This window comes from Myotis lucifugus, unplaced genomic scaffold (genome assembly GCF_000147115.1).
Source record: "Myotis lucifugus unplaced genomic scaffold, Myoluc2.0 scaffold_1, whole genome shotgun sequence".
NCBI classification, from domain to species: domain Eukaryota; kingdom Metazoa; phylum Chordata; class Mammalia; order Chiroptera; family Vespertilionidae; genus Myotis; species Myotis lucifugus.
Genome location: NW_005871049.1, coordinates 39,358,344 through 39,418,408, shown reverse-complemented (window position 1 = coordinate 39,418,408; position 60,065 = coordinate 39,358,344). Strand labels below are relative to the sequence as shown.

Genomic DNA, 60,065 nt, shown 5'->3' with positions numbered 1-60,065 from the left:
GTAGGCTCCATCCCTGCTGTAGGCACCATCCCTGCTGTGGACACCATCCCTGATGTAGGCTCCATCCCTGCTGTAGGCACCATCCCTGCTGTAGGCACCATCCCTGCTGTAGACACCATCCCTGCTGTAGGCACCATCCCTGCTGTGGACACCATCCCTGATGTAGGCTCCATCCCTGCTGTAGGCACCATCCCTGCTGTAGGCACCATCCCTGCTGTAGGCACCATCCCTGCTTGTAGACACCATCTCTGCTGAGGACACCATCCCTGCTGTAGGCACCATCCCTGCTGTAGACACCATCCCTGCTGAGGACACCATCCCTGTTGTAGGCACCATCCCTGCTGTGGGCACCATCCCTGCTGTAGGCACCATCCCTGCTGTAGGCACCATCTCTGGTCCTCCAGGCACATGGCTGCCTCACAACCATTAAAAACTCCTTGCTTACCTGGCAGCAATGCTGAAATCCTTTGTAGTTTAGCCACACAGAGAAATCCATTTGTTCTCTCTTTGATTCAATTCAAAATTTTCAGGAAAATAAAATCAACCAGCCCTACTCCTTATCCCATGACAGTGGGGTCACACAGCACAGACGTGTCTGCCAACACAAACATCTTCGCCATCCCCCATGGAGGCCCTGACCCAGGCCATGTCCCTTTCCCCTCCAAGTCAGTCTCCAGGTGGTCTAGTCTATGGAGGAAGCACAGACGTGTCTGCCAACACAAACACCTGACAAAGAACATGAGGAGAGCCCTGACCCCAGGCCATGTCCCTTCCTCCTCCAAGTCAGTCTCCAGGTGGTCTATTCTATGGAGGATGATGCACGGTGACTCCTGCCGGCCTCTGGGGGAGCCCTTGGTTAGCCAGTGCAGCCACTCCAGGATCTGCTCCTGGGGACATGGTCCTTGTGTGGGGTCCTCCTGGGCCACCCCTGGGAGGAGATTGGAGATGAACTGGCTGTGGAGTTAGCAGCCTCTGAGCTTGGGCCTGCGCTCGCCTGAGGGACTGAGAAGCTCCTAATGTGGATCTGTGTCACTTTAAAAACGCTGTTCTCGAGGCTTGAAGTTTTCCTGGCAGCATAAAGCCTGTAAAACCTTCATTAGCAGTCCTTCGACTTAATTTAGGGAGATTCGATTTGCTGGAAGCCGTTTCTAGACAGTTTGGTAAGCTGGCCAGCCAGAGGCAGGCTGTGTCTAAGGGACTTCCGTTTCTTAGGACGCCTGCTATATATGTTGCTTAATGGGTTTCACTTTAGGATGTAGAGGCCTCATTAGCCCAGTGGGGCATCCTCAGCCTGGTCCTCAAGTGTGCTGTGCAGGGGAGGCACCGCCACCTCTGTCCAGCAAGAGGACGCAGCAGACGGACTTGGCAAAAGTGTTGAAGGATCAGGGTTCCCCAAAGCCCCTAGTGCAGCGGTTCTCAACCTGTGGGTCGCGACCCCTCTGGGGGTCGAACGACCCTTTCACAGGGGTCGCCTAAGACCATCGGAAAACACATATGTAATTACATATTGTTTTTGTGATTAATCACTATGCTTTAGTTATGTTCAATTTGTAACAATGAAATTGGGGGTCACCACAACGTGAGGAACTGTATTAAAGGGTCGCGGCATTAGGAAGGTTGAGAACCACTGCCCTAGGGTGTCTCAACGGACCTGGTTTCAATGGCCAGGGCCTGGCTGCTTCGTTATTGGTGGCCACATTAGTGCTGTGTCGGTGGCTGCACAGTGGTAGGTGCGGCAGCTCAGGAAGCCCCACGGTGAATTTTGAGAATGAACTCGCAGTGTTCTCAGCTCCTATACTATCAGCATAATGAACGCCAGGGGCAGGGTTGCATAACTGACCTGTTTTCCGTTACCGACTTTAAGTCAGGCAGCGTCGGACTGCTTCATGTCTCCCGTGCACCTTACTGAAGTCCCAGGGAGGGGCTGGCACAGCCGGACATCCTCGAGGTGGCCTTTCAAGCCCCCTAAAGCCTCAGATTCAGGACAAAATTGTCCAAGTTCCCAAAACAACAGACACTAATTTCACCAGTGGCTTCAGTCCGTGTTCCACAAACATTCCTCCCCCTGCGGGAGAGGTGGGATCCGTGTTCCCAAGCCGTGAAATGAGCCAGTTATGTGATTAGGTGCAGCTTCATTTCCTGGTCCCAGGTTGCATCTTATTCAGAGTCTTTTTCCTGTAAACGAACAGGAAACGATTCCAAATTACCTTAAGCAAAACCAGGAAGTTCATTCAAGTTTACAGGGAGATCACATAGAAACCAACACAAAAGGACAGCTGGGTTGAACCTGGAACTGGAAACCAACAGACTCTGGGAGCCTCCCCCTCCCCACCCCACCCCCACTCACTCCTCACCCTGCCAGTCTTCCTCTCTTCCTCTCTCCTTCTCCCTGTACATGGATGTGTCTCCCGCTGCTGACACCATGTGGTCACTCATGTCCACATCCGCATCTGTCCACAAGGCCATATCTGCCCATCTCCCTGACAGAGACTCTACTCTCTGAGCACTGGCCATCCCACCCTTCTTAGGGTGAAAAAGAGACAAACCAACTCTCCTTCAATCCCAATTTCAAATGTCCAAGCAAGAGAACCCACCTGGCCCAATTTCAGTCAGGCGTGCGTGTCTGATGGTGAGGATTTTGGCAGGGGGGTGGGGGTGGGGGTTGCACAGTGCAAATCCGCATGGAGTAGGGGATACTGTTCTCAGAGTGGGCATTGGGAAGCGCTGAGCAGACATCCCACACGGTACGCCATCGGGTTAGTGACTAATAATAAAACAGCAACATTGTGCTCCTTGCCTTTGAACAAAAGGCAATTGGCAACAGCAGAACAATTGAATCAGGTTAGGAAAAAAGAGAAAAGCTGGGAGCAGGAAGAGGATTTGCCTTATGCATGTTCTGGCCTCTAGCACTACAGCTGTCCCTTCCCCAGTGCAAAATTCCCAGGGGCTGAAACCCCTAGAAGGGGAACTCACAAAGGATGCTGTAAACACGGGATGTCGGAAGGGCTGGTTGCCCCCTCAGCTAAGGTCACGGCTGGCCAGCCACTGAGTTCTGTGTGCTGCGTGCTGCTTTGTGTGTGGACGGTGCTGGAGCCAGGGAGCTGGGATCACCTCTGGGTCATCCTGCACGTTCCCTCCTTGACCCGCTCAGGAGCACAGAGAGAACAGTGGAAAAAGCTGATTTGCTCTCACCTGCAGAATTTAGGTTTAAAGGGACAGTAGAGACGGGAGGACTGTGAAGGTAGCCTTAAAAGAAGGGCAGAATAGGAAGAAACACATACAATCCTGCCACAATGACGAAAGCCACGGTGACTTTCACTCACCACGTAGGTTAGGATCTGCCTCGTTCTGCTCCATGGCTTCGCAACCATTTTAGATCAATGAATGGGCCAAATTCAAGCCAAGGAATCTTGAAGATGAATTAGCCCGTGAAAAATCAATTTGTATCCCAAGGTTAAAGGAAACTAGAAATACCCATAAGCATAACATCAATAACACTTTCAAATTCTAGCAAAATAAACAAGACATCAGAGGAAAATGGAAACATAAACTGAAGGAGGGGTGAGGAGGGAGGAGGCAGAGATTTTGAACTAACTGAAATAAAAAGTCAAGAAAATTATTTACAGTATGTTCATTTTCCAGAGAGAATGAATAGTGGTTTTAGTGGTTTGCTTGTTAGAAGGAAACAACTCACACTTTAAATGGTTTTTCTTAAAAAAATTTTTTTTAAATTTATTGATGAGAGAGAGAGAGAGAGAGAGAGAGAGAGAAAGAGAGAGAGAGAGAGAGAGTTGTTCCACTTATTTATGCAGTCACTGGTTGATTTTTGTATGTGCGCTGACCAGAGATCTAACCTGAAACCGTAGCATTTCAGAAGGACGCGCTAACCAATGATAGAGTGGCCAAGGTTAAATGGATTTTCTTATTTTCTAGGAAAATAAAAAACTGGTTTCTTCTTATCTAGAGAGATTTTTCCTGAGTAAGCCTGGGTTGTCCTGCATGATTCCATTTATACGAAGCTCTGGGGAAGACAGATCACATCCGCAGTGATGGGAAGCATGTCAGGGGCTGCCTGGGCTGGGTGTGGTGAGGGCCACAGGGACCTCTGGGGTGACAGAAATGTTCCCTACCTTGGTTGTGGCAGTGGTGGCATGGGCCTATATATTTGTCAAAACTCATTGAACTTAACATGAGTTTATTGTTGGTAAATTATATCTCAATAAAGTTAATCAAAAAAAACAACTACTGCGTGAGAATGGCAGAAAAAAATTATAAAAGAACAGCATCTTCCCCCAAAGCTGGGGCATTGCCCTCCTGGAATAAAAAAAAGCACCTCTCTCCATAAGGAAAGAGGGTAGAGAGAAGTTCAAGATACTCTGGAAAGACAAGGTTTAGCTTGATTCAGATGAGGGAACAGGGTTTCCCTAGGAGGGCAGGGGTGGGAAGAGCCTGTCACGCCGAGATCAGCTGTGTAAGGCTCTGAGCTTACTGAGTGGCGTATTCAGTGAACTATATAATAGTAAAATCATCAGGAAGTTAAACAAGCAAGACCTGAGAGAGACAACAAATTGTTCCTGGATGAAAATCCTGGCAAAGCCCATGATTGCCTGCTTACACTCTTAATTCCCAAAGCAGCCTCATCAGGAATTAGTACATCCCATCAACATGTCCAACTTTGTTAGAACTGACTGTTTTCTCCCTGCCTCCCACCAGGGGTGTTTGGGGCCGGGGCCAGCTCCTTCCCCACCCTTCTGCCTTGCGTTCTTCCCCTGCTGCCAGAATGGGGATGAGGGGGTGGGGAGGAGAGTGGGGAAAGTAGGGTCTTCTGAGGCTGCCTCGGTCCTCAGGAACTCAGGTGTTCAGGGCTGACTTTGCCTCGCAGCACTTTGGAGGGTTCCTTAGAGAGCCAGGCATGCCCCATTTCTGGCTCCTCTTACTTGCAGCTCCCTGGCAGTGGGTGGGGGGGGTGCCTTCTTAACGGATTGCTCTGGCTCTAGCCATCTCTGGGCAGGAGTGGAGGGCACATGCCAGCTTATTTTTGTTGGGGCCCCTCTCCCTTCCAGATGGCTCCTTGGGACAGAAGTTGAGACAGGTCATCACAAGGCCATCCGGTCCTCAGGAGATTCACACACCCCCTTTGTCCCAACAAAGTTTGTGGCTCAGGCTGTCCCCGAGGCAGCAGCCTCTCTCTATTCTGTCATCAGAGCAGGTAACCCGGCCAGTATGATTCTTCAAGCACAGAGCAGGTAACCCGGCCAGTATGATTCTTCCAGAGGTCACGTAGGAGGTATTCCAGGTTGTCCCGGTGAAATTCCTTTCCTTAGTGCTGGGGTAAGTGAAAGGCATGCTCTTGATTCCCCTGTGGTCGTAGAAGTGCATGTGGGGAGCTGGGGAATTGGGGGGGAAGGTGGGACCCACAGTACCCTAATAATGCTCCTCAGAGAAATACTCCCATTAATCCCAGCCCTGCTCATGGTGTTCAACTTCTCTTATAGGCTGGGAGAGAGGGAGGTCAGCTTGTAACAGTGGGGGGTTGTAACCCACCCCATCATTCATTTGACATTGTTTCTGTAAATGCTGACTCTGGCTAATATGTAGCTTGTAGATAAACAGCATCCTATATAATAAAAGGCTAATATGCAAATTGTTCCCTTGGGAGTTCGACCAACCAGGCGTTCCACCGCTCGCTATGATATGCGCTGACCACCAGGGGGTGGTGTGGAAGGAAGGAAGGCCCTGGCCAGCAACCGACAGCCGACAGTCGGGGAAGGAAGGCCCCGATCGGCCCTGATCACTGGCCAGGCCTAAGGACCCTACCCATGCACAAATTTCATGCACTGGGCCTCTAGTGTTTGTATAAGATTCCTAGGAATTAACTTCAGAAGATGCAGGCTCTGACCTGCAGTCATCACAGTTCCAGGAGATTTGCTGATCTTCAACTGCATAACCAGGAAAACATAAAATCAGATGATAAAAACCAGGATGATGCACACCAGACTATCACTTGACCAGTTTTGAGATCCTTATCAGAATGGACTGTGCTGGTCTGCATGTAGAGAACTTTTCAACCCCTCCCTTGATCTCTCTGCTCTGCTTTCCCTCTCCCTCCTTATAAAATCCTCTGTCTGCTCTGAGATGTTCAGATGGGCTTTGTAACAAGAGTCCCCCATCTTTTTAGGTGGCCGACACTTGAATAAACCTCTTTTCTTTTTCACCAGTACCTATCGCAGGAGTTTGGCTTTTGTGGTGACAGGCAGCTGAACCTCAGATTCAGTTACAAGCTGAGGTTTGCAAAACAGGCTGTCAGTCCCTTTACATACCTGCATTGGGTCCCACCCCTCACTTTAGGGTGTGGAAATGGTGGGCCCTATTTTCTTGGAGTCACAGCCTGAACCAATACAGTACCAACATCAGCTGTTACATACTGATTCCTACAAGGACCAGGTACTCTGCTGGGCTCTTGACATAGATGATCTCGCTTAATGTTCACAATAAACCTGTATGTTGGGAATGACTATTGCCATTTTGCACATGAAGAAACGGAGTCTCAGGGAGGTTAACTGACTTGGCCAAGGTCACATTGCTACCTACAGGAGCTCAATGACGAATCCAGCTTTTCTGGTTCTATGCTGTGCTGGACCCAGAACGAAATACTCTATGTATGTTGCTATTATGGAAACAAAACTCGTGAATTCAGAAGCCTTTGAGGAGTTCACAATCCTGACAGTGCAGGTGTGGCCCCACTCACCTTCCAGCCCCAGCCTTCTCCTGTTCGTCCTTCCTTCCTCCTATGGGACACCCCCTACCTTCCCATCCCACTCCTCCTCTCTGGCCTCAGACAGATTGTTGACACTCAATGCTCCCAATGTATTTTAATGACCTCTCTCTCCCTTGGACTTTGAGTTTCTTGAGAGCATGGACTTAGCTTGTTATCTTTTGCAAGAATCTTAGCACCAGGCTGAGCCTCAAAAATTGTGGAATTAAGGTAGGCATGAAAAAGCCATGAACAAATAAATGACAGGGAATGAATTGGCCTTGCAAATCCCAATCTGCACAAGAATTTGGACACAAAACTTCATGCTGGGCGGTCCTATGTGTTCTCTGGGATGAAGAAAGGAAGTGAGGATGTAGGCTCCCAGCCTGTAAGGTGAGAGTTGAGCTGGGTCATATCTAAGGCCCCTTTCTGGGGCATCGCTGTGACTCTTAAAAGAGTCCAAGGGAAGAAAAGGAAGAGAGTGCACTGCCTCTGTCTGTTCCTTTCTTTCCTTGGGCTGGGTGTGCATTTCAAAGGAAATATAGGGTGTCCCAAAATTCTCGCAAGATTTGAATTTTGCGTGAGCATTAACAACAACAACAACAAAAAATAAAAGCCTAATTTTACTTGGTTTATTGAATCAGATTCTAATATCTGTTGCCCTTTGATTTCAATCCCTTCAATTTGATAAGCATTACCAAGTACCAATTATGGCCCAGGAGCAGGGACAATGAAGACCAATGAAGACCACGACTTTGCATATATGCCAGCAAAGCCGTGGAGGCCATTTACCCAATGTGCTATTCCATACATAACCCTATACTGTATACTTTATGAATCAATAAAAAATTTACAATTTTTAATTATAAACCTGTGTTTTCTATCAAAATTACTTCTTGCGTGAATTCTGGGACACCCTATATATGTGCTGGTGTTGGGGATTAGCTCAGCAGACTGTGAGCCCAGAGTGTACCAGAAACACCCCAAGAGGAAGGAAACAAAGAAGAGAACTTTTGGGGATAGAGGCTAGCAAATGGACTCATTCCAAGGAAATAGAAGCACTGTTATTACTTCACTGGTTGGGTTTCAAGTTTTGAACACCTATCCCCCAGATGAGCTGTTAGAACTCAACCTATTATAATTTAAGGTCTGCCTTCATGGACTCTGAGGAAGGCTATACAGGAATAGAGGGTGCATTCCAATGGGCCAAAAGGAAATAGGACCCATCTCAGAGGTCTGGTGTTGCTTCACCATTTCCCTAACAGAGCTGATCTAGAAATGGAAAAAATGGAAGCCACGGTCAGCCTCATGCTTGAGGTTCAGAAAGCAACACAAGCCATCTCTGGCCTTTATCTCCACCTGCAGCTCAGCTCACCGGCCTTGTGAGAATGATCGCTGCCTGGGGAGAGGCTTACAGGTAACAGGCACAGTGAAAACTGTTCCTGGGGGAAGGGGACTCAGATCACACTGAGCATGACATCATCCTGGTCCCTGAGGTTCTGAGGACTCTAATGATGCCTTCAGCTCCCCAGGGATGAGCAGGGACTGAGCAGGCCCTGCAAGGACCACAAGTGGCTGCAGTTCTTTAAGTAATGAGCATCATAGCTGTGAAACTGAGGACAAATATTGGCACCTTTTCCTCATACAAAGAATTGTAGGGAGCGGCTATAGGGTCAAGCCTCGGACTGACCTGTGGCAGAGCCACATACAAGTCCCAGCTTGGAGGGCAGAGCCCTCCTAGCGCAATTAAGCTTGACCTTATAGTCCTCCCTTGTTCCTAGGTAGCTAATGGGCTGTGGGAGGTGCAGCAAGTGCTGCCAAAACAAGGCTTGAGTAACGAAATAGACTTGAAACTCGCAAGAACATTGTAAACATCTTGCCCTTGTTTTGCTTCCTGTGCTCTGACTACAAAATAAAGCATTGGCTTAAGCTGCGGTTCTCAACCTGTGAGTCGAGACCCCTTTGGCGGTCGAACGACCCTTTCACAGGGGTCGCCTGAGACCATCCTGCATATCAGATATTTACATTACGATTCATAACAGTAGCAACATTACAGTTATGAAGTAGCAACGAAAATAATTTTATGGTTGGGGGTCACCACAACATGAGGAACTGTATTTAAAGGGCCAGAAGGTTGAGAACCACTGGCTTACAGGCTGTCACTGTTTCCTCATCCAGGCACAGTGATCCTACCTGGCCTCAACTGTATTCTCTTGTCTGTCTTCTTTAATCCTTCACCGCCCCTCCTCAGGTTCACCCCTGTAATTATACCTTGATCCTCCTTTAAAACCTGCAATGGCTCCCTAGCACCTACAGGACAATGTCCAAATCCCTCTGTATGTCCTAGAGGCCTCCACCCCTGTGCCCCACCCCTGCCACACACACACACAGACCCACCCTACACACTGAACTCCTTTTTGAACTGCAACAAACTATAGTTGGCTCCTCAAAGAAGCCGCATCATTTCCAACCATCCACCTTTGAATAGACTGTCCTTCCTCATGGCTGGGCTGACATCTCATCACCTCTGTCTGGCCAGCTCCTACTCATTTTTTAAGTCCCAGCATACATGTCACCTCCTGGGGGGCTTTCCCTGACTCAGGAAACAGTTGTTATCCTGTGTTTCCCAAAGCACATGATAAAGATAATGATTAAGAATAGCTTAATAAGAGAGCTGAACATGAATCCAGCATTTTTAAAGGGAAAATGGAATTCTTAAATTATAGGAAGGATAGGGTGAAAGTTTAGACGCTGAAGTACAAAGTGGAAAAGATTTTCAAAAAGGGAGGGGTTTGCTGTAGTTCTCATTCTACATCATTGCTCAGCCGCTCCGTTGTTTTGCAGATTTTTGTTATAAGGCTTAGAGTTTTGTTTTCTAATTTTTAAAGCAATCCATATTCATTAAAAATGTGGATTTATGTCCTAGCTGGTTTGACTCACTGCATAGAGCATCAGTGTGTGGACTGAAAGGTCCCAGGTTCAATTCCGGTCAAGGGCACATGCCTGGGTTTTGAAAGGTTCGGAGTGGGCTGGGGTCATGCACCTATGACATGAGGCCATAATGTATCAAAAAAGATTTTATTAAAAAAAAAGATTTTATTCCGACCACCTAAGTGCAGGTGGGCTGAGACCAAGAAAGGCATCAGCGAAGAGAGCAGGGAGAGATAGGTTTTTATTAATCCTTGCTGGCTGCAAGCCGCTCTGCTGACATAACGGCCTGGTCTGTCCTTGGTCCCTCCCATGCCATGAGTCTTCTGGTTATCTGAGCTATGCTCTGCTCAAGGCTGCAAGCTTTCTGCAAGATATCTGCTAAGCACAATCAGTCTTTCTCTGCCCCCTTTTATTCTCTTTAACCCTTTCAGGTTTTGGCTCGATCCCCAGTGTGGGGACTGCAGAAAGCAGCTGATCAATGATTCTCTCTCATCATTGGTGTTTCTATCTCTGAAATCAATAAAAAATATTTTTAAGAAGTGGATTTACAAAATTAGAAGATGAAGTTGTTCATAATTCCAGCTTCCAGGTACCTTCATACAAGCAGAGAGCCGTGCACACGCTGGAGAGAGGTGAGCAGCCACACAAGCCCAGCTTGTTCCTGAGGACCAGATGGCCAATGCTTGACTGTCCCATCCTCGTGTTCCTGTGTGAATTGGAGACGTTTTATCTTGGTAACTGCCGACAGCAAAGGTGTTCGAACAGGCCTTCGGCTTCCATATCCCATATGATGCAGTGTACAGCTAATTTGCCTACAAACATCAGGTGGTCATAATAATCTGGCCACTCAGTGTATGTGTATATATATATATAATTTCCTCCAACTTTTTTGTACATATCCATTTATCAGATTCAGAAAGTTTTCTTCTATTCCTAGCTTCCAAAGAATTTTTTAATGAATGGCTGTTGAATTTGATCAGATGATTATTCTGCATCTACTGAGATAATCATATACTTTCTTCTCTTTTAATGTGATGAAATAGTTGATTGATTTTGAACGTTAAAAACAAAACCTGAAATAAATTCTTGAAATAAAATGATTATATGCCATTTTAGAATACTTTAAGATTTGGTTCACTATTTGTTTAGGACTTATTTTTTTCAAGATCTTTGGTTTTGAATAAAATTGGTCTATAGTTATCATTCTTATAATGTTTCTCTCAGGTTTTGATTTGTAATGCTAATTTCATGAAATAGGAAGTGTTAGTTATGTTTTCTCATAAAACTAAAGATAATAACTATTAAAACACAAATAATGGAAGTACTTACCAAATTTCTAGAGGAAAAAATGTAAGAAAATACACTTTACAGAGCAAAATGTGTGTGTGTGTGGGGGGGGAGGAATGAAACAAAGAAGTATAAAACAGAGTGATAGCCCAGCCGGTGTGGCTCAGTGTTTGAGCATTGGCCCATGAACCAGGAGGTCAGTGTTTGATTCCCAGTCAGGGCACATGCCCAGGTTGTGGGCTCAATCCCCAGTAGGGGGCATGCAGGAGGCAGTCAATCAATTATATTTCTCTCTCATCAATGTTTCTATCTCTCTATCCCTCTCCCTTCCTCTCTCTAAATCAATAAAAATATATTAAAAATAGAGTGATAGTAAAAGTAAGTTTTAGATTTTTCTATGAAAAACAATGTCTGAAAAATCTCATCTATTTTACTACAGGCATTAAAAAAATGACACAGAAAGTTAAAATGAAAAGGATGGACCAATATATAGTAGACAAACAGACACAAAAATAATGAGAGCAGCAATATTATGTCAGATAAAATGAAATTCAAGGGGCAACACAGAGTGTATTTATCATCTATTGTTGTGAAAACATTACTTCAAAACTTTAAATGGCAAACATTTACTATCTGACAGTTTCTGATGGCCAGTACCCAGCGGTGGCTTTGGGTTTCTCACAGGGCTGTGGTCATCTGAAGGTTTGACTGGGGCTGGAGGATCTGCTTCCAAAACTGTTCTCGAGATACAGCAGAGTTAGTGACTCAAGAGGGAAAGAGCAGCTGCAATGGAAGCAGCTGTCCCTTTACGTGACTTTACTTTAGAAAGTTTCACACCATCACTTCTGCTTCATTCTATTCCTCAGAATTGAGTTGCTGAGTCCAATCCACACTTAGGGAGAGAGGAATTAGATCCCTTCCTTCAAAGGAGGAGCATCAAAGAATTTGTGAACATATTTTTAAACCACTACATGAAGCACAGAACAAATTAAAAAATGGTTAAATACAAAACCCCAAAGGAGGCATCGACAACGCAAACAGCAGAAGTTATACAAGCTTCATTCTTTGACCTCAATAAATAAGAACAGCTGAAAGTTTATGTTATAAGGATAACCAACAGACCAGAAATAAAAACCTTCCAGATTATCAGAAGCAACACATGCATGCTCACGAACAGATACATAGTAAAGCAGTTAAAATTCAGAAGAAATAAAAACAGAACTCATAAAATTGAAGACATAATTAAGTCTAAGCATATTTGTCATGATAATTATTGCAAGTACACTAAGCTTGCTTAATTAAAAAAACAGCTCACAGATTTGATAGTTATGTGTAAGGATAGTTATTGCAGCATTATTTATAACTAGGGGCTCAGTGCACAAAATCGTATGTGGATAGGGTCCCTAGGCCTAGCCTGTGATCAGGATCATCTTCTGCCCGCTCGCCAGTCCCCAGTCCCACCCCATCACCACCTCCCAGTTCACCGTGGTTCCCTGATTGCAGCATGGCTCCGGTTCCCCCGGAGCCTGTGGGCCAGGGGGAGGGACCAAGAGGTCAGCCATTCTGCCTGCTCACCAGTCCCGCCCAGCTGCCACTCACCTTGGTTCGCCGTGGGTGGTCAATGCACCTCATGGTGACTGGTTGAGCGGTCGTTCTGGTCGTTACGCTTATGGTCGCTGGCCTTTTATTATATAGGATAGTAAATATTAGAAATAACCTTAATTTTTCTCACAAATGAGGTGGCTAAGTAAATTATAAGTTTCATACAATGGGACAATACACAGTTCTTAAAGTGAATGAGGTAACTGTGTATGTATTAAATAAGACAATCTTCAAAATGTATCATTTTTAAAAAGCAAGATAAAATATTTATAGTCTGTGATTATGCTGTGGTTTTAAAAAGAGAAAGAATGTGCTTGTTTTCAGTATATCTCTGGGAAGATCCATAACAAACCAGTAAGAGTGGTTCTTTGTGGAGAGAGAAGGTAGATGATTGGGGCAGAGAGGAGAGAGAAGCTAACCTTGTACCGTCTTCCTTTTGAACTCTGTATTTGTACCCAAGCGCGTATTACTAATTTAAACATTTAGTAACATTTTTAAATAAAGTTTTAATTAAAACTTTAATTATTTTAACTAAGAATAATTAAAAATTTAAAATTTAATAAAGAAAAGACTAATTGAATTGACTAGTAATTATGTAAGATATTTTATTTCTTATTTATTTAGTTTTTGTTAATCCTCAACCAAGGATATTTTTCTTTTTAGATAGAGAGAGGGAGGGAGGGAGGATGAGAGAGAAAGAGAAACATTGATGTGTCTTGGTTGCCTCCCACATGTGCCCTGACCAGGGCTGGGAATGGTACTTGGGTTGCAGGTTCATGCCCTTGACTGGGAATAGAACCTGGGACCCTTGGGTGCACGGGGCGATGCTCTAATCACTGAGCACACAGGCCAGGGCGTATGTAAGATATTTTAAAAGTGGTCAAAGAATTACCTCCAATAATGGTTCTGGTTCCTTAAAGCTCCCAGGAACATACTACATAAACTATTCCACACAGAAAAAGTAGGAAAACTGTCTAGGTGCAGCACAAAAATAATAGATCACTGAAACAAAAACCTGACAAAACAGTATGATTAAAAACCCTGTATATTCACTATGTACCTATGAAAAAAGATTCAGGAAAATACTGTCAGGTTGAAATTAAAGATCTTGCTAATGGGTTAGAAAACAACAAACTTCCGGGTATAAAAATGGGCAGAGAAGACAGATAATTCATAAAGATATATGAGGCACTGCATACATAAAATCGTGGTCAACATCACTAGTAATGAGGAAATGGGGGGAAAGATGAATGAGCTATCATTCTGTACTAGATTATCAAAGAGGTAAAAGATTAAAAACACACAAGTCTGCTTAGGCTGTGAAGAACTGGACACACTCATGGACTGTCTACAACGTTTCTGGACAACAATCTGGCAACATGTATTTTAATCTTTGCCACAGGCATTTTGCTCCTAAGAATTTATCCTAGGGAATGAATTGGTCAAGAGTCTTACAATACAATGTATGTTCGATAGCGTTCATTGCAGCAGTGACCTGGGCACTTTGAAAATAAATTATATTCATACAATACAATTCCTTATCTAGTAAAAATGAGAGTATAGGTGTATATCCTGGGAAATGATGCACTTAGGAAGTGGCCATTTAGTTGAAAAGTTTTGCAGTCAAATACTATGCATTTGAAGATTGTTTATTTATTTATTTAATTACAAATTCACAGTAAGTGAATTTTTTTTCCTTAAATATACTTTATTGATTTTTTACAGAGAGGAAAGGAGAGAGATAGAGAGTTAGAAACATCGATGAGAGAGAAACATCGATCAGTTGCCTCCTGCACATCTCCCACTGCGGATGTGCCCGCAACCAAGGTACATGCCCTTGACCGGAATCAAACCTGGGACCCTTCAGTCCGCAGGCCGACGCTCTATCCACTGAGCCAAACCGGTTTCGGCGTAAGTGAATTTTTTAAAAGGCTGCAAAAATATAGAGTTAATTTCCGTTAAAATCTCATAATTTTTAGTTTAAACATATAGAAAGAAACTGCATCAAAAAGCTTAATATTATTAAGTTTGGGTGGTGTGATTCTTTTTACAATTTTCTGAATGAACATGCATTACTTTTACACCATAAAAATTCTATCTATACCTATTATACAAACCTGGCACTGTTTTCTCTAATTCAGTTTGTTTCCATCGCCCCCTCCTCACTTCCCTACCCCGGAGAATAGAGTAAAAAAAGATGAGGGGCACTGTTTTTGCTAGTTCCTAAGGCTCAGGAAGAGTTAACTCCTAACTAACTCCTAATCTGGGAGGAGCAACTGACTTCAGATTGGATGGTGGTGACATCATGCCAGTAGCAGGGGCCAATAGTAGCAAACCTGCTTAGGAAGTTTCCTTAAGACCCGGATGCCTTAGTGAGGCATCTGGACCAGTGAGGCATCTGGACCAGCTCCATAGACACCTCTACCTGCAGATCTGGACCTCATCCCGGCTCTCCAGGCAGGCGCCACCCTGGGGGCTTCTCCAAGCGGGCTCTGGCGCCCTCTCCCAGCCCCTCTGTCCCAGAGCTTCACCACTTCCTTTTCGGACACTCTGCTGCTAGCATCCTGCTGAAAAAAACTCGAGGATTCACAATGAGTCAATGCAAATGTTTCTGTTTGTCCCCATGTCGTCACCCATCCTCTCTCTGGGGACTCAGCCCAGCGGGGACGCCCTCTCTCCCAGGTCTCTGTTCAGGCTTCCCCCTCCTAACCTCACAGTTCTGAAAGCAGAACCCTGCAGCAAGGGCACCAGTAACCGCTTAATAGCCACATCCAACACTCCTCCTCTTAATGTTACCTTTTTAGGTATAATGCTTGCTTTCTTTAGAAAACAAAGGAGGAGGAGGAAAAAAACAAAAGTCACCGTGTAACCACCTCATCCAAAGATAGCCATGTATTTGTTTGTAAAATACAGTAGATTTATAAAATTGGAATTGGTCTGATTATACTTTGTTTCCTTAATTTGGCTTTGGTTGGCTTTGGTCAGATATTTCATGTCTTTAAATATTCTTTATTTATTTAGTGACTGCATATGGAATAATTTATTTACTGTTCCCCTTCTCTTATATATTAGATTATTTCCAACTATTCCCGCTTCTAAATAATTCTGTGATGAACATAAATTGAACATAAATTGCCCCATATATCTAAATATTTCCTCAAGTTGCAATCTGAGGGATATGATCATCGCCCCCCCCCACACACAAAGAAATTTTTTGTTTAACCCTCTGTTATCCCAAATGAAATTAAAAATCACTTTGTCTAATTTCAAAACCAAACAGCGAGGAATTTTGATTTATGACTGCTTATTCTAGTCAATTTCTTATATATATATTATATCAATTATATATATAATTAATCTCAGAGAGGGAGAGAAAGAATGAGAAATAGAAACATTAATGATTAGAGAGAATCATTGATTGGCTGCCACTGGGGATCGAGCCTGCAACCCAGGCATGTGCCTGACTGGGAATCGAACCATGACTTCCTGGTTCACAGGTCGACACTCAGCCACTGAGCCACACCGGCTGGGCGCAGATGGCCTTTTAAAGGGATATACGCTCCCACTGGGTCTTTGGATGATTCTTCTCCTTTGTTCTATGGTATTTTGTCATGCCCCGTGTTGTTTTTTAAACCAATGGGCTCATCCTCAAAGGAAGTGATACCTAACTAGACACATGGATTCCATCAGCCCCACACAAGCTCCAATGAGGTCATGATGTGTACAACTGAGGGCAGTTCTTCAGGTGCCCAGCTTCCCTCAGACAAAAGAAAAAAAAGAGGCAAAGTCTGGGAGGGTGCTCCCCTGGCTTTATACGTAGAGGGCATTCCTCCTAATTTCTGCCAACAGGTTGGTCACCCATCACTTTTCATTGATGTGAGTTTTCAACTTTTCTTGTCTTCACTGATATTGGGAGAAGCTGTGCCAGGGGTTGCAATTAAATCAGAGCAGGTGAATTATTTTCCACCTTCATTTGACCAGACTTTCTGGGTCTTTTGACAATGATGTTCACTCGCTTCTACCTTCAACATGGTGTTTTTTTTTTCTTTCCCATCACCTTCTCTGCTTCTGCTTCTCTATTCACTTCTTGAGTCTTTAACCCAGAGATCCCGGCCCACCTCTGAATGTATCAGTGCTCCCAAGACCTGTCCCGCTCCTTTTACTCTAAACCAGCGGTCGCCAACCTTTCAGACCTCACAGACCACCGGTTGGCGACCGCTGTTCTAGACAACCGCCATGTGAGAACGCAGACTCCAGTAGCTTCAACAAGACAACCCTGCCAACTCCTCACTCTGCATCTCCCGTACAGATGCAGAGCTTCAGAGCTGTATCTAACGGTCTTCTCTTCCACCACAATGTTCCCACACAGAACACTAAACCCGCCTGCTTCCTCCAGTCTCTGACACACCACGAAAGCCTCAGTGACTAACACACCACGAAAGCCAGAAACCAGGTCACCATGACTCTCCTGACTTCCTTCACCTGGTCCATTCTTCACAATGCTTCCTGGCCATCTTACCTCCAGTATTTCTAGCTCCCATTTCTTTTTATCCACACTCCCCTTCCCATACAACCTGAACTGCCACAATCATGTCACATTTATTGCTGTAAAACCTAGATGTTTTGGAATTTGTGGATGTCACTCCAGACCTGGGATTGAGGTCTAGCTCTGCTATCAATTACTCATGTGACCTTGGACATGTCTCCCAGCCTCTTGAGCCTATCTCACATAGTTATTAGGTGGCAGAGGAGATTAATATGAGAGGGCACATGCGGAATGCTTTGTAAGTAAACAAGGAAATTTCACAGGCTAGTAGAGTTCATCAAGGACCGCTCTAGCCCAGGGCTGACATAAAGGGGGAGGCAAGAGCCTGAGCATTTGTTGAGCCCCAAGTGTGTGCTGTGCCCTGTGGGGGACGCTGTTCATCCACTGCCTCCCTTGTTCCTCAGGGCTCCACGTTGCCATCTCTCCAAAGAAAGAGGGTTGGATCCCAGACTGTCCCTGGAGGAGGGCTGCAATGGAGCCTGACCACCCAGACCCTCCAACTCTTTTCCATGTTCCGGTATGTTCCTCCTGGGTCCACATTGTTCCCAGATTGTCTGTTCTCTGAAATACATTATGCAAATCCAAGCTAGCCCAGTATCCATAGAAACCAAAGCCTCCCATCTTCCCCAGCCTGTTCCCTAGCAAAAGAAACCCACCGGAGTGACACCCACCACCAAGGACAAAGCATCCAGCGCAGGAGGGCTTCCTTCCACCCGAAGGCATCGGGCTAAGGGTCATTGACTCTGTCTTGCCTGGTCCTCCAATCGTCGCCGGGGGAAGGAATGGGAGGCAGAGGTCAGTGTAAGACGCTGCGTTTTCTTTTTGAAAGCTTGAAGGGAGATGCTACAACCCCCACCACAAACAGTCATCGTTTGGCCCGATCCAAATAGCTCTGCTGCCGCTGAGATCATATTCATGGTAGATGTGAGTCAGTATCTGACATCCACAGTCTGGCACATATAAGCACATGAGCCATCGCTGGGACATGACAATACAATGTTATTGTGCACGGCTGATTACTAATTTAAGGAACGATTTCCCAAGACCTGCTCCTCTCTAGAAGAACCTTTTCTATACTTCAGACGTTAAGACTCCGTAGGCTTCTTTTTCTCTAGACTCAAAACTGGAGGCAAAGCTCCTGGCACCACACCGCGGTTACCGAGTATTGGTCAGCGGCAGTCCCTGCCGCATGCAAGAAACTAGACTTTTGCTAGTGACACAACACACAGGACTTGAGAATTGGAAAAGACCTCGAAAACAATATGCAAGTGGCCTAGTTTCCCTGCTTACCGAAGTTTATCTAAAGTCTCACAGCTCTTTAGTAGCAGGGCCAGGTCACACAATAGGAGACTCACAACCGCCAAGCATGAACCAGACCCTATTCTAAGTGTTTCACACATTTGCCCATTTAATCTCATAAGCACCTTAGGAGGCAGGTTGTCTCCATGAATCTTACGGTATCATATTATCTCCGTCTTTCACGTGAGGAAACTAAGGCACTGAGAAGTTAAGTAACTCTCCCAAGGCCACACAGTGGTTGAGTGAGTGAACCCAGCTTGTCCAACCCCATATCCCAACCTCCTAACCACTAGCCTATTTAGGTCACTAGATATTTTTGTGAGGACTGAGCTTTTCTAAATGTAAATTGAGGTCTCAGGTTTAAGGTTTATCTTCTAATGTCAGGAGCAACTAGATTCCACCTAGTTTTTCCCCGTTTTAAAACCCTAGGGTGTGCCCGGTTGGCATGGCTCAGAGGTTGAGCATCAACCTATGAACCAGGAGGTCACGGTTCGATTCCCAGTCAGGGTACATGCCTGGGTTGCAGGCTTGGTCATCAGGGTGGAACATGCAGGAGGCAGCCAATCAGTGATTCTCTCTCATCATTGATGTTTCTACCTCTCTCTCCATTTCCCTTCTCTCTGAAATCAATAAAAATATATTTAAAAAAAACAACCCTAAGGTGAAATAGTCAAAACAAGAAAAACCCAATCCACCAGTGGAACTTACTACATGAAGATACCCATGATGAAATTATTTTAATATCCCTTATTTTTCTCCTCTTGTTGGGTTGCTTAGAGATACAGATCTAGAATATCTGCTTTTAAATTACAGTGTTTTGGGAGAACCAGATATACTCATAAACAATATTACTGTGCAAAGAATCTATCTGGAAGGATTTTTTTAAATGGTAGTATGATTGTCCACAAGGAGGGGAGCTGAATGGGAAAAAGTGGGAGACTGTTCTAGTACTTTCTGTACTTTTGGAATTTACAGCCACATAAATGAATGATCTAATCAAATAGTACACAAAAATTAGAGACAAGATCCCACTTGTTTTTTAAAAAAAATCTTCACCCAAGGATGTGCTTTTATTGTTTTTAGAGAGGAAGGGAAAGGGAGAGAAACAGAAACATCGATGTGAGAGAGAAACATCAATCAGTTGCCTCCTGTACATGCCCAGAACAGGGATCAAACCCACAAGCTGGGTATTTCCCTGACTGGGAATCAAACCCATGACCCTTCGATGCACAGGACGATGCTCCAACCAACTGAGCCACACTGGCCAGGGCCCGCTTGTTTTTTTTTTGTGTGTGTTGAATGTCTGTAGGCATAACTCTGAAACCTGTTGTTCTTGGTTATTACAACATAACCATTTCCCATGTTATTGAAATTTTTCATAAACGTAAGTTTTATGTACACATCCTTGTTAAAAATCTCAAGAAGTTGGGGCACTCCTAATACAGATAACTTACATGTCTCAATTTCCTTTGGGATTCTTTATTAATGTGAATCACAACATCAACATTCAGAACCTCCCACTTTCCGAAGGATTAGCCAACACGTATCAAGTCTATACTATTTAAGATAGCACACATGGCATTTGTACCAAAAGAACTGCCTGATTTAATCCTCACAACAGCCTGAGGTGAAATCGTAATCCTCATCTTAGATGGGAGCAGAGGTTCCAAAGGTCCAGGCAGCTATGATACAGTTGGTATCTGGAACCAGGAAACGGAGTTTTAGGCTCTGGGCCATGTTCTCCTTACTGAAGACGCTGCCGGTCCTGTGGAGTTTTCAGGGACAGCCTCCCTGACCTCGGCTACACAACTCAGTAAGCATTTGCTACGCCTGGCAGCGTATCTGGAACTGGCAGGAGATGAAGAGGGTTGCTTCCTGCACTCGTTTCCATGGGGGAGGACAGCAAAAGCAGCTCTGCCACCAAGGAACCTTTTAGCAGAACGGACAAGGTGCAGTGGCAGCCCAGGGAGGTCTCAGAAGGCACCACTTCAAGGACAACTGAAGGCATATTTGGGAGGGCACAGGCCCTGCGGGCAGAACTACAAAGCAGCTCCCAGGGATGCGCATGTGCCTGGGGCTCTGGGAGGCTGGGCAGAGTCTGTGCAGAGAATGGTGGCAAAGGTGGGTAGGAGCTGCAGGGGAGGGCTCTGAATGTCACTTTAAGGGTAAACCCCAGGATGGCACAGTCGCTCCGTGCTGAAGATCCTCATACTGCCACTTCACAAACTACGGGGGTCACGAGAGATTCCCAGTATTCTCATCAACAGATTGAGAGAAATTTCACCCACCACACACAGGAGGAAGCAATGAAGATGCCCACAGTACACTTAATTCTGACCCAAAACATAACTGGTGGTCAATGAGGGAAACATACATGATCTCCTTTGTCCGCTTCCAATGGCTGCCACTGTGAAGTGCTCAGGGGGACAGCACCGTGCAGGCAGCTGCATCAGACCTTTATAAGGTGGGGGGTGCCCCACTTTTACAGATGGGGACATGAACTCAGGAAAGTAAAGCGTGTGCCCAAGGAGACAGCATGGAAGTGGTGGAGCCAATATAATGAGAATGGACAGAAGAACCGATGTCAGGACATTCCAACTCAAACAACCAGCTGTATGCAGGAAGCCAGGCGGCTGGGCGTGAAGGGTCAGGAGAAGCCCAGCTGGAAGGGGGAGTGTGTGTGATGGAAGGCAGGGAAGTGTGGGTCCAAAGGCAGAGCTGGAGAAAGATGAGCTCCAAACACTGCCCTGGAGGACTAACTGTACCTGGGCAGGGAGGAGTGGGGGCCACTCAGATGACAGGTGAGACTGAAGCTAATGTCTGGCAGCAGCACATGGGACGAGCTGAAGTTGGGAGAAGCAGAGGCTGCATCTTCAGTCAGAATGCAGTGATGAGCAGGAGAGTGAACCAGGGACAAGTGAGAGTGGAAGATGAGGATAGGAGAGGGTTCACGGGAAGATAAATGGATAACTAAAATGTAGTCTATGCATACGACAGAATATTATCCTATATAATAAAAGGCTAATATGCAAATCGACCAAACGATGGAATGACCGGTTGCTATGACGTGCACTGACCATCAGGGGGCAGACGCTCAACTCAGGAGCTGCCCCCTGGTGGTCAGTGTGCTCCCACACGGGGAGTGCTGCTCAGCCAGAAGCCGGGCCCACGGCTGGGGAATGCAGCAGCAGTGGCGGCAGTGCTAAAGATGTCTGACTGCTGGCTTAGGCCCACTCAGGGAGCAAGCCTAAGCCAGCAGTCAGACATCCCCCAAGGGCTCCTGGACTGCGAGAGGGCACAGGCCAGGCTGAGGGAGGAGTGGGGTCACTCATTCCAATAATAAAAAGGAATAAAGTTGAATACATGCTACAACATGGATGAACTTTTGCTTACGAGAACACTAAAAGGAAAATGTCAAAACAAGTGGGTTTTAGCTCAAATATTTTTATTTTCATAAAAGGGACCTAGCCTATCCAAATCAAGCTGTAAAAACACACAACTTTCCCAACATGTAAGATGGAAATAAAAAACATTTTTAAAAGTTTACTATAACTAACAAAACTTCCAGTCAAGATAATTACATGGAAATTATATTAGAAGGGCTTGATAAATACTTTGTTGTAGAGTGCGCACTGGCCTCACGTGTTTAGTATCAAAGTGCTTTGAGCTTTTCCAAGTCTGAGTCCTCTGGAGGGGCCGCTCACGAGTGTGTCAGCATCCCCACTCCCAACCTGCTTGCCTTTACTCAGCGTCCTTCCACGTCCTTCCCGTGGCCCCTGCCAAAGTACTCACCACATTTATAACCAATTTATAGTTTTGAGTCATCATGTCTGTATAAAATATCCGTTTCTGTGAACCGGGGGCGCAGGCAGGAGAAAGAATGTCAATCCTCGGTCAGGAACGCGCTCCCCCAGTGAGAACATCGCTACTATAAAAATTATTTTCCTTTTACAATGCTGTCCCCAGGACATGGTGATTCGACCATTAAAATTACCTGTAGGCATGCACGAGGAAAAAAAGATGGAGGTACATATCCGGCAGGCATGGCAGAGGGAGAAGAAATCGGGATAAAAACACAAAAGGCAGCAGAACAAGAACGAGTATCTCCTTCCCTTCTCACTCCCTGCGCACCCGGACTGCACCCTCTTTCCTCCTTCTCCTACCTTTGTAACAGCGACGAGGAGTGTCCTCCACAGCAATTATGGAAGCACATCATCCTCCAGTCCTGCTGCCTCATTTACAGACGGGGAAACCCAGCACCAGAGAGGGAACGGGCCTAAACCATGGTTCTAAAATTGTGTTTTTTAAGTGCTCTGGAACCCTCTGTTCAGAGGAAATCATCCAAGAAATATAAAGAGTTAAATCAGAGTTGATCTGATGGGCATCCTCGCCTTGGGCCTCGAGGACCCCAGGGAGGCTCTGTGAGGCAGTGTTAAAATACTGGTTTAAAGTGACAGGTGAGCCGAGTCCTGGTCCTGCCCCAAAGCCACAGCCATGGTCCTGTATTTTTATATATATATTTCTACATTCTTGATATCTGAAATCTGGAGCTCACTATGGGAACTGGGTTAGCTAAACTAACCAATCCTAAACCTGCCCACCCTGTACCTGCCTCATCTGTTCCTTCCTGTGAAAACACTACAGTCTCCTGCCTATGCACCCCGTCACTCCCTCTGCTTCCTAGGGCAGTGGTCGGCAAGTGGCTCGCGAGCTGCAGTTTGCCGACCACTGTCCTAGGGGGACCTGGTGCTTCCCTCTGCGTCCCCCACCCCATAGCATGGCCCTTCCTCTTAGGAACAATAAGTAACAAACTCTTCTCAGTGGCAGCTGACTCTTGATCTGTTGGCCTCATCATACCTGAATAATAAAACCTACATTAAAAACATTTTTAAAACAGGTCTTACTCTAGCGGCAAACTTTGTCCCCAGAAATCCTGGAGTTAGAAGGAAGGAAATTCACATCCCGAAGATGCCAGGACTCTGGGGAGAGCCTGGCCAGTAAGCTATCTCCTGGATGACGTTCAACTGTGGGTACAGACAAGACCAAAAATGAAGAGGGGGGCTTGGGGCCTGGAGCCACGGAAAAGGGTTAGACAGTTAGTAGCCAGATCCTGGCAAGAAAGCAGGACCTAGAGGTGTCCAGGTGAGTGTGGGCTTGAGAAAGAGGGACAGAAAGAAAGCAGGACCATGGCAGAACACCTGGGCAGCACCTGGCAGGCTCCCCGCCGGCCTCAGGTATCCAGCTCCTTCTTGACAGTGATGCGCAGGGGACAGATGCGCAGAGGCTCGGGGGGCCCGTTCCCCCGGGTGCCCCCCAGGTAGAAGTAGGGCCGCACCTCCCCAAAGCGGGCATGGAAGGTGTAGAGGTGGCACTGGCGCTCCGCATCGTAGAAGGACAGCTCGCCCTCCTCACATTCCAGCTCCACACGCAGGCGGCGTGGGATGGAGGGGACCAGTGGTGATGTGGCCGGGTCTGAGGTCACGCAGTGGTCGCCCTCCACTCCCTGCGTGCGGCACAGGTACCAGAAACCAGAGCGAGTGTCCTGGTAGCAGCTGTGGGAGTAGCCCTCGGGGCCAGTTTCTAGGCACATGCGCACCACGCCCACCCGCCAGCTGGGCAGCCCCCCCAGGTCCACCTCCCAGGCGTGGGAGCCGTGGGAGAAGGAGCGGGAGCCCAGCAGGCAGGGCGCCGAGGAGAAGCGCTCCGGGTTCTCCACCTGCACTCGGTAGCCGTGGTTGGTGACACTGGTGAGGTCCTCAGACACAGCCAGCCAGCCCGCCGCGGTGTTGGGATCAAAGCTGAAGGGCACTGAGAGCAGAGGGAGAGAGTGGGGTAAGTCGGCGAACCTCACATCCTGCCCTTCTGCCATGCCAGCTGATGCCCCGGCCCCCCAGACTGACCAACGGTGTCCCACCTGGCCCAGTGCAGGGAGGGAGCTGCCCTGGGCTGAGGGACAGGGTTATGAGTTGAAACTTGCCCCACTAAGAAAGATATGTGGAAGTCCTAACCCCTAGTACCTCAGAAGGTGACCTTATTTGTCTCAGATGTAATTAGACTGGAATATAGTGGGGCCTTAATACAATGACTGTTGTCCTTACAAAGAGAGAAGCAACACAGTGAGGGGAGGTGGTCATGTGACCACAAAGGTGGAGATAAAAGTGCTGTGGCCCCAACCCCACATTGCCTGCAAACACCAGGAGTTAAGAAGAGACAAAGATCTTCCCCACAGGGTTGAGAGGGTGCAGGACCCTGCTGACACCTAGATTTTGGACTTCTTAGCCTCTGGCCATGTGAGAATGAATTTCTGCCATTTTAAGGCATCCAGTTTGCAGTCTGATTATGTCAGCCATCGGGAGCAATACAGGCAGGGATCCTGATGCTCACACAACTCCCATGCCGCCTTAGAAAAGCACGGAACATCCCCTGGGTCACTGACATTTCTCCCTATAAGTCAATCAGTTTGGGTGGCCACAACAAAAGCACCGTAGACTGGGTGGCTCAAACAACAGAACTTTATTTCTCATGGTTCGAGAGGCTGGAAGTCCGAGATCAGGGTGCTCCCATGGCCAAGTTATGGTGAGGGCCCTCTTTTTGGTTTACAGATGGCCATTTTCCTGCTGTGTCCTCACAAGACAGAATGAGAGAGAAGAAGTCAGCTCTCTCGTGTCTCTTCTTATAAGGGCACGGATCCCGCCATAGGGCACCACCCTTATGACCTCATCCGATCCTAATCACCTCCCAGAGGCCCTGCTTCCAAACACCATCACATAGAAGGTTAGGGCTTCAACATATGATCTGGGTGGGGAGGAGGGCATACAAACATTCAGCCACAGCACATGACCTAGTGATCGTGTGGGCTGGAATCACCTCGAACGAGGCAATTCTGAACTGAGGAAGATTTGTATCCACAATCCAGAGGGAAGTCAGTTTCTTTTTCTGAAGAGGTGGCCAAGTGTCAGGACCCAAAGAGGAAGGCGTCCTGGACCCAAAGAGGAAGGCGTCCTGCTAAGAGCAGTGGGGCAAGGAGCGGAGGAGGAGTTGGGTGCTGGGGCCCTGTCTGAACGAGGCTGGAGTTTAGTGAGCTCTCTGCCTTGCGTGAAGTGCCTCCCATGCCTGTACTACCTGCCCACACGCGCCCCCACTCACCAGTTTCAACAGACATGACCATCTTCTTCCAGACACGGTACTGCAGGGAGTCCAGGTACTTGCAAACGTTGATCAGCATGCCAGGCTGCACAGGCTCTGGCTCCATGGTGCAGAAGAGGCTGGGGAGGGAGAACTGGGTCTGGTGGGCAGGGCCGGGGTCATGCATCTGGACCTAACTGGGTCAGCTGGATTTAACAAACAATAGGACTTCTTCCCTTGTCACAGGCCTAAATTCCCCACCACCTCACCCAGGACAAACCCAAACTGGGCTCTGATGAGAGGATGAGCCAGGAACCATCTGGGCAGCTCATACCGCTTCAAGATTCAGTATTAGGGCTCATCCTGCTCCAGCTGAGATAAATATAAATAGGAGGTACTCAGACATGGTTGCCTTCCTTGTGGGCAGAAATTACACTCACACATCTGCTCAAAGGATGTCTGAGTCAAAAGGGATCATAAAGGCCCTCTAGTCCAACAATATGAAGGTGTCACTGGCCTTTGCTTAAACACCTACAGTGACAGGGAACTCACTACTGCCCAAAGCACTCTCTTCCATCTTCGTACAGCTCTGTCTGAGACACAGTTCTTCCTTACTCATCCCTGTGTTCAACCATCAACATCAGCCAGTATATGTCCAGAGGCTCTTGGAGGGAGGGTGCTGACCAAGAAACAAGCTTAAATGTTGGGACAACCTATTGAGAACTGCGAGCCACGCGCAGGTAGGCACTCTCTCCCTACCCCGTGGATAACAACACTGTACCAGTGGGATGCCTTGAAAGAGGGCTCTGTACACCTGGCCAGTCCCCATCACGCCCTCTGTCTTACACCCAGTTGGCTTTATTACATGCCTGGCCCTGGAGCCACTGGAGTTTGCACCCCAGGTATTTCTGCCTGCTCTTTCCCTCCCCTCCACCAACCTTGGCAACTTACCGGCGTTTTCGGCTCTTGTGTTTCTGAAAGAGAAAAAATCAGACACAAACATAGACACAGAGAAAACATGTAAGTTTCTGACCTCAAAAGGAGCCATACACCCAACGTTCATGGATCAGAAGACTTAATAGCATTAAGATGGCCATAATCCCCAAACTGATCTAAAGATTCAATGTAATTTCTATCAAAATGTCAGAAACTGATAAGCTGTTCTAAAATTCATATGAAAATTCAAGGGACCCAAAATAGCCAAAACAATCTTGGAAAAGAACAAAGCTGGTGGCTCACACTTCCCTACTAAAAACTTAATAAAAGCAATAGTAAACAAGTTAGTGTGGTATTAACATAAGGATAGACATATGGACCAGTGGACATCGAAAGTCTACAAATAAACTATCACATTTACCGGCAATTGGTTATCTACAGGGTGCCAAGAACATTCAATGGGGAAAGAATGGTCTAAAGAAATGGTGCTGGGACAACTGGATATCCACATGCAAAAGAATGAAGTTGGATTCCCTTACACTGTATTAAAAAATTAACTCAAAATGGGTCAAAGACTTAAACGTAGAGATAAAACTAGAAAAATCATGAACTTGGCTTAGGCTATGGCTTCTTAGATATGACACCAACAGCACAAAGCAGCAGCAAAAGAAAACAGTTAAGGAGCACTTCATCAAAATGAAAAGTCTCTGTGCTTCAAAGGATGTCATCAAGAAAGTGAAAAAATAACTCACAGAATGGAAGAAAATATTTATACATTATATAGCTGATAAAGGTCTCGTAGCCATAATATATATTAAAAAAATCTTACAATTCAACAACAAAAAGACAAACAGCCCAATTTTTAAAATGGCTAAAGGACTTGAATGTACATTTCTCCAAAGAAGATACACACAAATGGCCAACAACTACATGAAAAGATGCTCAATGTCACTAGCCATCAGGGAAATGCGAATCAAAATCGTATGGGAGCCCTGGCCGGTGTGGCTCAGTTGGTTGAACATTGTCCCATGCACCCAAAGGTCGCTGGTTTGATTCCCGGTCAGGGCACAGTAGGGGGTATCCAAGAGGCAGCCAATCTCACATGGATGTTTCTCTCTCTCTCTCTCTCTCTCTCTCTCTCTCTCTCTCTCTCTCTCTCCAATAACAACATATTGGGCTGCCCGGGGCTGCTGGTCTCAGGCTCCCACTGGTCCCTGAACATCTGGTCCCTGTCACTGAGATGATGAGCTCCTCACCATGAGAAAAGAAATATCATCTTCCTTCATCTCCATCTGCAGCCGCTCAATCTCATGGGCTAGAGTCTCTGTGTCTTTCTTGAGCTGCTTCATCTTCTCCTCCACCAAATGCTGCTTCTGCCTCGCCTCCTCGGCCATGACATCCAGGATGGCCTGCTCCTCCCCTCTTAAGAACTCTCGAAGCTTTTCAAACTCCTGCCGGATTCTCCTTTCCAGCCAGGTAGCCTCCACCTGCAGCAGAGAGCGGGAAGGAGGCACAGAGGATCAGACTGTGGAGGGAACCTAAGCTGTCACCTAGCCCAGTGACTCAGATTTTTAGCAAAGGAACTCGACTTTCAAAAGAAACCTATGCAGAACCCAAATGGATAAAATATAGATGAAGTTTTCTTACCACAAATTTACAAGTTTAAATTTGAAATAAGTCAAACAGCATAATGAAGTTGTTTTTGATTAATTTTTTAAAAGCTGAAATTGCTGCTTATATATGACAACTGTGGTCTTGTGACTTCCTCAATATATATTATTCTGTATCTTGTTTAAGCTGCACAACAGCAAAAGAAATCCTGAGTCACAGAAAAGAATTGATGCAAATAGCAACTATTTAAAAACAATTAATTGCTTTCCAATCTTAGGATTTCAAATTTGTTTGATCAAGAGGCTTACCAAAAGAGCAGCAGGAAATATTTATTTAAAAATAGAATCATTGCCCTGGCTGGGTAATTCAGTTGGTTAGAGCGTCATCCCGATATGCCAAGGTTGCAGGATCAATCACCAGTCAGGGCACATACAAGAATCAACCAATGAATACATAAATAAGTGGAACAACAAATCAATATTTCTCTCTCCCCCTCTCTTAAATCAACAAACAAACAAAAACTGGAATCATTAATAATATGCATACTTAATCATAACCACAAAAAGCTTTAAAAAAGTAATAAAGTTAAATACTAATAAAGGTAAATATTTATTAAAATATACAAATTGTATAGTTCATGATGACTATCGGAAAAACACCTCAAAATGTGTGCTCTAGCAATGGAAGGTTAGTAGTCCATATATTTTTTAAAAAAATATATTTTATTGATTTCTTACAGAGAGGAAGGGAGAGGGATAGAGAGTTAGAAACATCGATGAGAGAGAAACATCGATCAGCTGCCTCCTGCATACTCCCTATTGGGTATGTGCCTGCAACCAAGGTACCTGCCCTTGACCGGAATCGAACCTGGGACCCTTGAGTCCCCAGGCCGACGCTCTATCCATTGAGCCAAACCAGTCAGGGCAGTAATCCATATCTTTGGATTGAAAATTCAATATATGTTTATGGCTCTGACAATCTGATGATAAAATGGTTCACTGAAAAAGTGAAAATGACCAAAAAAAGTGAAAATATTTCATTGAAAAAGAAAAGATAAAGTAGGAGAAATATTTTCCCATATATAAATATATATAAGAACATATTATTCTTAATATACAAAGTGCTCTTATGGCATCCACAAGGAGAAAATATAAATATTCCAAGAAATGCAAATGGCTATTATACTTGTGAAAGGATGTACAAACTTACTAAAAATCCAAGAAATGCAAAGGAAGTGAGACAGCGCTATTGAAATATCAAGCTAAAAAGTCTGATAATGTACAGTGGAAGAGAGAGTGAAATCTGGGATGATTCTTATCACACAGGAAGATAAAAACAGAGCAGGCAGGAAAAAAACAGAAGACTTAGCTCATTTAAGGAACAGGAAGAAGGCCAATGTGCCTGGAACTGAGGGCACAGGCCAGCCTGAGAGGAGATGAAGTTGAGGAGCAGGAAGGTGTTGGATGAGGGCCTTGGAGGCTATGGTGAGGAGTCTGCATTATGTTGTGGGTCATGGAAGCCATTGGACAATTATAAAGAGAGGAGTGACAGGATTGATGCATTTTCTAAAAGAGCAGGTCACTCTGCAGAGAGTGGACTGCAGAAGAAGAGTGGAAGGAAGTGCCCCAGCTGGTTTGCTCTGTGGTTAGAACATTGGCTCACAGACTGAAGGATCTTGGGTTCAATTCTGGTCAAGGGCACATACCTTAGATGCAGACTCGATCCCTGGCCCCGGGTGGGGCACGTGCGGGAGGCAACCAATCGATTGATGATTCTCTCTCTGTTTCTCCCCCTCTCTTCCACTCTCTCTGAAAATCAATGAAAAAAATATACTCAGGTGAGGATTAACAACAACATAAAAGAGTGAAGGAAGCATGGGGCTCAGGTAGGAAGGCAAGTGAGAAAAGACAGTGACCTGGACTGGGATGGTGGCAGTGGATACGGAGTGCAGGATGGATGTGATCGTGATGTATTTTGGAGATAGAGGGGACAGAACCGCTGATGGAGTGGACACAGAGAGTGAGCGGGAAAGAGTAATAACTAATGAGCCCAGGTCATCACTGGCTTGAGTACTCAGGTAGATGGAAAAGTGTGCCACATGCTTAAGTTAGTCTGAAACCAGAGTGCAGGTGGCTTTTAAGCCACTCCTGTGGCTACGGGCATGGCATGCACAGGTATTTAAAGAGGGCCTGGCAGCACAGCCATAATCAGAGTCTGAGCATGGCTGTACTAGACCGTCAGGGCTGGGGAAGGCCGACTCTGTGTCAACAGCCATGACCAGGGCCAGCCCCCCTCACCTACCTGCAAGATGGCCTTAGGTGGCCCCACTGTTCCACACAGCCGGAGCACTCACTTACCTGATTGTGCTTGGCAATGGCCTCATAAGAGCGCCGCATGGCCCAGAAGGCCTTGGCTTTCTCCCGCAGCGAGTGCTCCATGTTCCTGCACTTAGCCTGATGGGAAGAATGAGAGAGAGGCAAGGAGGTAGGTTAGGGGTGGAGGCCAGACTGGGAGGACGACACATTTACAACTCGAGTTCCACTTCCACAAGGGTACAGCTCAACCATAATTACTGAACCTACTCCGTCCACACACTGTAGGGAACAGCAGGAAGTACGGCCCTGACCTTGAACCATGTTTACAGCATAAAGGGCTCTCAGATATCCTCTAACTCGACCGTTGCTTTATTCCTGCTACAGGTACAGAGGCAGGGCTGAGAAAGGGACCTATTCCCCCTCAAGTTGGTCAGAGTACAGCAGAGAGGGGATGCATCCTGCTCAGCCTAAAGCTGGTCCAGACTCGGCCTGAATCTGGAGCTGTGTGTTTAACTGTAAAGACCATGTGCCCACAGCCTCCCTTTGTGACTTTCTAAACTGGACTGGCCTGCAGTCACTAATCAGCAGGTCCAATTACAGGGTTCATCCAGTTATTCCCACGGGTCCTTATCTAAACTGTCTCGCACATCCCAACCTTATCCCAATATTCTAATTGTGCTTTGACCATGTGAAATACTTTAATTAGCAGATTCAAACACCTTTTTGTTTAATAGTTTTTGTTTTTTAACACTTGGGTTGCGGGAAACGAGTTAAGTCGGCTCGCGTGAATTGCGCGTACTCCGCGGGAGCCGTCTTTAACTCGGTTCATATAGATTTGCGGTGGAGTGCGGGAAACGTGTAAACTCGGGCCGATTGTAACTGCGTATTACCAAATATTTGTTTGTTTGCCGTTCACAAAGATACCTACCTGTGTATGCGAACCCATACTTCAAAAGATATAGGCATTTTAAACTAACTCTGATTTTGCGCGGGAAACCTAAATAATTGCCCGCGCCATCTTATATTTTGGCGGGAAATTCACCCGACACCGTAGTGTTAAACTTTAACCACTGCTCTGATCTCCTTGGACTCCTTGAAGCACTGGGACTAGTTTTAGGTTGAATTCTCACCCTTTGTATCCAGAGCCTAGCATCTTCTCTCTATATCTTTTTCTCTCTACATTCTAAGAAAGCTTTTCAAGTTTTTTATTTGTTTTGAATCCTCACCTGAGGATATGTTTCCACAGATTTTGGGGGGGGGGGGGGGGAGAGAAAAATCGATGTGAGAAAAACCGATCAGTTGCCTCCCATACGCACCCCGACTGGGGATTGAACACGCAACCTTTTGGTGTATAGGATCCATGTTCCAAACAACTGAGCCACTGGCAGGGCTCAAGTTTTTTTCTTTGAAAAAAATAAAAAATAAAAAATAACAATTCTAGCCCTAGCCGACTTGGCTCAGTGGATAGAGCATCATCCTGCGGACTGAGGGGTCCCGGGTTCGATTCTGGCCAAGGGCACATGCCTGGGTTGTGGGCTTGATGCCCAGTAGGGGGCGTGCAGGAGGCAGCCGATCAATGATTCTCTCTCATCATTGATGTTTCCATCTCTCTCTCCTTCTCCCTTCCTCTCTGAAATCAATAAAGAAATATATTTTAAAAAATAACAATTCTAATAACATTAATTATAAATGACTACCATTTATTGAACATTTACTATTTGCCAGGGACTATGCTAATTACTTTACAAATTATGTCACTTAATCATCATATCCCTATTAGGTAAGTATTATTATTAGCCCCATTTTAAAGATGAAAATAAGTGAAGCACAAGAAAGGGGAAGTGATTAGCCCAAGGGTACACAGCTAGTATGTGGCAGAGTAAGAATGTGAACCTAGACCAGTGATGGCGAACCTTTTGAGCTCGGCGTGTCAGCATTTTGAAAACCCTAACTTAACTCTGGTGTCGTGTCACATAGAGAAATTTTTTGATATTTGCAACCATAGTAAAACAAAGATTTATATTTTTGATATTTATTTTATATATTTAAATGCCATTTAACAAAGAAAAATCAACCAAAAAAATGAGTTCGAGTGTCACCTCTAACATGCGTCATAGGTTCGCCATCACTGACCTAGACAGTGGTGGTAGGCAGCCCCTAAGACAGCTCTAGTGATCCTTCACTCCTGTGAGATGTTTGTTGTTTTAAGCTATCAAATCTGGGGGTGATATGTTATACACCAATAGATAATAGAGATTTGTCTTCAAAAGCCTCATCCCCACCTGGACCTGATTTGGATGAGATGATTCTGGATTTTGAGCTGATACTATAATGAGGTGAGACGTATGGGGATCTTAAGAGGGGGTGAGTGTATTCTGCATGTGGGAGGGATATGAATCAGTGGGGGCCAGAGGACAGAATGAAGGAGGCAGCCTATAAAATGGCTCCAATGATCCCCACCTCCTGGTATTCATGCCCTAGTAAAAACCCCTCCCCTGTGGACTAGAGCTAGTGATTTGCTTCTAACCAATCAAATATGGCAAAAGTGATGGGATGTCACTTCTGAGATGAGATGAGATGACTAAAAGGCTGTGCATACCTTCTCTCCCTCTCTTACTTGATCTGGCCTATGGAGCAGCCCATGGGGCAAGGAACTGAGGTGGTCTCCAACCAACAGCCCTTGAGGACTTGAAACCCGCCAGCCACCCCCCCCCCCCCCCCCCCCAGCGAGCCTAAACGGGGGTCTTGGCCTACTTGAGCCTTCCGCTGAGACGCGGCCTCGGCAACACCTTGATAGCAGCAGCATGAGACCCTGAGGCAGAGGCACGCAGCTAAGTCATGCTCACATTTCTGACGCACAGAAACCATGAGATAATAGATATATATATTTTTTTGTTTTAAGCGGCTATGTTTTGCAGTAATTTGTTACACAGCAACAGATAACTACTTGCCTATCTGTCCTACTCCACAGCCCATTCTTTTAACTGCTATGCTACAGAAAACAAAATAATGACTGATTTCATTTTCTGCAGGTTTTGCTTTCTTTTCATTCTGGATATTTTTATGTTCTTCTTGGGAATATTTAATAGATTTTTAAAAGTACTGTTTTTTTGTTGTTTTTTTTTATAGTATATCACCACTTAATGTAGTTTGACACACTAAGGTGGTGTGTGTCCTCAATAGCGAAATAACATTAGTATGAGTGTCCCACACAGCCACTGAAATATCATCCTGTTTTATTATATTGTTACAAAATCACGCGATAAAGTTCAAGAGGACAATTCTATGATTGTCCAAATAAGTATGAGTGATAGAAGTGAAGCAACTGCCCACACACATTACCTAGTGTTGTGCTGCCCCCAAACACAGCCCGACCCTCTGGCCTTCAACCTTGACAGTTAGGGAGTTGTAGGACAATGAAGATAGATAAGAGGGGGTGGCAGTCCCTTGTCCTTCCCACACTTTTCAATCACCTGGAGATTTCTGGTTTAATGCAGCTGGTGAGATCAACAAAAGATGTTATTATTATCAGCAAGCAGTTATTATTGAGCCTGTTACATTCCTACAAGGTAGGCCCTGTATTCCTATTATGCAAGGAGGAGATAAGGCCCAGGGGAGCTAAGCAACTTGTCAGAATTACACAGACTGTAGCAGAACCAGGAATTGTACTCAGAACTGTCCAATTCTACAGGCCACATTCTTAACCACAACACCACATACCCTATTTCAGTATTGTTTTCCTCTTTTCAAACCTTATAACTTATTTATAATTCCTGATTTACTTTATTAGCTAGGATCTCCATTACAAAATTGAATTGAATTGGTCAAAATGGGCATTCTTGTCTTTTTTAAAAAAAATCTCAATAAGAAAGCTTTCAGCCCTAACCGGTTTGGCTCAGTGGATAGAGCGTCGGCCTGCGGACTCAGGGGTCCCAGGTTCGATTCCGGCCAAGGGCATGTACCTTGGTTGCGGGCACATCCCCAGTGGGGGGTGTGCAGGAGGCAGCTGATCGATGTTTCTCTCTCATTGATGTTTCTAACTCTCTATCCTTCTCCCTCCTCTTTGTAAAAAATCAATAAAATATATATATATATATAAAAGAAAGCTTTCAATGTTTCACCATTAAATATCGTATTTTTTGTTATACACTTTTTGTTAGATACCCTTAATCAAGATTAAGGAACTTCCTTCCATTCCTTGTTCACCGTTTTTTTTCTTCCTTTTAATTCCAAAAGGATATTGAATTTTATCAAATACATTTTTAATCAATTGTTATATCATATTTAAGTGGCACAGAATTGGATTTTGGTTTCCTATTTAGTCTAACAACTTTTGTCACTGAACTGGAATATTTAACATAATTACTGATATATCTGCATTTAAACTTACATTCTTGTTCTGTGCTATTTGCCCTGCTTGTTCAATATTTCTTTTTCTGTTTCTTTTTGCCTTTTTGAAAAATTTATTATGCATTTTTATTTCACTTTTTCCCCTTCTCTGCATTTAGTGGTTAACCTAGAAAATACATTAAAGTATGAATTCAAATGAATCTAAACCATATACTTTTCATGTTTGCTTTTGATATTCTAGTTTTAACATATTTATATCACAACTGGACCCACCATTCAGGGACCCAATTACCTGCTTGTAGCCCACGAAATGCCTGAATGAGCAGAAACTGCAGGGTCACTAATGAGGGCTGTAGTGTGAAGCCCATCTGGACTAATAGTTACACTGCCCTGGGTGGCTGAGTGGCCCATGACACATCTGGAATGTCACCCAGGCCCCAAACCCCAAAGAACAAATGAGCTCTGATTTTGGTATCAAATTATAACATTTAATATTATTTAGTTATCAATACACAGAAAATATGAAGTTTTTACTTAAACTACAGGATTCAGAATGTGATTATATAGCTTATATGGATATTTTAGAAATTACAATTTGATTCCTTATGCAGCAAATTTCAATAGCATATTTAATACATCAAGGATTTTACAAAATGGTTTTACCCAAGTATCTGTTAACTCAGGTGCTATAACAGAAAGTGGGAACGGTGAAGGTGCTGGTAAGAGAAAGAATAACTATGATTTCCCAAGATTGTCACAGGACCCTTGCAAGTACTTATCAAAGTGCTAGGGCCATGTCTGAAGCTAGGGCTGTCAGGCCCAACCCAAGTTTTCTGTCCTCTGAGGTCCTATATATGCTTCTGACTTATCCCTCCCTGTTTCACTCAACTATCACATCGTAGCCTTGAAAACAACTCAGGCCTCTTCATTTCCTCCAGGAAGCCAGCTCGATCTCTCAGCACAGTTCAGATGTATCTCCGTGGGCTCTCACAGCTCCCGGGTACACCTCTATCACCCCACCCACGACTCTGGATAATCACTTCATGCTCTTGGAAAGACTGCAGGCTTCCCTGGGCAAGTCCTAACACCACGTCCTCTCAACCTACCAGAATGGCGCTCAATACACGTTTGCAGGAGTGAAGGCTTGCTCTGCAGGGGTAGAGACTGTTTTGCCTACTGTATATCCCCAGGTCTTAGCACAAAGTAGATGCTCAACTAACTACTTGCCTAGTCAATCAGTGCACTGAACACCCATGTTCTCTCTACTATGACACATCACCTCCTGGACTGGAAGCTAGAAAAACTGATTCGCACCCTTGTTTTTGTCACTAATCACTGGTGAGAACTTCTCTCTCTGTGGCTGTTAGGCTCCTCAACTTCAAGATGAAGGCATGCAAGTTTCTATGGTCTCTCAAATTTTCCCATGAAAATGATGAGTGTAGTTTCCTCTGTTTATGTTTACTGGTCCATCACCAGGGTTTCCTACCATCTGCCTCTAGTTCATGTCTTTTTTTCTATCTATTTCAAACATTTGATTTCAGGCAGATTGCTGTAGTAGCTAAGAGCTCTGGCATGGCACCTGGCCACCCAGATTCAAATCCCAGCTCCTCCACTTATTAGTGAGTGATCTTGAGCAAGTTTCTTAACTTCTCTGCGTCTCTGGGGTAAGAATACTCTCTAGCTCATAGAATGGCTGTGAAGATCCAACAAGTCAGTCCATGCAAGTGCTTACAAGAGTGCCCCAGGCACGTGTTAGTTCTTACTACTATCAAGTACCACTTATTGCCAGGTAACTTACCTCTCTGACTGGTTATTTTCCAGGTTTCTTCATTTATTAATTGGGATATAATTCACATATAAAATTATATTAGTTTCAGTTATACAACATAATAACTGAAATGACTTGATATCTGAATATATTACAAAATGATCTCCACAATAGTTAACATCCATCACCATAGTTATAAAATTTTCTTGTGATGAAAACTTTTAAGATTTACTCTCTTAGCAACTTCAAATACGCAGCACAGTATTATTAATAATAGTTAACATGATGTACATTACACTCTATGACTAATGTACATTAAGTTTGTACCTTTGAGCCACCTTCACCCATTTCGCTTACCCCCCTCCAGGCTTCTTATCCTAAATGGGTAACACAAATGCACCTGAGATAACAGATCCCTTTCTTATCCAACTCCAACCTAGTCTCCCCATTCTTCCTCTCCGGTGGAGTTCAGCCCTAAGAAGCAGGTGTCTACTAAGCACCTAGTGCTGGGGGCCCTGTACCTCAGGAGCCTTCATGAGCAGTGTTCAGTAAGACCCCATTCTGTCCCCCGGCACATGCCTCGCCAGTAGGAAATGAACATCCTGCAGTGTCACTTGCATCTGGTAGGGCCTGGCCCATGAGGGTTGGAGAGGATGTGGGATGGAGGTGAACAGTTAGGAAACAAGGGGAAAGAATTGTAAGGGTAAGACTTAAGAAGTGCTTGGCCTGGCCGGTGTTGCTCAGTGGTTGAGCGATGACCCATGAACCAAGAGGTCACAGGATTGATTCCCAGTCAGGGCATATACCCAGATTTCAGGCTCAATCCCAGACAGGGGGCATACAGGAGGCAGCCAATGGATGTTTCTCTCTCATCAATGTTTCTATCTCTCTATCCCCCCTCTTTAAAATCAATAAAAACATATTTTAAAAAAATCTTAAAAAAAAAAAAAAAGGAGTGCCTGGAATACTCCCAGGTCAGATTGATTCTAAGAAGGTAACCTTGGAAGGGAAAGGGGTGGGGGGAGAAAGAGGCTCGAGGGTAGAGGATGGCCATCAGGTCAGTCCATGGGATGGAAACGAAAGGGGTCTTGACAAGGCAGTTCAGAGGCCTGGGACTTGGTGCAGGCTCAGGGCAGGTTTGCTTTGGAGATGCACACCAGCGTGAAGGCTAGACTGGGGACTCAGGAAGCCTGAGTTCTAATCCTAGGTGTTCTACGTTCAATCCCCGTGACTGGCATGAGTCACTGTACTTCTCCAAGTTTCCGTTTTCTCATTAGTCAGATGTAATCATCTCCTCACAGTCCCTGTGGCTCTGGGTCTAAGTATTTGGGGGATTTGCAAGTTTTCCATGAGTGTTTTAAATTAGTGTTTCACTTAGTGACAACCTAAAAAAAAACCCTAAGATAAGCCTATTGTGAATCACTTTATAAACTGTGCTGACGCACACTTTAGGTTCCTATTAACTTCAGTGCCAGTGTTTGTATTTTCTTAACAACTTCCTTGACACCAGGCTATACTCTTACAATGTCTTGGCCTAATAAAAAGCAGAAATACACTTTTCAGGCGAAGGATATATTAGACCCAAACTAGGCCAGTTATATCCCAGGAAAGTTTCAGTTCAGCAAACAGGGAAGTTTTGGCTGGTGAATCAAGTCATCACTTTGAACAGGGAAAAGGGGCTTTACAGCCACCCAGAAACAGCATTTTAGCTCCAACAAAATAAAGCCCTGTAATTAATATTTTAACTAGGATTGTATTGACTTTAGTTTTATTTGTACTTAATCTGTACATTTATTTTGGTTTTATTATCTCTATGTGGTATAAGCAAGAGGAATTCACACTAGTTTTGTGCTTGTATGTAAGGAATGATAATTTAAGACATACTGTTGGAATATTTGTTCCTTTGAGAAGAACGTGTACAGCTCTAGCTGGTTGAGGCAGCCAATCAATGATTCTCTCATCATTGATGTTTCTATCTCTCTTCTTCTCCCTTCCTCTCTGAGTCAATAAAAAAAATATATATATATAACGTGTACAAATACTAGAGGATTTTGTAAGGTCCCCTAAAGATCCAACACACACTTCAAAGCTCTGGTTTAAACAATGTCACATTCTGAAAGCTCATCAGTCCTTTCCTTTGTACCCCATGGCACGTAGGACAAAATCCCAGCTCTCACGTGCCCTCAGTCCTCATCCAGCATGTCCTTGGGTTGCTGCGAAATCATTTCCTCAGAAACTTTTCCCCATGCCCATCAGACAAGAGCAGGCCTCCTTGGAACAACGGCCCACACATCCTATTGTCCTGCACAGGAATGTCACAGTCTGATACTATACTTGATCTTAGCCAAATGGCCTAGAAGAAGCGATAGGAATGTCACAGTCTGAAACCATGTAACTGTTAGCGTGATTATTCAGTCATGCTTATCAGACTCCAAGAAGGCAGGGCTTAGGACTGCCTGCCCTGTCCTCTAGTGGAAAGACCGTGCCTGGCACATAGTAGGCACTCAATCAGCCCACTGAGAGTTGTTGTTCTCCCCTCAAGACTCTAAGTTCCCACACACATAGTCAACTGCCTTCACAGCTCCTGGAACAGAGGACCAGAGGGGAAAGTTTTACCCTGAGACCAGAGAAGCTTCTCTGAAAGCCCATGACCAGAGTAAGGGCTGAACAAGGCCGAGGAGACTCCACAGTATCTGCTCTGTGACTTTGGACAGGCTTCTTAACTTGTCTGAGGCTCAGCGTCTCTGCCTCTAAAACGAGATAGTACCTACCTGTAGCAAGCTGAAGAATGGTTTCCCCAGAGTTGCCAATCCTAATCCCTGAACCTGTGAGTATGTTACCTTATACGGCAAAAAGGACCCTGTAGGTGTGATTAAATTACAGATTTTAAGATGGGGTAATTATCCTGGACTGTCTGCGTGGGCCCCATATAATTACAAGGGTCCTTGTAAGATGGAGGTAGCAGAGTTAGTTAGAAAGGTAGTGGAACAAGAATCAGGAGTTGGAATGATGTGCTTTAAAGATGGAGGAGGGGCCTCTAAAAGCTGGACAAGGCAGGGCAATAAATCCTCTCCTAGCCTCCACAAGGCATGTCGTCCTGCCAACACCTTGACTTTAGCACTTGTGACCTCCAGACTTGTAAAATAATACATCTGCGCTGTGTTAAACACAACGTTTGTGCTGCAATTTATTACAGCAGCAGCGGGGTATTAATACACAACCTCACAGGGTTTTTGTGAGGATTAAAATTGTTGACAGGTAAACACTTAAGAGCACCTGGCACATAGTAAATGCTCAAAATGTTGGCTGACATGATTATTTTTGCCGAATTCTTCATATGGGTGTCAAAGTGATCTTTCTAAAGCACACATGTCATCACAAAACCCCTATGTAAAAGCTTTCAGGTGCCCATAGCACACAATGGAAAGACCCCCTCAGTGCCAGACCTCTCCAGCCTTCCCATACTGCTCCCCGACAACCACTACCCACTTCAATCATGCAGAACTACAATTTGTCTATTTACTGTCTGTCTTCCCCCACTGCAAAGAGACTCCATGGGGCCAAAACCGGTTTGGCTCAGTGGATAGAGCGTCGGCCTGCGGACTGAAAGGTCCCAGGTTCGATTCCGGTCAAGGGCATGTACTTGGGTTGTGGGCACATCCCCAGTAGGAGATGTGCAGGAGGCAGCTGATCAATGTTTCTCTCTCATCAATGTTTCTAGCTCTCTATCTCTCTCCCTTCCTCTCTGTGAAAAATCAATAAAATATATTTAAAAAAAAAAAAAAAAAGAGACTCCATGGGGCGAGATCTCTGCCTTAGTGAACTCCGCAGCATCAACACCCAGAAGAGGCCCGGAACACAACAGGCCCTTGATACACAGTTGTCTAAGACACGAATGAGCTCCACCCTGCGTTAGGCTGAGCACACGTAGCTTGCACGCTCCTCAGATCTTTCAGGTCTAGACTCCCGACCCCCTCAGACATTGCCCCGAGTGCCCATGGATCTGACAGCACCCTTCCTCTGCTTAAAACCCTCAGGCTGCTTCCTATAGTCTTTAGGATAAACGCCAAGGCTCGGGGCCTCCTGGTTCTTTTTGTATCTCCATCCTCATTCTAATTACTCTGTAATGCTTCCGGTGCTTGGAAAGGCAGGCCTCCCTGCTCTGGACCCTTACACATTGCTGCTGCCCCTCCCTTACCCTCTTCACCTGGCTAACACTTCCCTATTCCTCTGGTCTCTGCTTGAAGCTCCTAAAAGATATACATTATTTATCTCGTGTCCTGTATTGTCCCCAGGGCCCAGCAATACCAGGCATCTGCTGAATAAATAGAAAGTTGTCATTAGATCATATATACTTCCCGGTGTCTGGCTCACTGATCTTGAATCTGGCTTAGTCCAGACCTGGGGGTTTTACCTTGGTACCCTTTGCCTTGACCCCTGACCCTCTTCCTGAGCTGTACCTCTGCCAGCCCCATAGTGATTACTCATGACTTGATCCTCTACCTTCACCCCAGCCCCCAGACTGCTCAGCACTTACTTTAGCTGCCCCAAATCAGGACCTGGCACCTATGCCCGTGGAAATGGGAAAAAGCACTGTTGTTAAAACCAATAAGACAGCCCCCAGCCACATCAGTGTTCAATGCATACTGATGACATTCCCCTTTACTTGAACTTTTGTCAAAATGTGTACGAAACTTTACATATTTCAATGTTTAATAATCAACTTTTGATATATCTTAAGAAAGTCACTAAAACCAACTAATTAAAACAGTGTCTGTAAACCAGGCAGTAGGGGGTTCTTGCAGCACCTCCTTTTCAATACATTCAGCTTCCTACCACCTAACCAGTGTTCTGGCCAAACTGTGGGTCTAACCAATGTATTATAGATGACAAAATAAATTAGTGTTTCGCACCCTGCACAATTTAAAAAAACAACAAAAAACAAAAATGCAACATAAAATGCCAGAGTACAATGATCATTTTCACAGAACTTTTGTTTCAACTGATACATTAGTTACTAATGATTAGTACATGAGTGTTCTGGGTCATAATGGAGAAACTATTTCTCATTATGCTAAGGTTAAAAAAAATGTGAAAACTCCTGAGTTGGCTAATCCTTATTTTCTGATCGTTTTCCCTCCCGACACCAAAATATTCCCCGTGTTAGTTTGGCCCTGTAAGTGGCTCCTGTATTTATAGCCCCTGGCACTCTAGGCATTGGGATGCTGATCCAGAATAAGCCAGCTGGCCAGGGCCAGAGGCCTCCCCACAGCTACACAATGGATGGGCCAGCTGGGGAAGCAGGTGACCAATCCTGAGGATCTCAAAGCTCCACATCCACCGCCAGGCCGTGGGCTCCCGCACCTCTCACCTGCGGGTGCCGAGCTCCAGGTTTCCTGAGCTTTATCCACACCTGTGCTTCTCAAAGAGGCACGGGCCACACCCCGCTGGCAGAAAGGGTGCATCCATCGCCTAATACGTGGGTGGGGGCTGCCTTGAGAACTTCATGTAACCCCAGTCCACACACTTCCTGTTTGCCTCTCTTTTCCCATCTCAGGCCCCCTTGGACCGGCTTTGATAAGGACAAAAAAAAAAAAAAAAAGAAAAAAAAGGAAAAAAAAAGGCAGCCTCTAGCCCCGCCGGTGTGGCTCAGTGGTTGAGCCCAGACCTAGGAACCAGGAGGTCAACGTTAGACTCCCCCTCAGGGCACAGGCCCGGGTTGTGGGCTTGATCCCCAGTAGGGGGCGTGCAGGAGGCCGCCTAGCCACGATTCTCATCATTGATGTTTCTGGCTCTCCCTCCCCCTTCCTCTCAGAAATCAGTAAAAATATATTTTTTAAAAATGGCGCCTCCATAGGTTCCCGGAGTCATCCAGGAGTGGGTCCTGCGGCGACACCAGCCAGCTGGCTGCAGGGAGAGGGGCGGGCTGGGCACCCTCGGCTCTGGCCGGCGGTGGCGGCGGGAGCAGCGGGGTCAGGGGTGCTGGGTCCGAGCCCTGCCTGGGCAGCCTCTGCGAGCTGGGCCGCCTCCCTCACCCGGCCACGCTTACCCGAAAGTCGTGGGCAGTGTCCTTCACCGCCTGCACGCGGTGCCCCAGGTGCCGGGGGTCGGCCTGGCACGAGCAGCACAGCAGCTCCTTGTCCTCGATGCAGAAGAGGCTGAGCTGGCCGCGGTGCGCGCGGCAGAAGCGCGGGGAGCGGTGGCCGGCATAGCGCCCGCCCTCGGTGTCCTCGCGCAGCAGTTTCTCCACCAGGTTGTTGAGGGTGTGGTTGGTGCGCAGGTCGGCGGGTGCCACCCGGTCCTTGCACACTGGGCAGGTGGGCGTCGTCTGCACCTCCCAGCAGCGGGTCACGCACTCGCGGCAGAAGTTGTGGCCGCAGCGCAGCGTCACGGCATCCCGGAAGGGGTCGTAGCAGACGGCGCAGAGCAGCTCCTCCTTGATGGAGCGGGAAAGCGTGGGGGACAGCGAGGGTTCCGACTCCATGGCACCCACTGTCTGCTGGGTGCCCGCAGCTTCCGCTGCCGCTCCTTCTCAGCCCCGTCGCTGCTCCGGGGACTTCTGGTGAGCGCGGCCCAGCCCTTTCCCTCCAAGCGCTGAATGACAGCCGCGCAGGCCAATCCTGCGGGGCATGCTCAGAGGCTCCGCCCCACTTCCGGTCGGGGCGGAAAACCATGGAGGAGCGCGGAGGGGCTGATCTGTTCCGATGACGCTGCCAGTTCCCCGCGAGGTACCGGGATTTAGCGAGGAGTAAACTCCCCAGCGGCGCTGTAGGTATTCCGTGTCACTGGAAACCTACTTCCGATTTGAAATGGGAAATGAAGTCTACAAGCCCCTTCCTTAACCAATCCCCGAAGGTCAGTCAGGCCCGTGAGGCCCGTGAGGTAGGAAAAGCCAGAGCTCCCCCTTCCTAGATCCGAGGTAGAGTCTCCCCCCAGTTAATCCTCACACGAGGATATTTTTCCCCATTGATTTAAAAAAATGTTTTTATTGATTTCAGAGAGAGGAAGGGAGGGGGAGAGAGAGATAGAAACATCAATGATAGGAGTCTTTGATCGGCTGCCTCTTGCACGCCCCCTACTGGGGATGAGCCCCAACCTGGGCATGTGCCCAGACCCGGAATCCAGCTGCGATCTCCTGGTTCAGGATTCCACATTCAATCACTGAGCCAGGAGGCCAGGCCTTTTTTATTTTTTATTTTTATTTTTTTTAGAGTGTGTGGAAGGGAAGGGATGAGACAAGAGAGAAACATCCATGTGTGTGTGATTGGTTGCTTCTCGCACACACCCGACCAGGGCCTGGGCATTGAGCCTGCAACCCGGGTACATGCCCATGATGGGAACTGAACCCTTCAACCTGCAGGCAGACACTGAGCCAACCCGGCTAGGGTGAGTCTGGTCTTCACAGCGTGGCTAGTGTTTGCACCATTTAGGATTTATAGATCTGTGCCCACTCTTGCATTAGTTGTTTACTTAATATTACCCCCCCTGGGTAAAATCTCTCTTCTCTCCTTGAGATGTTAGGATTAAAGTATGGAAAGTGCTCATGACATCAGGCAGGTACCCTTTAAACAGAGAGCAGGTGCCGGAAGCTGGTCCACCCTTGCTGCTTGACACAGTCGCTGCAGGGAAGAAACATCTGCACAGCTTATGTTTCAAGGCATATATGGCATATGTTTGCCCCCCCCTCTTAGCGCTATGTGTTTTAAACAGGACCACCTCCCCGAGAAAGGTTGTTTCCCCAGGTGAGGATTTTTCCCTGGAGTTAGGGAGGGAATAAAACCCCTTAACTAAGTGCCAGGCGGGTAATTAATCACTTTAACTACGAACAATCACGCTTAGGCTACATAATCTTTACTTAGGATAATCTCCTTCAGTTACTTCCTTGTAGCTTAATAGAACAATAGAGTAACCTTGGAATGGAGATAACAAACGCCCTAACTTTTGGAATAGAATTGATAGGGTTAAAATCAACTGGTATAAATACAGATGTAATAAGACAATAAACACAGAACTTGGCTGGAGAACCCGGCTAGAGAACCTGGCTATGATGATCACCTGAATGCTGCCTCCGTGTCATTCCTTCTTTGCCGACTCGGTCCACACCTTTGGGAACCCCTGGACCTGCTGGGGTTGGACCCCAACAAGCAGGGACTTCTGCAAAGTTAGCTCTGGGACCTAGAATCCAGCCTGGTACAGCATGCCTGGATCTTTCCACCTCCCATTCCTGCCTCTGTTGGATCACTTCACAGCCTTCAGACATATGTGGACGTAAAGGGGCCACATGCTAACCTGACCAACTCAGGGAAGGCTTGCGTGGCAGCCTTGCAAACTCAGAGACCTAAAGTAACCACAAAGGATGGTCTTGAAATTAGAAAGCAGTTTAGCCCTAACTGGTTCAGCTCAGTGGATACACCGTCAGCTTGAGGAATGAAAGGTCCCCTGGTTCCAGTCAAGGGCAAGGGCATGTACCTTGGTTTCAGGCTTGATCCCCAGTAGGGGGTGTGCAGAAGGCAGCTGATCAGTGTTTCTCTGTCATCAATGTTTCTATCCCTCTCGCTCTCTGTAAAAAAAAAAAAAATTATATATATTAAAGAATTAAATAATTAAAGAATCATCCATTTAAAAAATAAAAAAAAATAAAAAGCAGTTTATAGTGGGTAGTCATGTCCCAGGCTGGTATCTTCCCTGACAAAGATCAACTTTGATCTTAACTGAACCTATTTTTACATCTATGATAACAGACCTTTGGAATGTCAGGGTAACTATAGCTTCCATTTTTCCGGACTCCTCGGGGCACAACCAGTGTGCCAGGGGAGAGACCACAAATTCCCACATTGTTATTGTTTAGGTGTTAATGGTTGACTGTTAACTATCCTGTACCCACCTAAGTAAAAGAAGCATGTGTCTACCATTTCACTTTTTATCCAGTTCCAGAGGCTTCCCCACTTTGCTTTCCCACCTCCCTAATCTATCACCAATGGATTTCATGTAAACCCACTAATGTCTTCTCCTTTGATGGTAATTTATAAAACTAGGTGAAAAACCGCCATTCTCTGGAGCATTATCTCAATATGTTGAGGTTCTGCTTCCCGGCAATTGTTGACAGTTTGGCTCAAATAAACTCACAAAAATTCTTTACAGGTTAGAACGTTTCTTGCTTTAACACATAGGATTCCTTTCCCTTGACACACCCATTCCTGGTTTCTGTTGGAAGACAGTTCCTACATATCTTTTTTTATTTTTTTTTTGTTTTTATTGATTTCAGAGAGGAAGGGAGAGGAAGAGAGAAACAATGATGAAAGAGAATCATTGATCAGCTGTCTCCTGCACGCCCCCCAGTGGGGATTGAGCCCAAAACCCCGGGTAAGTTATAGTTCCTGGTTCAAATGCTAACCTTAATGGCAATCTCCAAAAAGGCTACAAGTTGAGGCTAACAACTCCCTGGAAAAACTTGACTTTTCTTGTCTCTTTCTTTCATTGTGTTCTCTTATCTGTGTGTCCCAGTTGCTCTGTGAATTTGTCTGTTTTGCTATCTATGTGTTTCATTCTGTTCTTAAAGGATCTTCCTTGTTTGTCTTGTTTCTCCCCTTTAAACTTTGAGTGGGTAAAGAGTAGAAATTAATTGTATCTCTTTTAAAAAGTAGAATACAAAGGTTGACATTAAACCAGTAAGGTTCTTCAGTCTTTCTGGGAATCCGGAAAGGACTTGGTTCTAGTCCAAACTCCACCACTAGCTAGGGAAGCGATTTTCAACCTTTTCCATCTCATGGCACACATAAACTAATTACTAAAATTCTGTGGCACACCAGAAAATATATTATTTTTGCTGATCTGATACATAAATAGGTATAATTTTGATTTGTTCACACTGAACAGCAATTGTTATGTTGGCTGTTAGAAGTTTTTAATTTGATAGTCTAAGGCAGTGGTCGGCAAACTCATTAGTCAACAGAGCCAAATATTAACAGTACAACGATTGAAATTTCTTTTGAGAGCCAAATTTTTTAAACTTAAACTATATAGGTAGGTGCATTGTTATTAACTTAATTAGGGTACTCCTAAGGCTTAGGAAGAGCCACACTCAAGGGGCCAAAGAGCTGCATGTTGCTCGCGAGCCGCAGTTTGCCGACCACGGGTCTAAGGGAAAAGAGGTCGGTGTCTTTGACTAAAATAGTCAGGTATTGCGTGTTTTAAAAATTCTTGCAGCATACCAGTGTGCCTCTTGCAGCATACCAGTATTGAAAATTGCTGAGCTAGGGGCATGACCTGAGCATAGTATTCCACTTTTCTGACTTCCTTCAACTATAAAAGAAAAGATTGAACTAAATGCTCCCAACTCAGACACTCTGAACTTTTTTTATCCCATGCATAATTTCAGTAAAGAGGGCGACTAAGGCATACCCAGAGCCTGGGAAGGAGAAATCTTGGTGACTATAACCAATTTGTCACCAACCTCTGTTTCTTCCTTCAGTAGAATGGATCTTCATCAGAGGACCCCGAAGTTCAGCTAAACTATTGCACAAGTCTAGTGGCAGTTTTCACTGTCTCTAATTTGTCCCACCTCATACCCCAGGCATCCTTGCTGGGCACTACCACATTTCCAACCTCCCTGTCATCACCATGTAAATTTATGTAAGGAATGACAACTATTTTTTTAAATGTTGTGCCAGAAAAAAAATAAGTTCCTAGGTGCAGAAAGAATGCCCCCCACTTCCCCTTAAAGCAGTTGACTGCAAAGTGGCTACTGCAAATAAAAGGCAGAGATTGTTAGATTAGATAAAAGCAAGCCCCAACTATATGCTGCATAAAAGGAACCCACTTTAAATATAAGCACAGAAGTTAAAAATAAAAGAGAGATAAAGACATACCAAGCTAATAGGAGTCAAAGAAAGCTTGGGTGGATGAGTTAATATCAGACAAAGCCAACTTCGTATCAGATAATCTTGTAGAGATAAGGAGGATGGCTGTTGAATGCAACTGCTGCAGAGCTGGCAGTGGCAAGAACCGTTTCTAGAAATAGGCAACCACAGTGCAGTCATAATTGAGTTTGTTTAGTAAAGTGACCGAGGAAATCACGGTAGTCTGATGCTGGATGTGGGACACAGAGATGGCTTGGGTCTTCTCTGAGGCCTAAATGATGGACATAGGAGGCAGGGGGCTCTGAGTTGGTTTGAATAATGCAGGGAGATCTTCTGTAAGAAATAGTGCTGGCAGTTCCTGCGGCTGCCACACTACTTTAGGTCGGGATCGGTGGGGAGGCCGGGGCTGCCGCATCAGAGCTGATGACGGTGGATGATGTGGGGCCACCGCTGGTGCCCGCATTTCTGGTTTGTGGTCCCCACCTCCTCACATGTGTAAACAGTGACGGGGCCGCTACATAAATCCCTTCACGGTGGACAAATGACCATGGAAACAATTGAATCTCAACAGGATGGAAGTGTAACAGATTCTGTGACAGAGAGAGAAACTGCAAATATGCAGGCCCAGACTGGTCAAAATTCAATCCCTAATTTAGCTCAGGTTTCTGTAGCTGGATCAGGCACCGGAAGGGGTTCCCCAGCTATAACTCTAGTACAAAAATTTATGCACCCGGGGGAGGGGTCCCTCAGCCCGGCCTGTGCCCTCTTGCAGTCTGGGACCCCTCAGGGGATGACCACCTGCTGGCTTAGGCCTGCTCCCCGGGGGATTGGGCCTAAGCTGGCAATCAGACATCCCTCTGGCAGCCCGGCAGCCCTTGGGGGATGTCCACTTGCCAGCGGGGAGCAGACCTAAGCTGCAGTAGGACATCCTTAGCACTGCTGAGGAGGCGGGAGAGGCTCCTACCACCACCGCTGTACTGGCAGCCATCAGCCTGGCTTGTGGCTGAGCAGAGCTCCCAATGTGGGAGTGCACTGACCACCAGAGGGCAGCTCCTGCATTGAGCGTCTGCCCCCTGGTGGTCAGTGTGTGTTATAGTGACACACATTTAGTCATTCCCAGTCTTTCTGCTGTTAGGGTCAGTTTGCATATTACCCTTTTACTATATAGGATAGAGGCCTGGTGCATGGGTGGGGGCCAGCTGGTTTGCCCTGAAGGGTGTCCTGGATCAGGGTGGGGGTCCTGCTTGGGTGTCTGGCCAGCGTGGGTGAGGGGCTGATGGCTGTTTGCAGGCTGGCCACAGCCCCTTCAGGGTGGGGGTCCCCGCTGGGGTGCCTCACCAGCCTGGGTGAGGGGCTGATGGCTGTTTGCAGGCTGGCCACACCCCCTTCAGGGTGGGGGTCCCCACTGGGGTGCCTGGCCAGTCTGGGTGAGGGGCTGAGGGCCCTTTTCAGGCTGGCCTGCCACTGAAGCTCCCAGCCTCTCCTTTTTTTCTTTTTTCTTTTTTAGTCTGGGATTTATTTACCTTCTATAATTGAAACTCTGTTGCCTTCACTGGTGCTCCCAGCTCTGAGGCCGAGGCTGGCTGAAAGCAGGTATCTGGGATTTGTTTAGCTTCTATAATTGAAACTTTGTTGCTTTTGGAGCTGTTGCTTTCGGAGCTCAGAGCCTGGCCACAGCAGGCGGGGAAGCTTGGCTTCCTCCATCACTGGAACAAGCAAACCTCCTGCTCCCTTCAGCTGCGTGGTTGCAGGCCGCCATCTTTGTTGGCAGTTAATTTGCATATCTCGCTGATTAGCCAATGGGAAGAGTATCAGATGTACGGTTAATTACCCTTTTTGTCTTTTATTAGATAGGATGTTAATGTTTAGTAAAAATTTAAAACTTACTGTTTTTGTTACCTTTACGATGCATGCAAACATAATAAGATACAAATGTCTGTATTTCATTCTTGTTGGCTTTTACTATCAACAATTACATTTTCTACTTACTAATTTAAAAGAAGGACATATGTTTTCTAAATTATGTTTTTAAATGTAATTCTGTTTTCACTAGTCTACTGTGTTGATTTGTGCTGCAGTTTTTCCCAGATGAGAATGGAAAAATGTTTAATTTTTTAAAACTACAGCAATTAGACAGATCATTTTATTTGAAATTTTAAGCACCAAAATCTCTAAATAAACAGATAAATTCACACACACACACACACACACACACACACACAGAAATAGTGCTAATGCAAGAGACTGGGGAAACACTTGGGTAGTAAATAGCCTGCTGCTGGGTCAGATTTGGCAGCAGACTTATTTGATCCACATACTTACCCCGGCTGTGTATCACTTTTGACCATCTAAGCACAACTTTTTTCTTTTTTTTAAATTACACTTTATTTATTTATTTATTTTTAAACCCTCATCCGAGGATATTTTTCCATTGATTTTTTAGAGAGAGTGGAAGAGAGAGGGAAAGACAGAGAGAAACACATTGATTGGTTGCCTCCTGCATGAGCCCTGAACAGGACCTAGGCCAGGAAGGAGTCTGCAACTGAGGTATGTGCCCTTGACCAGAATTGAACCCGGGACCCTTCAGTCCATAGACTGATGCTCTATCCACTGAGCCAAGCTGGCTAGGGCTCTTTTTTTTTTTGGTATGGCACAGTATACCACAAATTTAATGATCGAGTGGTGAAAAATGTGCACTAAGGGCTGATGCCTGGAATAGGAGTGCGCTCACCACCTGAGGGCATAAGCACAGGTACCAGGAGATAAATGTCTCTCCTGTGAGTCGGCCTGCCTGGATGATCCTGGGCCTCCTCTGGGAAGTGCATTACCAATACTGATAGCACAAGGCCACAGGACCCTGTGATGGTTGTGATTCAAATACTGACTTCTTCATCAAGATGATTCAGTCAAGTCTGTGTGGAGGAGGGCACCTGGTGCCACTGGAGGCCTCTAAGCTGAAACTTTTAAAATGCAATTAAAAATAATTAACCAATAATGGGATGAATTGTCTCGCATAACAGAAAGTCTGGAGGCAAGAAGGCTATGTCCAACCAATGATGCTGAGACCCCAGATTCTTTCCATCTTTCTGATCTGCCTATGGCTGCCTTTTGGTTGGAAAATTATTGCAGCAGCTCCAGGCATCTTAACCTGACATGAACCAATGTCCAGAAATGGAACAGGGCTATTTCTCCCTAGTATATCTCATTTCGGAGCCAAGAAACCTTTTTTGAAAACCTCCAGAAGACTTTCCCTCACCTTATTGGTCAGAACCGAGTCACGTGCCCACCTCTAAGTTCATTCCTGGCAAAAGGAATGAGACCACTATGATTGACTTGAGCCAGTTAGGATTTACCCAAGTCACATGGTGGGGAGATGGTACTGAGATACACTTGGGGCTTGGCTATTAGGAAAGGGTTCAATCCCATCAGGTAGGCAGCTACAGCTTGAGGACAGTTGCTAACATTTGCAAATTGGGAGATTTCACATATAAAGTCTGATTTCCACCTTTGCTTTTTTTTCTTAAAAGTTTTCAATTGTGCTAAAATAAATAGATTATAAAACTTACCATTCGGAACATTTTTAAGTGTACAGTTCAGTAGTGTTAACTATATTTCCATTGTTGTGCAACCAATCCTTTGAACTTTTCATCTTGCAAAACTGAAACTCTACCCATTACACAAATCCCTTCTCCCTCCTTCCCCCATCTCCTGGCAACCATCAGTCTATTTTTTTGTTTCTATGAGTCTGACCACTTTATATACTTCACATAAGTGGAATCTTACAGTATTTTCCTTTTTATGACTGGCTTATTTCACTTAACAGAATGTCTTCAAAGTTTATCCATGTGTTAGAATTTCCTTCCCTCCCCCCGGCCTTTTAAAAAAAATCTTTACGCGAGGAGTGAGGACATTTTTTCCATTGATTTTTAGAGAGAGTGGAAGGGAGTGGGGGAGAGAGAGAAAAACACTGATGTGAGAGAGACACATCCATTGGTTGCCTCCTACACTCGCCCAGTCGGGGTTGGGGTCGAACCTGAGACCCTCCTACTGCACAGGCTGACGCTCTAACCACTGAGCCATGCTGGCCAGGGCTTTCCTTCCCTTTTTAAAGCTGAATAATAAACATTTGTATGTATAAACCACATTTTTGTTTATCCACTCATCTGTCAATGGGCTGCTCCCACCTCTTGGCTATTGTGAATAATGCTGCTATGAACATGGGTGTACTGGTACGACAATCTCTTGGAGACACTATTTTCAATTCTTTTGCATATATACCCAGAAGTGAAATCTTTGGTTCATATGGTAATTCTGTTTTTACTTTTTTGAGAAACTACCATACTATTTTGCATAATAGTTGCACCATTTTACATTCCCGCCCACAATGTGCAAGGGTTACAGTTTCTTCACACCCTGACCAGCACTTGTTACTTTCTATTTATAGTAGTGAAACCATATGGTACGTGTCTTTCTCAGACTGGCTTATTTCACTTAGCATAAGACTCTCCAGGTCCATCCATGCTGTCGCAAAGGGTAAGCTTTCCTTCTTTTTAACTGCTGAGTACTAATCCATTGAGTAAATGTACCACACCTTTTTTGTCCACTCTACTGATAGACACTTGAGATGCTGCCAAATCTTGGCTATTGTAAATAACGCTACAGTGAACTTGGGGTGCATATATTCTTTCGAATTAGTGTTTCAGGTTTCTTTAGATAAATTCCCAGAAGTGGAATTGCAGGGTCATATGGCATTTGCATTTTTAATTTTTTGAGGTAACTCCATACTGCTTTCCACAGTGGCTGCACCAATTTGCATTCCCACCAACAGTGCATGAGGGTTCCCTTTTCTCCACATCCTTGCCAGCATTTGTTGTTTGTTGATTTATTGGTGTTAGCTATTCTGACAGGTGTAAGAGGACATCTCATTGTGGTTTTAATTTGTATTTCTCTGATAATTAGTGACGTTGAGCATCTTTTCACATATCTATTGGCTATCTGTATGTTCTCTTTGGAGAAGTGTCTATTTAGGCCCTTTGCCCATTTTTTTAATTGGATAGGTTTCTAAAATGTTTAAAAAAATGAGAGAGAGAGAGAGAGAGAGAGAGAGAGAGAGAGAGAGAGAGAAGCAGATCTATTTGCTCTTCCACTTATTTATGCTTTCATTGGTTGGTTTCTGGTATGTGCCCTGACTGGGAATCACATCTGCAACCTCGGTGTATTGGGATGAAGCTCTAACCAAGCAAGCTACCCAGGGAGGGCTGTTTTCCAGTGTTGCGTTGTATAAGTTCTTTATAAATTTTGGATATTCACCCCCTATCAGAGATCATTGGCAAATATGTTCTTCCATTCACTGGGTTATCTTTTCATTTTGTTGATGTTTCCTTTGCTGTGCAAGAACTTTTTAGTTTGATGTAGTCCCATTTGTTAATTTTTTCTTTTGTTTTCCTCCCCCCAGGAGATATATCAGAAAAAAATATTGCTATGTCATGTTTTTACTGCCTTTGTTTTCTTCTTGGAATTTTATGGTTTTGATAAACATATATAAGACTTTATTCCATTTTGAGTTTATTCTTGTGTATGGTGTAAAAAGCTAGTGTAGTTTCATTTTTTGGCGGATATCCATCCAATTTTCCCAACATCACTTATTGAATAGACTATCTTTACCTCATTGTATGTTTTTGCCTCCTTTGTCAAATATTAATTGACTATAAAGGCATGGGTTGATTTCTTGTCTCTCTATTCTGTTCCATTGATCTATGTTTGTTTTTATGCTAGTACCATGCTGTTTTGATTACTATGATATCAGGTAGGGTGATTCCTCCAACTTTGTTGTTCTTTCTCAAAATTGCTATGGCGATTTGGGGTCTTTTGTGGTTCCATATACATTTTTGGAATATTTCTTATAGTTCTGTGAAATATGCCACTAGTTTCTTTTTTAAAAATATATTTTATTGATTTTTTACAGAGAGGAAGGGAGAGAGATAGAGAGTTAGAAACATTGATGAGAGAGAAACATCGATCAGCTGACTCCTGCACACTCCCTACTGGGGATGTGCCCGCAACCAAGGTACATGCCCTTGACCGGAATCGAACTTGGGACCTTTCAGTCCGCAGGCTGACACTCTATCCACTGAGCCAAACAGGTTTCGGCAACCACTAGTTTCTTGATAGGAATTGCATCTATAGATTGCTTTGGGTAGTATGGATATTTTAATGATGTTAATTCTTCCTATCACCAAACATGGTGTATGCTTCCACTTATTTGTGTCTTCTTCTTTTTTAAAAAATATATTTTTAATGATTTCAGAGAGGAAGGGAGAGGGAGAGAGATAAACATCAATGATGAGAGAGAATCATCAATTGACTGCCTCCTTCACACCCTACACTGGGGATTGAGCCTGCCACCTGGGTATGTGCCCTGACTGGGAATCAAACCATGACCTCCTGGTTCATAGGTTGACGCTCAGCCACTGAGCCACACCAGCTGGACTGTGTCGTCTTAAATTTCTTTCTTCAGTTTCTTATAATTTACTGAGTACAGGTTTTTTACATTCTTGGTTGAACTTATTCCTGGGTATTTTATTCTCTTTGAAACAATTGTAAATGGGATTGTTTTCTTAGTTTTCCTTTCTGATAGTTCATCATCTAATCTAATAAAAGAGAAACATGAAAATTGATCACACCTCTGCTATGCCCAAGCCACGCCCACCAGCCAATCAGAGCAACTATATGCAAATTAACCCAACCAAGATGGCGGCCGGCAGCCACAAAGCTGGAGCAAGCAGGAGGCTTGGTTGCCCCGGCGGTGGAGGAAGCCAAGCTTCCCGCCTGGCCAGCTGTGCCTCCGCTCAAGGCAACACAGTTTCAATTATAGAACATAAATAAATCCCAGATATCTGCTTCCAGCCAACCTCCACTGGAAGCTTGGGTGGCTGGAGGGCTTGGCTAGCCTGCAAACAGCCATCAGCCCCTCACCCAGGATGGCCACACCCTCATGGGGTGAGGGTCCCCGCTGGAGGGCTTGGCTAGCCTGCAAAAAGCCATCAGCCCCTCACCCAGGCTGGCCAGGAACCCCAGCGGGGACCCCCACCCTGAAGGGGCTGTGGCCAGCCTGCAAACAGCCATCAGCCCCTCACCCAGGCTGGCCAGGCACTCCAGCGGGGACCCCCACCCTGAAAGGGCTGTGGCCAACCTGCAAACAGCCATCAGCCCCTCACCCAGGCTGGCCAGGCACCCCAGTGGGAACCCTCACCTGGAAGGGGCTGTGGCCAGCCTGCAAACAGCCATCAGCCCCTCACCCAGGCTGGCCAGGCACCCCAGCAGGACCCCCCTTCCCGAAGGGGGTGTGGCCAGCCTGAAAACGGCCCTCAGCCCCTCACCCAGGCTGGCCAGGCACCCCAGGGGGACCCCCACCCTGATCCAGGACACCCTTCAGGGCAAACAAGCCGGCCCCCACCCATGCACCAGGCCTCTATCCAATATAATAAAAGGGTAATATGCAAATTGACCCTAACAGCAGAACAAGTGGGAATGACTGGTCACTATGACACACACTGACCACCAGGGGGCAGATGCTCAATGCAGGAGCTGCCCTTGGTGGTCAGTGCACTCCCACATTGGGAGCTCTGCTCAGCCACAAGCCAGGCTGATGGCTGCCAGTACAGCGGTGGTGGTGGGAGCCTCTCCCGCCTCCTCAGCAGCGCTAAGGATGTCCTACTGCAGCTTAGGCCTGCTCCCTGCTGACAAGTGGACATCCCCCAAGGGTCCTGGGCTGCCAGAGGATATCTGACTTCCAGCTTAGGCCTGATCTCCTGGGGAGTGGGCCTAAGCCAGCAGGTGGACTTCCCACGAGGGGTCCCAGACTGCGAGAAGGCACAGGCTGGGATGAGGGACCCCCCTGAGTGCACAAATTTTTGTGCACCGGGCCTCTAGTTGGTGTATAAAAATGTAACTGATTTCTAGATATTTATTTTGTATCCTACTACGTTAGTGAATTCATTTATCAGTTCTAGTAGTTTTTTGGTGGAATATTTAGGGTTCTCTATATAAAGTATCATTTCATCTGCAAATAATGACAGTTTTACTTCTTCCTTTCCAATTTGGATGACTTTTATTACTTCTTGTAGTCTGATTGCTGTGGCTGGGATTTCCAGTAGTATGTTGAGTAAGAGTGGTAAAAGTGGACTTCCCCGTCTTGTTCCAGAACTTAAGGGAAACAATTATAGTTTATGTTCATTGAATATGATATTGGCTCTGGATTTGTCACTTATGCCTTTATTACATTTGAAGTATATCCCCTCTATTCCCACTTTGCTGAGAGTTTTTGGTCTTAAATGGGTGCTGGATTTTATCAAAATGCTTTTTGCATCTATTGATATGATTATGTGTTTTTTTAAAAACCCTCACCTGACCCCTTGTTTGGATGTCCCCAGTGAAGATGACACACTGCTTTGACTCACTGCGAAGGAGTTAGAAGGGTGAAATACTCTGGTACAGATAAGTAACTTAGCAACTCGAAAAAGAGGAAATCTAAGTTGATTTCCCCTGTTCCTGAAATTTATCTATAAGCACCCAATTCTTTATTCCAAACATTTGAATAAACTTTTCTGAAATATAGTGTGTTTTTTTCTCTAAAATATAAGACGAAGAACATAACTTAAACTTTTCTTCATGATGTCCAAAATCTATAATAATAAAAGCTCAATATGCTAATTAGATCGGATGTCCTTCCGGATGAAGCTGGGGCTGGGAGGGAAGCCCGGGTCCCAGGTGCCAGAGGGAAGCCGGTGCCGGCAGCCAGAGGAAGGAAGGCCTACTCTTGCATGAATTTCATGCATCAGGCCTCTAGTAGACAATAATTACTGTGCTGCTCTGAGTAATACAGGGTTACCTTCAGAAGGTAATGAAGTGTGGAGGGTTGTTTGTCTCCTCTGATTTGAGGGTTCTTGCATTAGCTAGGCATTTTTTGTTTCTTTTTAAGAGGATCTTCTTGCTACTAACAATAAATCTGCCTGTGGCATTCTGCTCTCACTTTCGAGTTGATGCTTCTAACATAGTGTGATCTGGGAGCAGATTGCCACATATGTGAGGATTGCAGAGGTCAACAATGGCAAGAAAAAGTCCATACAGTCACTCCATTGCTTTAGAGCTTAGCTGTCGGCTGTGGGGAACCTGGTGAGCTCACTCAGAGGTGGGAGTAAGGGATTGAGAAGGCCATAGTCACAAGAGTCATGGAGCTGACTCGGAGTGCCCAGGGCTGTGGGAACTGCCTGGCTTCAGTGGCACCGAGGCTCTGCCTGTTCTTTAATGGAAAAATAAAAACATTCGTCTGCCTTCTCCATCTGCCCTCTCTTGTGAGCACCCAACTTAATTTCTCAAAGGACTTGATACAGTTTTATTTTTCCCAAGAAAATTCTCTTTGGATTATGTCCAGGAATTATTCTTCTTCTCTCTGTGGAAAGATTTTGTTTCTTGTAGCTTTTTTCACTATGAACATTTTCAAGGACAATATGAGAGAGGACAGGATAACGAACCCCCATATGCCTATCATTTAGCTTACATTAGTTATCAACTTTGCTATTTTTATTTCAGTTCTCCCCTCATGGAGTATTTTAAAACAATGATTATATTTATTTCAGGGACACATTTTTTTTTTTACAATAAAATTACAATAAGGATATCATACCTTCCATTTATCATCAGCCATGAGCCATAGCACTAGCATGGGAATTTATAAGTATTATTTTTAGTCCTCCCAATAACCCTGTAAGGTAAATTATTCCCATTTTAAAAATAAAGAAATTGAGGTTCTGCCTTAATTTGTATACAAAAGAAAACAGGCTAAGTGGTGGTACTTTAGTTAGAACACAGTCTAGGCTATGGTAACAGAAAAGCCCAAAATGCAATAACCTGAATAAAGTGGTTTTCTCTCTCATATAAAAGTTCAGCTAGGTCCAGGCTATTTCTAGGACTAGCATGGCAGCTTGATGGCAATAGAAACCCAGCCCGCATCTCTCGTGGTGTTCAGCTATTCTTCTCACCACAGCTCAAGAGGGCTGCTCCGGTTTCCATCAGCAGGTAGAATGGAAAAGGGAATAGTGGAGGGCGTGCCCATTCCCCTGAAGGGCCACATCCTGAAGTTGCACAGGTAACTTCTCACCAACCATTGCCCAGAACTTAATCACATGGTTACACCTGTAAGGGACACTAGGAAATGTAGTCTTTATTTTGGGCAGCCCATGACCAACTAAAAATCAGGTATTCTAAGGGGAAAAAAGGGGACAATCAGGAATGCTTTCATGGATGGACGAAAGGGTTCTTTTGGAGTCAAGGGCATGGTTTTGAGTTCTTCAGTTCTTTTGGCTTCAACTGTGTCCATTTAGTAAACCTAGAGGCACCTGATCAAATTACAGATAGATGTTGTTTGGTGATGAAGGACTTTGGTTATTTAGCCCTGTGCCTATGAGGTTGTTTTTTGTTGTTATTGTTGTTCCTTTTTTTGGTTTAGAACACTTATAACCATACTATTCTTTTAAAATGAAATTTTATTTTAATAGTACATTTACATTATGTGATTTAATCCCATTGTCCAGAATGGAAAGGCCCCAATTGTATACCATAACAGCTCTGCCAATGATGGTTTGGGATTCAGCTCTCCTCTTTAACACTTGGGTGACTGTAGACAAATTGCCTTCTTCAAGCCTCCTTTTATTTTCTGCAAAACAGGAAAACTATCAACCTCAGTTGTTATGAAGATTAACTAGATGGTGGATGAAAGTTCAAGGTATACAGCGAACACCCGACAAATTGTATCTATGTAACAGATATATGTGTAGTTTCTCCACATAGATAATCCTATCCTATTTAATTCCCGTCATTTCTTTCAACCTCCAACTCCCTCCACCCCTCCCATCCCCACCCCTTTCAGCCAAGCTTTTCGAAAGTTATTGGCACACGCTGCCTCCATGTCTTCACTTCCAATTTACTCATCAACTCACCCCATTTGACTTTTGCTTCTTCACTAGATTTGCTTCTGGCAAGAGCCTGACCTTAAGGTCTCTACTCCCTCTTATTTTTTAAATCCTCACCCGAGAACATGAAAGAGAGAGAGAGAGAGAGAGAGAGAGAGAGAGAGAGAGAGAGAGAGAGAGGCTTCTATCAATCTGCAACTCAGATATGTGTCCTGACCAGGAATTGAACCGGCAACTTTCAGTGTGTAGAACGACACTCAACCGACTGAGCCACTCCAGCCAGGTTGACAGGTTGTTCTTAAAGGCAGGTAACAAGCAGACATATGTGATACTATTACTTTAGCTTCTATACGGACAAAACATAAGGAGACCTGAAGGCGGAATTGGCTATCCCCGGGAGTTTCTCAAGGCGACTTTCACAGATAAAACCTGTGATTGTGTGATTCTAGGAGCCAGGTTTTGGAGCTTAAAAAAGGTCGCTGAAGATTTCCACAACCTCTGACAGTTTTGAATACCTGAAAACTTTTCTTTCTGGAATCAGGGCCCAATGAGGTTGTAGTTCATAGATTTGGCCACACGGGGGCAGCACATACACACACCCCTTTTCTCAAACCCGGCTGGGTTCCTTGTGCATTCAGTTCCTACTGTCACCACCCTAGCACAGACCCTGAGCAATTCACGCAGGGTCTAACCTTCACACCTCTATACCTTCATCACCTCATTCCACGCACAAGAACACGGAGGGGCACCCATTTTCCGAAGCCATCTGCCAATTTCCTCCCAGTGTGGTCAGTTAGCCACCTGCCTCTCCCACACTTTCCCTGCTCACCCCAGTTTACTGTCTGACTTGCCTTGTCTCCCCAAGCCCTAGCCAAGATCTCCCTGGACACCCACTTGGCTGTAACTGTATTTTATTTATTATTTATTTTTTGTTTCTGTATTTTAAAAGCTACAGGCATTCCACTGATCATATTTTGAGAAACACTGACTTTCTGGCTTTGTGGCCATGGATGTGTTAACTAAGTCTCCATTTTTGCAGCAAATGGGGAGAATGAAATAAGTCATGTAAACTGGAAGTTTCTGTAGCCCAGTGGTTGGCAACCATATGCTCACAAATGCTGCATTTCCTGTTGTTGCCCGGGGGTGGCTGCTCTGCTGAGTTTGGGGATGGAGGTCAGGAAGTGTCATGGGGGTGGCTGTGTATGCCGGGCTGTCACCGCATGTCTGCCATCCTCAGAGCCGACCTGTGAAGAGCATCCTCCAGAAAGTGCGAGATCCCAATCCCTCACTGGACGCAGAATGAACAAGTCTGGGGTGGGGACCCTGGCGAGGGACTTTAAGGAAGTGGGGGGTGCTGGCACACACCAACTTTTGACCTTATGCTAAGTCCAGTTCACCTCTTTCTACTCAGGAGAAAGGCTGGCATCTTTGTAGTGATGGGGGGAGGGTTCTAAGTGCCCTGGAGGGACTGCCTTGGATCTCACTGCCCCGCTGGCCTGAGTAACGAGTGAGGCCCCTCTCTATTTGGGCAGTGAAATGGGACAACGCGGAGATGGGCAGGCAGGGCAGGACAAGCTGCTTAGCTTCCAGGACTCTTCTTGTGCCACCCCTTGGTCCTGCCCTCCCTGTCACAGCACTGGCACCTGCCAAAGCCCCTGGTGACCGTCACCAGACGTCTGGTGCCCTGAAAGGGCTGGGCACTTCAGGACGTG

At 45.4% G+C, this 60,065-nt stretch overlaps 1 protein-coding gene and 1 long non-coding RNA gene across 2 annotated transcripts; both read right to left on the bottom strand.

Moving 5' to 3' along the window:
• Positions 1-1,543: 1,543 nt before the first annotated feature.
• Positions 1,544-3,720, bottom strand: LOC111825927. The gene is made up of 3 exons (XR_002829162.1): positions 3,324-3,720; positions 2,974-3,192; positions 1,544-2,175 (listed from the first exon to the last, which is right to left on the bottom strand). It is a non-coding gene; the product is annotated as an uncharacterized LOC111825927 (long non-coding RNA).
• A 19,399-nt stretch (positions 3,721-23,119) lies between these two features.
• On the bottom strand, positions 23,120-43,124 carry TRIM35 (tripartite motif containing 35). The gene is made up of 6 exons (XM_006081951.3): positions 42,574-43,124; positions 30,449-30,544; positions 27,737-27,967; positions 26,496-26,518; positions 25,566-25,684; positions 23,120-24,227 (listed from the first exon to the last, which is right to left on the bottom strand). Exons 1-6 carry the CDS (start codon positions 43,006-43,008, stop codon positions 23,650-23,652), a joined length of 1,482 nt encoding a protein of 493 aa, XP_006082013.1. The 5' UTR covers positions 43,009-43,124; the 3' UTR covers positions 23,120-23,649.
• Positions 43,125-60,065: the final 16,941 nt, after the last annotated feature.

What these genes read in the sequence shown, in the direction of transcription:
- TRIM35 (XM_006081951.3), bottom strand. Translation starts at nt 43,008, where the DNA reads ATGGAGTCGGAACCCTCGCTGTCCCCCACGCTTTCCCGCTCCATCAAG. An exon ending in ACACTGCCCACGACTTTCGG is followed by an intron (nt 30,545 to 42,573) that starts GTAAGCGTGGCC and finishes TCTTCCCATCAG; the next exon opens with GCTAAGTGCAGGAACATGGA. An exon ending in ATGATATTTCTTTTCTCATG is followed by an intron (nt 26,519 to 27,736) that starts GTGAGGAGCTCA and finishes TTTCTCTTTCAG; the next exon opens with AAACACAAGAGCCGAAAACG.